Genomic DNA, 67,526 nt, shown 5'->3' with positions numbered 1-67,526 from the left:
GAAAACGGCTGATATACCAGGTTTCTGTTCAAATGTGTAAGTGAACTCACTCCAAGTAACTGGACTGTCTCCACCACAGTAAAGAAAACCTTGCTTATACTACAAGTAAACACATAAGTATAAAGTAATTAGTGAACATACTTTCATTCATAGAAGACTCTGCAGCTCTACGGCATCATGTAGGAGTTAACTTGCATGAGTGTTTTTGCCTACACGAGAATCTCAGTATGGTCTGAAAAAGGTGGGTTTCGGTAAGCACATTAGAAATCTGGCACATGAACAGAAACACAGCACACGGAAACAGAATCTAAATGTGCACATGAACACTGTACCTGTATGCTCTGTGAGTAACAACCACATTTATCAGTGCGTTGTGCAGAATCGTCCTGCCAGGAGGATCCATTGACTCTTTTCTTACGAAACACTTCCTCAAAGAGGTGAAATCCCCCACTTGCCTGGATGTGTGGGGGTGCGGTGCAGCAGCCCGCCTGCTCCTGTGGGAATGCGTCTTATTCACCAGATGTTTAGTATGAATCCTCATGACATTGCTCTCTTCATGCTGCCATTTATTCGATAGTGTGTCACCTCACCTTTTACATATGTTAAGTGTGATTACAAATTTTCCAGTCCCCGGGGACTCGGCGCGCTGGCAGGGGGTGTATGGGATTTTGAAAACTTGGAAGCTTCGCCGTGCTGCGCCAGGTCGCTGGCGTATGTGTGTTTGACTCAAATTCATGCACCCACACTCTTGACAGTCGTACACTTCCCCCCCCCACACACACACCGAATCACAAAATCCTCCTCGGTCCTTCCAGCCAAATTAGTATCTCCTTTCATTCCAGGATGCAGTTGTCGCTGAGTGAAATACCTGTGGAAAATCGCCATGATTGGGTTCATTATGTTGCCTGCAGTTAGCAAAGATGGAAATGAGTTTGGTATTTTAGGCTGTTAAAAAAAAAAAAAAGAATCTCCCTTTTCAAAATATCAGCTTGTTAGACTCAAGGAAGTGCTCCCGCTTGCCTGTTTTGGTACGTCTCTGCACTGCTTGATGAGGGGCTATGAATAAATTTTTTTCCTGACCCTGAGATAAGGAGGAGCTCTGTTTTAATTGTCTCACTCCATTAAAACTTACAATATGAATATTTACTTCTCCCTCCCACCGTGATATGGATCAATCTTCAGTATTTTCCGTTCTTTTCCGCTTGTCTGCGTCACTTATTTCCTCTTTTGTCTGCCTTTACTTCGTCTCTCTCTGCTCGTCTTCAGGGACCAGCGCTGCTGTGGGAGTCAACGGTCATCGCGATCATCCCTCTGTGTCTGCTGAGGAGCATTGTATAGATTGTCATTACAGCGAGAATATTAATGAGACTTTGACATTGTCGGACATGACGGTAAAGCCAACATCTAATTATAAATGAGCAGGCGAAGTATTTGTGGATATTTAGGGCTGACAAGGCCGTGAAAGTCGTTTTTTTTCCCTTCCTCGATTGCAAAGAACTCATTATGCACGCACATACCCTGAGGCGCTGTTCAGTGCACCTTTACCTTGCAATTTCTCTCTTGTTATATACAAATTAGTTTCTCTTTACATTGCCTCCATTCTAATCTCCTCATCTGGTGGCGTGACAGATGGGTCTCAGCCTTTTCTCTGCCGCTCAGACTAATGGCCTGGCCGCCGGGCTGCTGGTGGCTTGTTTGGTGGCGTCAGTGTGGTTTCAAACCCAAATACTAGCAGACAGGGGGAAAAAATAGCTCAGGAAAAGTCTTGGAGGTATTAATTAGATTGTAAGAAGAATACGTTTCCCCTCGTTCATCCATCTTGACCCGTTTAACTGACCCACTTCTGCGGCTACCTACCTGTCGGCTGCGGTGTTGTAGATCTTGCATCAGAGGTGCGCAGGGAGAAGAGATTTGCATGAAGGATTTTTTGTTTTTCCTGCTGGAGGCCTTTCACCGACTCCATCAGCCTCTCTGTGTGCTCTGTTGGTTAAAGATCCTCGCCTCACCTTGCAGTTAGTTTCCATCGGAGACTCATTTTGGGGGAAAAACAACTCACTCACTTTGAGTCCCGCTTGTTTGCACATTATTTCCAACTCAGAGGAAGAAAAGGGGGTCAATAAGTCACGAAACCAGCAGACCAATAAGGCACATGCAGACGCTGAAAATATGATGTGGGCACCTTGCGGACTGTCTGTTCCTCTCTGTGCCTATACTCTAGCCCTTTTTATTTTACTCCAAGCCTCATATGAACTCAACAGCTCCAGGATAAATCGATGGATGGCAGTACGTTGAAGAGGTGGAGAGGCAGCAGCCCAGTGGTAGCTCTGTAATTGGCTGCTCTATTTATGATTTCTGCACTAGTGCGGCAACAACGTAGAAATGTCTGGGGGATGATGGTGCAACGTGCACATCTCTCCCCTCTCCACTTGATACCTCTGTATTGATTAAATCTCCTGAGATAAGACTGTACTCGTAGTAATGGCACACCAAGACTTTGAAGGAAGGCTTCAAGAAATAACTGGCAGAGATCCCGAAGCACAGAACGTCTTTGTCTCTGGTGTCCAATGTGTTGCTATCTTTGTGTTGTTTGTGTAGCCAAAGCCTCGTATAGCTTATTCCCTTGTGCCACAGGCCACCTTTGTTGACACATCAAAGCACATCACATTAGGGGAACTGTGGGTTCATTAACGTGGGCAATGCATTAACGAATGCACTAATTACTCCTGTTCAAGGTACAATATGTACGAAATGTTAGTTTAAAACATTCAAAACCTAAGTGATATTTTCAACAGCATGTGAAGAAATAACAGTTTTGCCGTTATGTCAAATATATCTACTGTATATATTATGCTGCAGGGATTTCTATCAAAGTAAGCATGCTAACCAGCTAGCCCCTAGCCAGTTTGTATCTCAAGAGGTGATAGTTGGATAATAATAACAACACCAACACTCCCCCGGTGCGCCAAACTCCCAGTCCAGGCTGAGAAAGCTAATGTGACCACTGGCTGCACGGTTAACTGAGCCAACTAAGTCACATCCCTTCTGGTGGACCACCATGGGACCTTATTTTGGAAAAAATATGTATGGCAGCGAATGGAGAAAAACAATAATTTTTTAGGTCCAGCTTGAATTGTGCCATGAATATATGAAAGCTGCAGTTTGTCATAAAACTAATGAAATGTAAGACTGTTGAAAATACATAATTATAAAGACTACAGTCATGTTAGTGACGTCGCCAAAACCCGCAACTTAAACGTCGTACAGTTGGTCCTGTATATTAGTTTGCTCGCACAACTGACAAACTACCCTTTCACATAAATGCAGTTGTCAATAAGGCCAGTTTTACTGTGATTTTCACGTTTGTTAATACTTTTTCTGTGCTGAGGAAGCAGCCATGTTGGTGTTGATGTTGCAACAAACAGCGATTTTACTCACGTTTTCTTGCAATATCTTTATGATGAAAAGTTTTATACTCAAGCTATTCCAGCAAAAACATGTTTTTGATGTCATGCCATTTACATTTTTAACTTATCTTTTATACATTTTGAGACATTTTAGTTCTTGTACTATTACCCCAAGCTTCCACAAATGGGTAAAAAAATGACCCGCATGCATTTCCTTCATCTTTTACTTTAGAAAAATACCAAATAATATACAGTAAATGATTATTCTTAAAATAACTGGCATAAAAACACATTTACACATCTAATACAGGTCATTTTTGACCCACTTATGCTAAGAGTGTAGGGTCCAATCACTCATGCATCTGAGGCTTAATCATGAATGCTACTTCTAAATCAAAATGGGGAAAAAATGAGGAACGGTTTCTGAATCCAAGTATGCCAGCTTGTTGTGTTTGTACTCTAAGGACTCTGGATGTAATACAGAGTTATGTAACCGGCGGAGACTGGGGCATAATGCAGCACAGAAGGCTGTCTTGCTGTGGAGTGATGTCAGTAGCATTGTTCATTCATGTGCCTCTCTTTCTCTCCAAGCTGCTATCCTTTTAACGTCCTGGTGGCAGCCATCCCAATATCCCTGGTTGAGCGTAAGGGATTCACATACACACTTGGCAGAGGCTTCTACTCTCTCGCTGTCCCTCTTTCTCTGTGTCTTAACAGCTAAAGAAACAAAACTCAGAACACTGTCAGGTCTGGAAGATCTCCTGCCTACTTCCTATTTTTGGGCTGGCATGAAAATAGCACATTTCGCTTCAGCTTTATTCATTTTCCCCTTCAGTCTAAAATCTATACTCGTGCAAGGAATCTTTTTTTCCGCTCATTTCATCTCTGTCTCACTGTGATTTCCTTCTTCTCTGTTGCTTTATTTCTCCTCGTCGTTGCCTCATTCTCAGACCACCAAAACAGTTAATTATCCACAACCGAAAAGGAAGAAAATCACTGATAGTTGTTATATGACTCACTTAGGCACAACAAAACATACAACTTTAATGCCCGATATTGTGAAACGCCATAAATCTGTCTGGAGCTGTATAATTAGAATCTCTTCGTGGCCATTACTCGGCTCAGCAGTGTCTGTCCTATATTTTATGCTTTATTTTTCTCTTTGTCTGCCCCTTGATTCACATCATCCTACTTCCTCTCCTCCGTGTTGGATTGTGGTTTGGTGACCTATTTGTTGGCATTCGGAGGGGGAGCAACATTTTCTGGCTTGTCTCCTCTTCGCTTCTCACAGGCGTCATTGATTTGCATAGATGTCTATTTGCTGCCACCACTGTCTCAGTACAAAGGACACCTTATTATTCTGTCTGTGTTTCTACATGAAACTGTATCCAGATTTGACTGTTGGCGAGAGTTTGTAAGCACTGATATTTGATCTGTTAAAGAGAATATACAGTATTTTGATGCAAATATGTTTATTAGCCTCATCCCCCATTGTGTTGCTACACCTGTCAAACTTATGTTACTGCACAGAGGCAATTTACTATAATTACAGTGGCAGATTGACCCCATGAAAGTCTTTGTGATTTTTAAACAATGGCCTTGATATCAGACGTACAAAGAAGAGTTTTTCAGTCTTTAGCCAGCAGCCTTCATTTGGTCCTCTGAGTGACTATCAATGGCAACTATAGACGGCTAACCATGCTAAAGCTAGATCCACGTGTTGGTTATGTATGTAGTTTACTTATGATCTCTTTTCTTTTCTTTTTTTTCTTTTTTACCATTCAATAATAATATATTGAATGGTATTATTCAATAATAATATATATATATATATAACAATAATATAAAAATGTCTGATTCTCCAAATAATCTATTTTGGAAATCATGTCATTGTTTAAACTGGCCTTGCACTGAGATAACAAGGCATATTTAGTTGCAAGTAATCCGACCTTGTTTTCCATGCGGGGTATTCAGACATTTTTGCTTGGGAGAATTGCATGTAAAGTTTGCCTCTTGTCTGCTCAACATTTCCAAATAAAAGCATTTTTAGTTTTTCAAGCATATCCTGCACAACATCCATAATAACAAACTTTAATAACTCGTGGGAACAAACATTTTGTTGCTCCCATGAGAAACAGTTACCCTCAACAGCCCAGTGGTTTAGATTCAGGCTGTAGATGTACCCTTGCCTCAGCTGATTCATATTAAGCAGGAGTTGGCCGCGGCAGATTGTAGATCCACAAAATATCAGAAATTGCAAGAGCCATCCACAACTAATGGCTGCTTTTTGTCATAAAAAAAAATGTTAGAAAAAAGGTGGAAGTGCAGGGAGCTAGCTAGCCAAACTAGTTCAGCTGCCGAAAAGGAAACAGGAACGGTGGACAGTGGACTTACCATGGCCTTTCTTCATAGACCTTGAGGAAACAGGTCAAAGGAAGTCGAGTGACGTCATCAGTGTCATATTTATTTCTGTAGTGAAGTAATAGACTAATGTTACACACTAACACCAGTAAGACCAGTACTCTCATGATATATTTATAATATTTCTACGGCATCTGCATATTCATTTCAGTCATTTACGTCATGTGTTTGTAAACATACAAATTAGCAAATGACGACACTAATGCTACTTTCATGCTAGCATGCCTGGGGATACAGTTCTGACATGGCAATAGCAATATTCTAAGTGTGACTATAATGATGATGATGAGGAGGGAGTTAATCATAGTGATATGAATGTATTGTTCAGAAATTCATTAACCCCCTGGCTCGTATTTATAATCTTTCAAAGAAGCTAAGGAGAGAGCAGAGTGTCATTCCAGTGCCTAAGCGCTGGAGCAGCACCGTTGTTTTATTAATAAGGCGGTCGTTCATTTATAGAGGGGCTCCTCTGGCTGGTAATATTGGACACACATAAAAGACCAAAGAAATTAGATAAGCTACCGATATTTGAAAGACGAAATGGAGCATGAAGTAAAAGATTGACTGAATTTACATCTCTCAGTCAGCCCTGATTTTATATACTTTTTAAATCTGCTGATGTTTGGTCGGGGCTTTTCAGGAATTATCTCATGCTTACAAGAACAGAGCAAAAAGTACAGGCAGCTGATGGGTATGAGCAGACTTTTAATATTACTGACTTCTAAAGAGTCTAATTTGTTAGGAGTGCTGCGTTTGTGAGACAAGAAAAAAACACTTTTACTATTTTTCTTCACGTATAAACCCTTTAATCCTCTACTTTAAATTCTAGCCGACATCCCAAACTTTACAAGGACACCACACATGGGAGACTATGTGTTGGTGCGAAAATGATACAGACCCTAACTCTTAGTTTATTAGGGTGTTTAAAAGGTCCTGAACCAAACTGCCCGCACCCCTGGGCCAGTAACCGAGACAAACACAGGTCGCATTTTCTCAATGTAGACAATTGAGTTAGCTAATAAGGAGGTGCAGACGGTGCACAGTCTGGAGTTGTTCGCCCACAGTGAGCATAAAGACACCCTGCAAACTCTTTTGCGTATTACATTATATAACTGCTTAAAAGCAAAGTTTGAAATTTTGGGAAATACACATACTTGCTTTTCCCCCTGGGGTTAGAAGAGAACTTAAACACCACTTTCATGTCTGTATGCTTAATTTGAAACTGGAGACGAGGACTGCTCTTTGTTCCAACGGCCCATTATTCCAAAACCCCAACAGTCAAGAAAATGTCTCATTGGACCAACAGCCCGTTATGTCGAATGCAAACTCCCATTGCGTCTGAAGGCCTGTTACTCTGAAAAAAATACCCCCTCTCCCTGTTTGTTAGTCTGGCCCTGACCATGGTACTGAATCTGCACTGGTTTTGCACTTAACAGGCTATCTTTCTGTCTTTCTGGCCTTGAACCACTTGATTTTTCAAGTGATTTTACTGTTGCAGACAAATTTCCAATGTCTGAATAAAGATCTGAGAGTTTATCTCAGTTGGTGCATGTCCCCGTCTCCAGGGTTTCAGGAGTCACTGGCGATCAACCTATTCAGTTGTCAAAGTATGAGGATGTGGTGGTTTCTCCTCCGGTAAAAGCATTTTGTTTGTATGACTCAAGGGTCTGTGGACAGCTAGTGTCATACTGTGTATTGCACAGATTGCAGAGGCAAATACGTCATTTGTGATTTTTTTTAAACCACCAAAAGTTGTCAGTTATATAAGACGCCCGCAGTTGAAAGTGCGACATCATCGTTTCTGCAGTTTTCTGTAATAGTGTATTTCAACATGTGTCAGGACCGAACACATCTGCAAATATCCATTCAAATGCTTCTGAAACAAATGTTTTATGTCAACCTAGAGGTTTAAACACATCATTGACCTGCTGTTTACCAAAGGCAAATGTACTAGAAAAGCTCTAATGAAGTGGTAACGTATCACAGTATAAAACCCAGGAATAAACGGACCGCTTTATTTTGTTTTTGGCTGAAGAACGAGGCTTGTTAGCCTTCATAGTTGAATTGCGCCCTGACACCTGCTGTGACTCGTACTGCTGTCCTCCATCACTGAGTGGTTGAAAGTGGGAGCAGGTGGAGCAGACTGGGGAGTGTGTTGAAATGCCAGTAGATGGGGAGTATTTGTTCCAAAACTGAGTTGAGGCCAGAAAATGAGTTCTGAAAGCCAGACACTTCAGCACCTGGTGGAGTAAGTGTTGAGTCATTTGTATCTATCAAAGTCTCAGAAGTTCAGCTAATTAGCTCTCTGGGACAAACTCCTACTTTCTCCCCTTCCAGTGTGCATTTGTTGCAAAACACTGGTCTGCAGAGGAGTGCCCTGCATAGCTGGCACATTGTCAAAGTGGAATTCATTCACAGCTACAAGATCATGGAGGCACTACAGACAACACTTACCAACAATACCGCAGCGATGCGCGAAGATACCCTGCGTCATCACTGCTTGATTCAATTTCATGCCCACCGAGCACCGAAGCAGGTGCTCGTGTGTATTTGACTCTCCAGGATTCTGTTTACCTCTTGACTTGTCTGTGAGAGTTTAGCAACACTGCCGGAGACCTCAGTCACCCCCGGTAGACACACACACCCCAGGGCGAAGAGCTGTCCGCTAGAATACAGTCAGCTCCACCGCTTTTTATGTGTTTTTTTTTTCTTCTTTTCGCACATCTGTTATTCATACATGGCTGGATTTCTGGTGTGGAGATATGTGTGTTTATGTTTCCCGCAGATGTCCCACGGGCTCATTTTGCAGTCAGTCTGTTAATTTTTTAGAAAGATTAATGTTAGAAATCTGCCACCAGAGGAGATTACAGTTTACAATAATTGTAAATGTTTGCTTTTGTTCATGTGTTTGACAGATCCGTTAGATCCTGGCAGTTTATGTGGATGTATAATAATGAGACTTTTAATGGCTCGAGAAGAATCACTGTAATTTTTCCTCACACTCATATTTGTGGCTGAGACAGTTTCTATTTGATATTTGTTTTGGCCTTTTGCGCATTCATCAGTGCGGTTGCCGCTGTGATTAATGACTACAAACAAAATTTACTAATCTGACTAATTTCTTACAAAGATTTCAGGAGCTCACATCAGAGCTGCTGATTGCAGTAAGTTACGCCCAGTGATACACAACTTTAGTGCAAGAAGTAGCACACTATCACAGCTCACACAATATTTGTATATTATATATAATAATAAATATAATATATAATATTTGCACAGTACAATGCATGTATAGAAGGTGCAGCCAAAGGCCATCACTCCATCACTTAATAGAAAACTGGCTGCAAACATAAATTACATCACAAACTGCACTTTTTAAAAGGGCAGATTTCACACAATTGATGCTACTTTAATTGCATCATTAATACACATTACACATTTTGTTTAATGCGTCCTCTGTTTCTGTCCCCTGGAAATAGCCTCTCCTCGTCATGCTTGTTTGCCACAGATGCCAAAAAGGCAATTATTTCACCAAGCCTTTCATTAAAAAAAAAAAAACCCCAGCAACAGAAAAACAAGAACAAGTGAATAGGGTGAAACTGCTATTCGCCTCCCTGTAGGCCCGTGTGAGGCAGCCGAAAGGGACGGTATTAGCTCCCATTTAGTTTTTTTAACACGAGTGAGTTTAATTGGGAGGCAGTTTCATCTGGGTGCTATCAATACCCAGGCCTGGCCGGCTCGGGAGCCGATGCGCTGCCTTGTTCTGCAGGGGTAATTTCATTGGGATCGTCTACAATTGGCTCTCCTGCCTGTTTCCATTACCTTCAGAACTAGTGGAAAAATAAACAATTTGAGATGAATGAGAAAGTGTGGTGAAAAAGAAAAAGCCGACGGGCTACAAGGAGTTCCTGCTGTCCAGCTTTTACGGTTGGGTGAACAGTGTTTCAACAGAAAATGCGTGAAGTTGCCTTTTTTTTTTTAAGGGAGTGAAGTCAGACACGTTCCATGTTACATGTGCATGTACTTGTGGAATCGGGAGAATAATTACATGTTTATGCAGATGTCCTCTGGACGACCTTGAGAAGATTCGAATATACACGTCAGCGCCAGTGATATATGTTCTCATCCCTGTAACAATAAAGACGACGTGCTGTAGTCACATTCTCAGAATCTTCCCTCTCAGTCATTGATCAAATACTCTCCGTGCCATCTGGGAGACTTACATAAGTCGTGTGAAACCCGCCTCTTTCTGCAGCTTTCACCGAACGTGCAGCCTCCTGCTAACGAAGATCCCTCGTTTCAGAGACTTTTCTGGAAAAGACTCCAGGCCCGAAGTGTCCTTGTGTGTCCTTCCACACTTCCCGCTCAAAACAAGCAACTGTTGCACGTGAAAACGCCACGTCTGGTATCAAAAACAAAGAGCTACTGCATGTGTGTGTGTGTGTGTGTGTGTGTGTTTTAAGGGGAAGCTGTGATTACGCTGCACGTGGGAGAAAAAAATAGAAGATTAAATCAAATGGGAATTAAGATGTGCTTGTGTTTATTTCACACTCCAGCTGTTGGCCTGTGTTAAGAAGGATAAGCTAATTTATTCAACACAATCACAATGAAGTTGTATTATCGTAGTTTTCATGCAACACTATCACGCACTTGACAAGCGCTGCTGCAAAACTCTGAATATCACACTCGTTTTTTTTTTCATACTGCTATTCAATGCAGAGATGACTGTCAGATTTTCAAAACATAATTAGCCAAAATTCAGAATAGCTAAGCAGTCTCTTAGAAACTTTCCAATCTTGAGACACCCGTTACAAAGTTCTCAGCAGTTGTGTCTGTTTCCATCTGTTGGAATCATATTTCCCACATTGTGGTTGACTTTCTTTCATCGAATAGGGTGCAGACTGCTGAATGTGCTCAGATCATTGAAAAACAAACATGTTGAGAACATTCTCACATCTGAGGATGTGCACCGAAAGCACAATGAAGCCATTAGAAGACGCTGAAGTGTAGATATCAGTGAGAAGGACGTGGCCTTGATGTGTATTTATTTTTCATTGACTGCTAACAGGAGGCAGAATGAGTGCATAAGAGCTTATTCTTATTTTTTTGTGGTTATATTCGGTTAAGACAACTCACATCTGCTGCAATTTAAAGCAGGACTCGTATCGAATAGGTCATTCTCTCACTGTGGTGCACACGAGGGCAATTAATTGTATGAGTAATTGGTTTTACGTTGAAGGTCACCCAACATACAAGGGCTGTCCTTGAAAGGATGGTTATCTGTCTAAACGCTTTAGCTCTTGATTACCTGCTTAATGCACCAGTGACGGATGGATCACTACTCGGGACTCGTGCTGAAGCGCTGCATTGGTTTACATGCGGCAAAGTGAGACTGATCTCACTAGAACATTTGTCAAAACATGACCGTGACACACTATGACCTTAATAAAGTTGTTAATGAGTGTTTGAAAGTCAAGTTGCAGTGAGTCAGGTACTGTATTAATCAGCAACATTAGCATTCATGAGAGTCGTCTTCCACCGCTCTTTAGGTGTCTGTAAACTCCTGAGGGAAACACCTTAGTCGTTAGCTGAAATGCTTCACTATGTGCATCAGATTGTTGCTAACTCTGTCTGCCATTTAGTGAAGGTATCGGACAGAGAGTTTGCCGGCTGAAAACAGCTGCCTGTTGCCATTGGAAACAAAGCTGATGAGAGTGGTGAAAGTGAAACAAACCAAACAAAAGCAAATGTGCAGAACATGAAACAAAAACTATTCGCTGTAAAGATGCTAAAACAATGTGTAGAGTCGAGGATTAACTGCTGAGTTGGGTGATAATTCTCGGTGGGTTCGTCGCTAAGAGTGACCCCTTTCACATAACACGTAGTCATCTGACCCATTGTTGATATAGAAATATTAATTGATGGCGTAAGTAGCATGGCCTTTTTCCAGAGCTGCAGACCCTCTTGGATGGGGTGGCTGATTGGATCAACTAACCTGACTTTCACACTAAAGTGGGGCGAGTGAGTGAAAGAAACTTGATTATTGCCCCTCTAGGGTTAAATCCCAGTGGTCAAAACGTGGTAACTTGCAGTAGTTATAAACCCTGGTACGTGATTGTAACTATTTCACGATAAATGTATCATGACTTTCTGTGCGCTGGTGCCCCAATGCATACAGCTGGTGCCCGTTTTACTTTTTACTTTACCCTTGCCCCTCAGAAAGCCAGAGTCTGCCTCTCCGGTGAAACCAGTAATTTTGGTTACTTAACCAACCAAACCTTGTGAATCATTGATGGAACTGTTTTGGCACTGAAGTATCGATGCCCTCTATAAGATGGAGACGAACATATTGGTAGTTTTGGAGAGCATCAACCTACTTTGCCCTTTAGATTGGATGACAAATGGCCACAGAGGCCAATACTTTTTGCATTTTCCCTCCCCATTGTATTTTAATTATAGCACCCCCATTAACTACTTTAGGCTTACTTATCCAAACTAGACCTTGTTTATATCCCTGTGGAAATACTCTTGACATTGGACTCCTGGGCCCAACAACAGCGCCTCAGCATACAGTGACACAATTATCCTAAACGATTACCCACTAGTACCAATTATGGGCACCCCAGAGTGCTCTATCTGCCTTTTTAATACCATAAATATTTCCCTTCATAAAACGTTATGCAACATGGGGATAGGCCTCTCTTGAAAAATGCATATCAAAGGAATGTGTCCCTGAGAATGATGGGGCGCCATTACCCTGGGAGGTAATATATCTTCTGATCGTGATTTTGCTTCTCACACAAGTCTGCGTGAGATGTGTGTGAGTGGTTGTCGACAAGAAGGCAAAGCGGAGGTGCCTTTTCATGATCCAGCATCATGAAAGAAGGGGGGATGACGCTCGTATGATCACGTGATGCATTTAAAATACAACTGATCCAGGTCGCATGTGATCTGTGGTCAAAGTTGCTTAAACAATCACCACACTAATGCATGAGAACTGTTGGTATAATTGAAGTGTTTTGGGGATTTTTTATCAAAAGCACTGTCAGACTTCAGACAATAAATAAGTGATGAGTGTCGTGTCAGCAAGCAGCTGTGATGGGTATTTCTCTGTGAAATGCAGATGTGTTCATTAGGAGTGTCTGGCAGCAGGATGAGGAGAGAGTGTGATTGATGGCTATTGAGAAACTAAATAATAAGAAGCAATAAAAGTGTTTTTTGAATAATAAACACACATCATCGCTTGTTTTTTTCTGCGATTTCTCAATGACAGCAGTCAGAGACGCACACACACACACACACACACACACACATACACACTTGTACGCTACCAATGCAGTATTTTTAGCCCAATCCTCATAAGCAATCATTTGTCATGTTTTTAAGGGAATTCTTTAATCACGTACGGCAATTTGTGCTCATCTGGAATTCAATGGTCTCATCACACTTCAGCAGTGATATAAACTGTGGCACTCAGCCAAAAGGTGGAGCTGGGTTTACCAACAACGTGCACCAGGTTGCCTGCACACATATTCTTCATTCCATCTGTGATACTGCCAGATTCTCTAGTGTGGCTGTGTAAACCCATTTGAACTTTGCCACTTCATGTATCTTGGACAAGTCAGTGTTTCAGCTTAAGGTACATTATTGTCACTCTCTGGACTGAAGTAATAGTGATCTTTGTTTGCACACAACCTTGGTGAAACCACGACGCTTGCCAATGGAGACATCTGAAGATGAAATCTTATCCGGATTCAATCTTGATGTGAGGACCTTGAAATTAAGTGAAAATGGGGCTCAGCCATCATTCAGTCTCTCTTGCCTGCTGTCTGCCCGTTGCTAACTGTGCATTTGACCAAAGACGAACTAAACTGCCCTTTCACTTTTCCTGCCTTGCCTCTGTATCATGTTGTGATTTGACACAGCTATAAATCTTCTTGTCAAGGTGACGGTACAAATTTAAGGCGATGTCGTACAGTTCCGCGAACTTTGACACACGCACACACACACAAAAAGCTTTTTGTCCGTGACGAGTCACTTCCAGGTAATATCACGGGCAGCTGTCATCTTGTTGGCTGCACATTTGAAAGGTCACCGGCAGACAAAGTCAAAGTTGGGACTAACTGAGCTTTAACTGAAGTGGCGAGGTGTAAAATGTCGGCGCTGTGCAGCAGAAGCGAAGGTAGAGCTCCAACACAACTGATAAATTGTATTTTTGGCGAAAAAGAAAATTGAAAGCTACTGAAATGCTTTGAAACTTTGATACTAGCCTCTTTGAATATGAAACAGAGTGGGACAAAGAGATGAACGTCTTCCATCCTCATCTAGTCTTTTCTATTCCACTGTAGTGTCGTCTTTTCTTTTCAGCACTGTCAAGCCAGAGGTATTTTTTGGTGGGGGGTAATGCACTCCTCTCCAGGTGAAGGCTTTTTCTAAGTGGACTCTGCCGCAGTACCATTGCAGCTCAACTGACAGTCTGGAAACAAGTGTGTTGCAGAGAGGGAAAGAGAAAGAAAGACAGAGGCAGAGAGATAGACGGCAGGGGTGAATGGTGGGAAAGGTGTAGAAGAGAGATGAAAAAAGATGACTGGTGAGTGTGGGTACGTGTGTGAATGTGTGTTTGTGACTGAATGTGTGTCTCATTTGAGGGAGAGAAGAGAGAGAGAGTGTAAAGCAAGAGAGAATACCCCCTCCACCCTCAAGTGAAACCTCAACCGGCGTGTTGTGCAGAATCTTAATGGACTCTACTGTCAGATATGGGGATTTTCCATCCGAATCCCCAGACATAAAGGACATGCAGGCGCGTGCACACTCACACACTCACTCACACACACAAACACACATTAATGAGTTAGTCAGGGAGGGAAAGCACCCTGAAGCAGACGAAGCAGATACTGTGCTCCATCCACAAACTGTATATATGTGCACAGGAGATACAACAGAGAACGTGCTGATTTTATCAATCAATATCTTATTATCTACCACTGATAGTCTATTACCTTTGCTGCGTGGCCGGCACAGATAGGGCTTTTATCACACTCATCAGTCTGCAGTGAAAACACATTTTACTTTGTGCTGTTTACATACACAAACACGCACACGCACGCACATTTCCGAGTGAGTCAGTGTGGGAATTGTAAGCATCTGCAATCTGAGATTCAACTCAAATAGTTGCTTTCAGAGGCACCTTTCCAATATTTGCAGCAGCCAAAGGCTGGTACAGTGGGGAAATATACTCTGTTTCACACAAACACACTGTTTTCATTCTAAATGTTCATCACAGCTCACGTTGGTGTCTTGGATATGTTAAAATGACTGCGGGCCTACAGAGAGACTGAATGGAAATAACTATGATTTAGCTGCACAAATATGTTTGGGTTTTCTTATTCATGATACTTTAATCAGGAGTATTTCAGAAAAATGAAAATGTGAATGAAGAGACATTTCCCGCACAATTAATTACAAGAAGACTCACTTGTCTCTGCGAGCGTTATCATTCAGAGAGCTAATTTGAAGCAGGTACTTCATTTTTAAGACCCTTTCATCCTCGATAACTGATGTAATTATGTAAAAGTCAGGACAGACTTCCTGGACCATTAGAGGGAGCGATGACCAGAGAAGTGGACTCTCTGCGGCATTTAGTCCCCAAAATGCCCAGCAGATACTGGACAACTTCCTCACGTGAGTGTGTGTGATCATGGAGCGCGGCGTTACTCGAGACCTGGATACACACACGTACAACAGAGGGAGTACTGGCAAAATTATGCAAGATGGGATTCTATTATTATTTCAATGACAAGAGACTTAATTAAAAAGGGGTTTAAGAGTAATTCAATTAATTTGACATGGAGCACAATAGGAAAGTTGAAGAAAAAGCGTCTTTAAGCAGGTAGTGAGGCCATGAGACCACTGGTGGTGGTGGGAAGAGCAATTGCTGAGCATCCCGAGGGAAGGGAACGGTTTTAGGATTCTGTCACACATACGCATGATCAACATTCGCCTCCCGTTCAGTTCCATTCTACGCTCCTAGGGGGCAAAAAAATAAAAAATTGCATCAGGTGGCGAAGCAAGTTCAACTTTCTCAACAATGAGAAGATTGGCTCACAGAGGTCGTGACAAAAGCTGATTGGTTTAACTGAAAAAGTGAACACCTGCAGTCAGCTGATTGAGTTCGAAGCAGGAAAAAGGAAAAATCACATCTTTCGACATGGCTTCATTTATATGATTTATTTAGTATATAATATTATGGCTACATTAAAAAAATTGAACATAGCCTTTTTTTTTGTTTTTACATTATTTGTCACTGGAAACCAAGTATTCACATTTAGTCATTTGACATGTTTAAGATAAACTGAAGGATAAAGTTTTTCTTTCTGGGTCAAAAAAATCCCCAAATTCCTTTGGATTATCTGAAAAATGCACTGCCTTTAAACTGAAAACAGGGCAGTTTTCCCAGCTCAATAAAAGTTTTGGAGGTTTTTACAGGACTACAAAAAGTTATTACATTATCTTACTGTCTACTGCATATCAAAGCAGCTGACCCAGTCACATTCAGCCCGCTGCACCTCCAGTATATGAGCGAGAATAGCTGGGGCGCCTACATTGACCTTTTACAGATTTGCAATTTAAAATCCTTAAAAATGATGCCTATATTACAAACTGCACACTGCAGACAACCAAAGACAGCTCTGAATAATGAGTACAAAACAAACTCCGGGAGTGAGGCTGTGGCAGTACTGGCAATAAAATGCTTACAAACCAGCCCCGATAATGTGAATGAGTCCGACCTGGGTGCCATTCCCCACCTCTCTTAAGCCTTCACAAAAAAAGGCTTCGTCAAACCCTGATTGGCTGGGAGGGGAATGCCCCAAGATGCTTTCACTCATTAATTAGGAGCCAGCCTCCCCACCCTGCACACAGGTGATTTTGAAATTCAGCCAAAATAAAACTGTTGGAGGCTACATACTTCATTCAGGGATTATTTTCTTGACATGCTCGTTTCCTAAATATTAAATTGAACAAACAAAAAAGACCTCACACTTTAAATTGATTTGCCTCATTAGTTTAAATAAGATATTTTACCTTATTTGTAATGTTTGTTCATAAACTTATTGTTGCGATATCTGTTATTAATACTGCTTGTAACAGTTGGCTGAGGTTAATAGAGGGCATGTGTATTTATTTTTGAAAGCATTCATTAAAAAGAAGTATGCCCCAGACCTACAAACAGTAATTAGTTTATTTTAAGTGGGGACCATTTGGCAGGATAGGGAGCAGATTCTCTCACTTAAATATAAAACTGAACAAACAGCAGTTTGGTGTGGAGCACTGAGAAATCAATAAATGCATTCACAATCAAGTTTTTAAAAGATTTTCTATGTCAATAGTTGCAAAACTGCCCTACCGTGCCCTCATTAAAACTACAGCCAGAGAGGGATTTAGCTTCCTGTAAATAAGGCAGAACTGTGACAGTAGTGTGGAGAGCACCGCTTCCCTCGCTCTGAAGTTGAGCGCTTCCTCTGCATGTTGATGAATTTGCTGGCATTTCCTTCTTGACTGCTGGAATTCAGGAGCCCATGACACTGTTGCAAGGCAAAAGTCATTCATAAGTGCACATTTGCATAATGACATATTATGTTGTTTACGTCGAAAAGGGAAGCGACAATTAGCGACGAGCTGCAGAGTCGGGGAAGAGAGGGACACCTGTTGAGAGGATGTCAGAGACAAAAAGACAGCGTTTTCAGGTATACTGCACCTCATACAAGTTGGAAGTGAACACATCCATCTCGGACAGTTACGTATCGTTGGAGAAGTACTTCCTGAAACAAACATGCACCAATGTCCTTATAATTTTCCGGAGGTTTTCATTGCTTTAATGAAGTGCCACTTGAGCTAACAAAATACATACAATCAGCTTCTTTTAAATGCAAAATAAGAGAATTTTGCACAATAAACAAGTTTATTCTTGCTTTCTGAGTATTGAACAGAAATAACAAATCATCGTATTAAACATTTTGTCGTCATAATCATCATTAATGCTGCAGCATGTTCCTTTGTGTTGTGCAGCAGCAACATTTGAACAAGCAAGTCTGTGTTTTCCATTATGTATTTTCCACCGCTTTTACTTGTGACTCATATTACACTGTTTTGATGAGTTAACACAACCACCCAGCACGAACTGATTAGCTGGTAATTGAAAATGAACACAAAAATGAATAAAATTGCTTCTGAGCCTACTCCCTACCTCAGTGGTGGTGCGCCTGTGTGTATTGTTCTCTGTGTTGCTTTTTTATTAAGTTCTCTGTTCTCTCTCAAATTAAAGTTGCACAGACATGGAAAGCATTGGGACAGCCTCCTGTTATTCTAATTAAATCCACTGGGCAGGTAAATATTGATTCTGATTGGGTGCATGTTGAGTCACACTGTGTGTTTCTTCGCTGACAACCTCGATGACAGTCCACACATCATCTAACTCCCTTTTATACACTGTTGAATTATTAAATAGTTTTGAATTCTGCTGCATATGCTCTGTGTGTACAGACACTGCACAAATATACATACTGTAGAACAAGAAAATGTACATACACGAACAAATGCATGCGCAAACTTGAGCTCATTAACACACACAAATGCTGCATTATGACTCTAAATCATGCCACAGCAGGACCAGGGGTGTCTGCCCTTACATCCAATCCTCCTCCCGAGTGTTGACTGGACTGTTAATCAACACAAACTCGAGGCCGACATCTGTGCACACACTGGCCAACATGTGTGTCCACCGAGCGCCGGTCACGCCACCTGGGCATTACCCATAAGGCTGTGTAGTGGTTGGCTTGGAGCACTTAGAAAGTGAACATCTGCCAGAAAGAAACTTTCTATGCCTCCCTCTTTCCCTTTCTCATCCTGCTCCAGCCCGGCAGACTGCACACACACACACAGACACACACACACACACACACACACACAAACAAATATACTCCTAATGAGATTTACTTGTCATGGAATGGTAGTTGATTCATGACATGCCACAGCAGCACGATAGAATAAACATGAGGCTGCTAACTCTCAGTGGAACATAACATGCGCCATTTGGTGGATAGGTAGTCATGTGCATTAATTTCAGCACAGGTGGCCCCGGGGAAACAATCTCTAACTGTGCTCTACTTTCCAGGACCAAGAATTGAGAACCCTGGCAGTTCAAATTTTCTGGAAGCACTCGTTTTCCCCCTGCTGTGAATGCCATAAAACATTAACTACCAACTTTGTACATCCAGTTATAGCAGTCAGATACAGCAGCGGTATGCCAAATAGAGATGTGCTGGGAATGTGGAGTGGCAGCGCCAGAGTGTCTTTGCACCATCACGAGACCCAGCAGCGGCTGTCAGCGGCTGTCCAGGAAGTGATTGTTGGTTTTGGAAAATCCCCAACGGAACAGCTGTCCAATCATAATGAGTTTGGAAGAGGTGTCTTTCTCGTTTGCCTGACTCGAAGTGGACGTGGTCCAGCTGGCGAATGCTCCCGTGAAAGGAAAGAGTTGTGCTAATGCAATGAAGGGTTGCATCCAAGATTGCTGCCGTGCGATTGGTGTATAAATTGCAACCTGATCAGAGGATACTGAGGAAAGACCTTTTTAGTATTTTGAAAGGAGAAATCCTTTGGTTTTATAATGATGCAATGTACAGAGCTTAAAGTTGGCCAATTCTCAGTACCATGCTATACTGGCACTTCTACAGTTAAGATAAGGTGCTTCAACCGCTTCATATGGAGCTCACAGCCTGTTCGGTGGAGCATTCTAGTATCTGGAGAGACTTTAGAAATATAGTGTGCTGGATTGGGTCTTTATAAGGGGAGGGTATTTAAGAGGATGTGAGTCTCTGTATTGTTTGACTCTGATTGGGATGCACATGGTGTTGAAACATCAGTCCTATAATAAAGTAATGCCTTAATCCATGTGCTCCAGTACATTTAGGACTATATTTCTGAAGTCTCTTCCGATATTTCTACATTTTACTCTTCGTTGTACACTGACTTTTTTCTTGTGCACCAGAACTTCTCACAAGCAGCAGTACTCTGGTACTCAGGAGGTAGAGCGATCATCCACCAATCGTAAGGTCGGTGGTATGATCCACGGACCCTGCAGTCTACAGCACACGTTGAAGTGTCCTTGAGCAACACATTGAACCCCAAATTGCTCTTCCATCGGTGTATGAGTGCGTATGAATGGTTACCGCTCCTGATGAGCAGGAGGCACCTTGTCACAGGAAAGACCCAAACGCGACACACAGAGGCAGACAGGAAGTAAAACAAAATACAAGCTTTAATCAGCTGAAGTAGAAAATCCAAAAAAGAAAACCAAGAGGAACAAATTGGGAACACAGGGAACACATGTGGACCGGGGAACAGGCAAACCAACAGAGAGTGAGGGAACAACACAGGCTTAAATACAAACTAAACTAACAAGTTCATCATCAGCCTGGGGAGGAGCACAGGAACACAGGAGGGAAACAGAACACTAGGAACACAGGCGAGCAGCAAGTAGAAAGCAACACCAAGGCACAAGAGGATATAACTACAAAATAAAACAGGAAACAACTAACCCAAAACCAAAACCAAGACACATCTTGTTTGGTAGCCTTTGCCACCAGTGTACGAACATGTGTTTAAATGGGTGAATGCTGACCTGTGTTGTAAAGCACTTTGAGTGGTCACCAAGACTAGAAAAGCGCAAATACAGTCCATTTACCATCTTTTCTGCCCTCTCCATCAGGTTCTCTGGGCGATTCATATTGGCCTGAAATAAAATGCATAACCAGGGGGCTCCATGTGACGCTCACTCATTCTCTTGTCTGTCAGTGCTTGTAGTGCTTCATTTGATTGACATGCTAAAAGTGGAGAGGAGAGAAAGTATCCATCTATGCATAGTCAGGCTAGCCATCCAACACGTTTTCAAGTTGCTTTGCCAGGCCCCTACGCGTGATGCACAAGGTACCGCAGCTTCTGCGTGCAAAGCGCAGACGCCCCTCGCACGGCAACATGTGAACAAGGGAACTACCGCCAGTTATTTTGTTCGACTTCCAGCGCTGACAATGTGCGTCACTCTCATGCCGGAGATAACTTGTGACAGGAGGAACATTTTTTCCCCAAAGGGTTCTATCTTATTGACAGATGTTGGTTTGGTGTGATGCCTCGTCTATCCAACATCAGATGCAATATCTAACTTGATAACCCTCTCACATCCAGAGAGGCTCGTCACTGCCTTAACTTCATCTTGCCTAGACTGCTGCTTCTGCCTGTAATACTCTGTGGTACAGAGGAGCACGGCAGGGGTTTCTGGCACAACTTCACCAACTTCCAAGGCGCATTGCTAAGGGAAAAAGAAGAAAAGTCGAAAAGCAAAAGCTTGAACAACTCCATTCAGATGGAAGCTAAGACAATGAAGTCTGACAATGAAGTTTGACCTCTTCGTCCTTGCGTATATGAAATCAGTCTCACTGCTTCAGCTGCGTCAAAAGCTGTTAGGATCTCAACTATAAAGCAAAGAACATGCATCCCCAATTTGAGAATTTCTCCACAAGTTACTCTTTGGAAGAAAGAGAGGGTTATGGTTACACTTTAACTTTTGGTAACACTTTTCTGATTTATACGGCTCCATATATATGACTGTCACACTGTTTACTTTGAATAGCACAGAGAACAACTTCAGAGACTTGTTGCTTAAAGATAATCCATCAAAGGTTGACAGTCATGTTTCATCAAAATGATCAATCAACATGATAAATCTGTTAAATCTTGTACATTTTCACAGAAACACAGTCACAATTTCACTTTTCTGACACCCCTGAATCCTTTCAACTGAATCATTTCATTTGTTTAATTTTAATGTTTGTCACCATACTAAAACTAAACTAAAACTCAGTCACAAAGAAAAAAAAAGGGGAGGTGTAACTGTTAATACTTAAAAAAGGATTTTTTTCCTAAATACTCAGTTGGTAAGTGATACCAGCAGTGTTAAAAGATCTACAGTGCATTACGGACAGTAAGTGAATGGAGATAAGCAAGAACTTGCTCTAAAACCCACCTGTGTCTAACCACTCAGTTTTTTTAGTGGCCCAGTGAAGCACAGCGGGGCAGTCAGGAAACGTCACTCAATGTCTCTCAGCTCTAAAGCCTGAAGGAAACTCATGTAAAATAGAGTAAATTACAGGCATGTTACCCTTCAGTATAAAACTGAAGGGTTTGACTTGCGTGACGGGAAATGTAATACACTTCTGGTGTGTTTTTCAGCAGATCATAAAACGCATGCTTATTTTACTACAGAGCTCAACAATTTTATCATAGCAGGATAAACTCTTGAGATGCATAATCTTATTTTCAGAAATTGATTGATTTTCAAACAATTAATGTCCAGAGTGCATTAAAAGCTCTGTGAATAATTATGGAATATCCTGCATGTTCTGCTGCTTTTACGGGAACTGTGCCTTTAAACAATCAGCTGAAGACTTGCATATTTTCTTTTAGTTAATTGTCCTTGTGTATTTATCTTGCTCCCTTCCCTCTTCCAGGATGTTACAGAACTCTTAGTTTGTGTCTCCTTGCAAAGGACTTGTTAACTCATGCTAATGCACCTTGTTTTGACACATGCAAAAGTGTAGTGGGAGGACACACTTTTTACTTGATTTTGAGTGAAATAGTTTAGAAGCAAAAATGTGTATACACACGTATTGCTTTTGCGGTACCTTTCAGATCACATGTACTGTGAGAGCTGTGCACAGGATGGTAAATATGCCAATGCATGAAATTCAAGGCCTTGTCACATTTTCTTTGCAAAGAAATGTGGCACTTTTATAAGCCCCTTCAATCTGTATGATGTAGCCTATGTTAGAGCTTTGTTTTTCATATCCTCTCCTCTCAGCTTTTTAATAATTTCCTCTCCGAAGCTCGCTCATTCCAAAACTTTTCTGCATCACCAGAAGCTTCCTCTGATATTAAAAAGTGTATTTGCCTCCTCCGACACGTCAACATCATCACTGTCAACTCTAGACCAGCGATAACCCGTCAAAGATTTTCCTCTCCGTCTCATTCACTTCCCTACAAGGGCTTCATTTACCCCATGATAGCAGTCAGTGATGTTTTATTGATTTGCGGCACCAAACTTAGCGAAAGGCCTTGTCTCAGGCTTTGATTGACAGCGCTGCCTCATGCTGGCACTGACGCTGGAACTGAAACATTGACTGTAGGCTAGAACCACAATCAATCAAGATCACTTAGGCATGACCAGCTCAGCCCCGTCTTTCCATAACCATAGCTGTCAGGTGACTCTTTCGATGGAGAATTGACTTGACTGCATGATGAATGCCCTATGTTAACATTGTTGGGGTCTGTTGTGTTGCTTCTCAGACTATTGACATGACTTCATCCACATGACCTCAGTTTCTAGTTTTGACATTAACAGCAACCACATATGAGCACATACCTGGAGGCAGCACGGGCAAAAGAAGACTAGAGTAGAAATATGCAAGCCTACCTTTTAAAATCAAGGTCTTGAGGGTTATGAGGTTAATGCACAAGGAAATAGTGGTTATTCACACAGTAATCATTCAACTCTTGCATTTTTTCCAAGTGCTCTGGGATGATTAGCTGATGGTATCACATGGATTGAGCCGTGTGTAGTAGAAGTACAACCTGGGGGAAAATGTGGGAAAAAGAGTGTTTTAAACCTTATTATAAGGCAATGAATGTAGTTGATGGAATCACAAGAAAGCCCCGAGACCCCAAATTAATTTGGAAAGGCATAATTCACACTCTTTTTAAGCCAAAATCTTCACTCTAGCTGTTAGCGTTAGCATGCGCCCCGTCTAAAATGGGTGCAACAGCTCGGCCACACGTCAGGGGTGCAATTAACGTCTTCTCAAATCAATTTGGGATTTTGTGGCTTCCAGAGACTTGGATTATACCCAAGAAGCTACATGGAGTGGTTTCAAAACTTTTTTTTATGACACTTTAAAACAAGTTCCCATCTAAGTCAGTTGTTTTGAAGAATGCTGCAACGCTGTTTTGCTGTGAAGCTCCAGAAATATTTTGTCGACTATAAACCTTTACCCGACTTTCCATCAGCATTGTGGGTAAGTAGACAATGACTGAATTTTCATTTTCATACTTTAAGGGCTATTTGGCCATATTAAGCACAGCTAGCTTCTTTGAGTGGCATGACATTTCAAGCTAGCAAACCCATTTGCTATAATATTAGTTTTTGGCTAATGTGTTTAAGCTAGTCAATAACTTTGTTGGTGTGCTGTTTGGTGCTGGGCAGGTAACATTTTGTAGGATTTGCTCCACTCTTTTGCTCAATAAGGGACTGCTGCAGGAAGAGACGTTGATAAAAGACTGAACCGTACCGTAAACTGTTGCACAGTGAAAGCACCAAAATGAGTTAAAATGGTTTGCCCAAAACAAAGTTGTATGTGGGATCCGACCACGTTAGAAGGCAAAAATGTTTTTATAGAGCTGTACTTTGAAGCAGGACAAAAACCTGTTGTGACAGAGAGATGCAAAATTGTGAAAACACATCACATTGCCTCAAAGGCATTTGTGGTGTTATATTCCTTTTTGTACATTAAAGAGATGAAAGTTGTTGTGTGAGAATGAAAAACCCAACAAATACTTTGGTTGAAGTGCAGTGACGGTGATAATTCAGTGATTAATCTCTGTGGGTTTTATTACAGCAAGCGATCCGTTTGGTATGTCATTTGATTCAAAGATATTATTCATTGGACGATCCCAAAGCGATGTTGTCATGCACGTCTATGAAACAACAACCTTTTCTTGGATGCTGTGTTTGAAATATTCCTGCTATCACATAACCCACCACCACCAACAGGGTGAATCATGTCCTCTCTGCTATCTTCATGGGCCTACGCTGAATGAAGATGCCTCAAATCGATGGGGTCTAATCTTCAGTCTTTCTCTCTTGCTTACCTCAATGAATATGGTTACATTTCTAATTGATCTCTCTATCGAAACACCATTAAGGTGAAAGTATCATCAGAGATACTGTATATGGGGAAGTTACTTGTGTGTGTGAAGGTAAATCCCTTCCTCTCTCATCTTTAATGGGATGTTTTTTCTGGTACAAAGCTGTCTATAAAACTTTAGAGGTGCCAGCCTTTAAAAGTCAGGCTTATCAGTTACCTGAATCCACCAGCAATGGTATATCTAATCTCTAGTGATGGAGAGGATAGCACACTTCAGATGGTGGTATGGGGAGGCGCTTTTTTTACACTCTAATGAAGGCTCGTCACCCTCCTGCAAGGCACTCAGTTTGATATTCCCCGACAGGCAGAAATACATTAGCCTCTGACTGTCCATTTCCCATTTGACAGCATTACACAGGCAGGCAGAGGTAGGGGGGATCAGGACAGCCTTAGAAACTCCCACTTTTCCGACTGACATTTAAAGTCACCGCTGTCAGGAATTCAAATAAAAAAATCACACGTCGACAAACATCAAACGTCAGGAATACATCTAGCAAAATATCAGAATACAAGTGACCCTTGTTGGTGTAAAACAGCCAGCGATTTATTTGATCAGCAGTGGATCACGGATGATTTATGATTCATTTTATACCCACCGCCCAACAGCCAGTACAACATATTGGTATGCGGACCAAGTAATGTTTTTGGTTCACTGGTCGCAATCAAAGCTGGGTTATTATAGGTGTGCAGCTCTGGCAACAGAGCACCAGAAGAGAGGGAGAGAGAGTGGAGTGTGTATGTAGCTGGTGTACACTTGTGTTACTGTGTGTGTTCAGGCTTTGAGCTTGTCTGGTGCTAATGCATCGATAAGAGTAGGTCCCTCTTCTACCGTGGAATCACAGGTCTCACCTCTTTCACAGTTTATAACTCCCTGCTGTCAGCAGAGAACGGCTTTAAATAATTGGAAATGTTGACCACATGTAAGTTACAGTTAAACATATACGAAAGTCTAGTAAAAAAATATCTGATGTATATCGAGGCAGGATTGTTTGGTCAACATACAGTTACAGATTTCGTTTGCTTTGTCACCCAATGAATTCCTAAATGAATGAAATGTTGTACTAATGATGATAATGAGCAGGCTGTGCAAACAGAAGCGAGGCTATTTTATCCGTGCAGACACTTCAAAGACAGTGTCGTCTCTCCTAGATTTGTTTTTCTCTGATCTCCAGCTTGTCTCTGGGAAATGTGACTGTCAGTCAGTCGTTTGCTGACCTTGCTCATGCTGTCACACTTCCCCTGCTCTCTTATCTTTCCCGCTCATCAAGGCTGCTGTAAAGCTGCTCGAGATAAGGTTCTGCGGTCATGAGGACCCTTCACCCCCCCCCACAACAGTCTCTTAATACATCTCTCAAGAAGACGAGCGTGTGTTCTGATATAGACAGTATGTGTGCATATACTATTGCACTTTCAATGAACTGTATGTAATTTTTTTAAAACATTTATAAATGAATGAATTCTTGAAGTAGAAACGAGTAAGCTCATCCTTGAACACAATTCTCACAGATCCGATAGAAGAGAGAGAATCTTAAATAATGATACCGGTCTACTGTTCCCATTAGTTCCCCAGAAAGATCTGAATTGTCTGCTGCCAGAGGTCTTTAATGGAAGTCTGTGCCACTGCTCAGGCGTATAGTAGGTTTGGTATTTTAATGATGAGAAAAAAAGTAAAAAAAAGTAAAAACAAGTACACTGGTATTGCCTAAAGGTATAACAGACACACAAAGATGTTCTATATCTAAACCATCGATCACATCTGAGCACTCCGGCACTAAAATAACTGTACTGGCAATGTACTCGTAACATACACAGGTTAGTTGATACAGAAGGACCTTAAAGCTAGCAGTGCAAGAAACAGCTACAGTAGCATCCATCATTAATGCCATTTCAGTAATAGCACTTTTCCACAGTTTCCAAGTGTGTATGCAGGTTTTTTAAACGCGGTTAAACCTGCTTAAAAAATACTAGGTGCTTAATTGCTTTCACATTGCCAGTGGCCAAGTTTGCCCCTTGGTTTTCTTCCCCTTGTGTGTCCCGTTAGTCATTGAAAACACACCGGAAGAGCAGGGAACAGGAAAAGTGTCGTGGCTTTTTTTTGGTTTGTTGATTTCCTATTTTATTTTGTAGCTGTATCCTCTTGTGTCTTGTTACTCTCTACTTCCTCTTCACCTGTGTTCTGTTTCCCTCCTGTGTTCCTGTGCTCCTCAGCCTGATATTCCCCCCATAACCATTCCACATCAGCCTTGTTAGCACTGCACTATTCCCAGTGTCTCCACCTGCACCTCATCCTCTCCTTAGCTTAGTTTGTGTTTCAGCTCCTTTTCTGTTGTTTTAACCTGCCTGCCTGTTTGGCTGCATTTGGGTCCTCATCATCTTCCTGACAAGAAGCAGCAGATCATACACCTCATCAGACCACATCCAGAAGGCGTAAAGCTGAATTAGACACATTGTTTTGAATGGATCTGTTAGCAGAAGTAGCTAAGGAGTGAGACATGTTGCTTCTTTACTCATCCCTGTTGACGGTTGCACACGGGCAGTTCTGATCAGGCAGCTGACAGGCATGTAAGCCACAGACAATTACAGGTTAACATCTTTCACTTCCGTCCGTCTTTCAAACTCGCGCTAACTGAACGATGTTCAAGTGCAGCTTGACAGAGATGGATGATAAAGTACCAATAAACCGATAAATGACCAATATTCGCACATTCACCTGGGTGTCCACATTACAGCCAATCCGAGGCGGAACTATGAATACCTGTGACAACTGCAGAGTTAATTGCTGTGGGAGTGAATGCTGATTATACGCATTCACATTGAAGACAAAAGCCGCAAGTGTAACTGGGTTTTTCGACCAGTGTGAAAGGGGTATAAGAACAAGAATGCTTTTGCTCATATCATCGCTGCTCTATAAGAAAAACAAACCTCACTGTACAAGTGGAGAAAACTCTTTTTCTTTGTAGTCATGACATTGATATAATGAATGATTGCAGAGCTTTCTACTTTGCCAAATGTGTCAGAGTTACACAACATTTTGCTATCTAGCACAGATTGAGTGGACTGCAAGCAGTGGAAGAGGAAATAACGCTGGGTCCATCTGTGTCAACACTTTGCTGCGAACACACAGTCCAGTCATAGTGTCACAGGGAAATGGAGTCTTCCACAATGGGGGAGTATCGACCACAGGCTGTTACCTGGGAGAAATGCATGTTTTGAGGGGAGGGAGGAGGGAGGAGGGGCAGATTGATAGACAGGACCGATTAAGTGGCTCCATTAAACTACTGCTTTGTAGAGGTCCATCTGTCAACAGTGTATCTGCACAAGGGGCATCTGAAGGGCTCTCTGAAAATCGAGCAGGAATTAAGGGTGTCACACCCACCCGTCTGTCACACCTGCTGCAATGCTGGAGAAACGGAAAAGGGCGACAGACAAAAACATCGGATTTGTTAGGAACAATCAGGAGACTGTAACCTCCCTCAGATTTCAGCCCAGCCGCCAGGATAAAATGTTTTCAGTTAACATTCCTGCAAACCACAGATATATCCAGATATTGACATTTGATGCAAACGTGGCATATCACATTCACATTAAATGCACGTTAGCCACCTTTCACATCAGGAGGTGGAGGGGATGTAGGTGGCGACCTTTTGGCAACAATGCTGCAAACGGTCGACAGTTTGAGTCACCCCCTGGACAGGAGACCTGGGGGTATTTCCATCTGTTTTGATGCGTCAAAAGTGAGACCTGCAGACATTTAAAGATTTTGTGGCGACCAAAACCCGTTATTTTTCATGGGAACTTGAGGTTGCAAATAATATATATATATTAAACCAAAATGCCATATTTCTATCATGTTTTATCTTTTTCCCCACCATTTGAGGTGTGAATGACCCTCGTCATCTTGCTGCACCCTCTTCTTCTGCAACAGTATAATGCACCTGAACGGAGAATTAGTGCCATACTGGTTATCTCAGTAAACCAACTCCTAATATTTGCATAAAATATATTTTCTTTTGCAGATTTACTAAAAATTGTGTTAAAATTGTGCTATATTTGGATAGAAGTCTAGCTCCAGTTTGTCCATTATAAGCACATCCACTCACAACAAGGACGACGGGGCGCCCTTCATTTGTATCAGGAAAAGCAGATTGGCACCAGGCTGTTTTCCTTTGACAGGCTCAGGACTGCTGGAAACCTTCGAGAGTGATTTCACCTCTGTACCTTTCAGTCATCGCAAGTTTGGTTCAGCAAAGATAATTCAGGAAGCTGAAGACAGAATCGAGCAGTGAGAGCGGCCTCGTGACAATTAGAGGCATGGAATATTAAGCACGCCTTTTTGAATGTGAAAGACATTAAATGAGGTATGTTTCTCATTTACATTTTAAAGCATGGTTTCCATAATGTATTCATGCAGCGCTGCAGGAGTTATCTAAACAGACGTTTTTATGTGTTGCAGAATTGCAAAGCAGCCCACCATTACTGTTTGTGTGACAAAGAGTTAGACCAATAAAGACTGTGACGTAACGCTTTTTAAGCATGTTCAGGTACATTTATTCCAGCATTTACGATCCTTACAGCTATTATTAATTTATACAAGCAGGGTAAAATTGTCATTTACATTACCAAGATGTTTAAAATGAAATGAATTTATCACTTCCGTGATGAATATCATTAAGCAAGAAATGAGCGGAAAATTGTATTCAATCAGAAAAGCCCCATATTAAAAAATGAATGATGCAATTAAATCATGGAATGAGCTCTCAGCTGTTTCATGACATGATGAGTGTATAGTGAACCCGACGGGTGGACTTCATGCATGTATAATATGTATCATAACCATGGCTACAATTCCTGCACTTTTCCATTTCTTTTGTCACGGTCTGGTGAATCTACCTCAGAGTGAACACATGTGGCGGACCATGCGACAAAAGGCTGTTAAAGAAGAATGCATGGCAGGTCTGCATTCAGATACACTTTTCTTCAGGTTTCTTACTGCGTTACGCAGCAACGTGGTAATGTGCTGTTAAGATACTGTCACAGGAAGCCGAAGATGGAGCATCGCTTGTTTGGTATTCAGGGGGAAACCTGGTGCGGTGAAGTGGAGAGAAGCTGTTGACAGCAAACAAACACTAGTGAAAGCGTGTGGCGATCAGACCTTATTGACTGCTTTGATTAACCTCAGGTTTACACTTTAAATAGGCCTGCACACATGGTGTGATTCAGGCTGAGAGAGAGGAAGAGAGGCCAGCTGATTGAGAGACTAAAATCAAGTGCTCTCAGCTAGCTCCAAGAAACCACTCCGAACCTTTGTTTTCACTTTACAGGAGGCTAAGTGAAAAGGTTCATACTGAACATTATTAGCCGACAACTGTCTTTGACCCTGTGTCTTGACCTGAGGACACGTTTCTAGGGGAATTAAATGCTTTTTTCTATTTGCTTGAATTCAGCAACGACACTTCAGTTAGCAGGTTTTGCAACTTACCAACTTGATTTTGTACATGAAGTTTTGAGACGAGACTGCAGAAGGTGTGCATAAAGTAGGCATTGGTAGCACGCTGCCTACAAGCTAATGTAACCTCAATCTCATGGAGCCAACATAGGCATAGGACAACTTACAAACATTATTATAAAAGGAAGATATTTGTTCACAATATCACCAAACTAGTATAGGCATTGACACAAACAAGAAAAAACAGCACGTTTAATGAAAAGGCACACATTCTGATTGAAGCGAGGATAACGAGGATAACACAAAGCAACCAAAAAAAAGAGAAAAGAAAGAAACATGTCAGGTAAGAGCTCCAACTCACAATACATTTGCAGCGAAGGATGCAACAAAACGCCAGTGAATCTGGTTTCTTCCAATAATCAGATGGGTGTCTAACCCTCTCTTAGGTAAACATCATCTTGTGAAACTCTTAAAAATCCACTTCTCCACCTATTTTTAGAGCGTAAAGAACTATGACTCGAATGATAACTCTGAGCACTCCAGCTGCGTTGGCAGTAAAGGTAAATGGATATTGATGACCTGTTGCTGCTGTACATTGCACAGAGAAAGAAAAAGAAAACCACGAGGATATGAATTCTTGAAATTCTTCAAAGATCAGAGCAGCCGATGTGACCTTGTTATGATGTGCAGTCTGCGGAGAAAAAAGACAACTCACAGACCTCTCAGTTTTGTAGTTGTCGACTTTTTGTGTTTAGTTTTCTTTATTCCCTTTGACTTGAAGTAGCTGAGGAGTCCAACAAGGTCTTCAAGCTTACATAAATAGATTAAGGGATTTTGTCCGAGGTCGATCAGAATGAAACTCAGGCAGGGAACCTCCAAACAACACTAGGATGCAGAAAAAATAGACGCCAGGTGAGGTTTCTTTTATAATAGATGTTCATTGTTGTTATTTTTTAAATTGAATTGAATTCATTTTTCATGTCATATCTCCTGCTCCTAAATAAGCAGTTACCTCGGCCTTTAGTTGAATGCTGTTTTGGGATAGACAGCTCATCAAAGTGGGTGACGAGTGTGGGGTTGGAAAATAGACCAACTTATACAGAGAGGGTCATGACCAGCAAACACTTGGCTGACTCATACCGGAGAGTAATATCATAGCTCTGAATGAACAATACATGTTTCTTTGTCTATGAAAGTGAGGCCAATAGTTGTGTCAAAAAAGGCAACTATACTTGAAATGATAAGCAAATTGCATTGTGTGTCTTTCAGTTACATTGTAAGGATATTTATTCATGTTGAAACAGTCCAGTAATGCATTCAATCAGATTCTTCTCAGATTGAGGAGAGCAAACTTTCAGGAAAAAAGGGACTGGAGCACACAGATTGATTTGCAGCCTACAATAGTGTCAAACAGACTGTGAAATAAAAAACACTTTTTTAAACTGCAAATCAATCAGCGTGCTCCAGTCTCCAGATGTATTATTCACCATACATATTATCAATTAATTTGCGAGCCATAATCTATGATGCAGCTTATTAACCTGAAATTTATTTCAAGGTTTATTTTTTAAGCAGTATCTCTAAACAGATATGTCATTTATTGTGTTTATGTTTCTTTTGTCTGCCCTTTGTCTTATTCTGAATACATCTACTGATGTTGTTTTTTTTATTAGGTGACTATTTTCATGACAAATGTAGAAAAAAATATTAAAGGTGCAATATAAACACCGACACTCCCCTGGGGCTCAGAGTTCCCAGTCTGGGCCATGGATCTAACAACTGCAATCTGGATACAGTGTTAGAAAGAGCCCCGCTCTATTCTCACTCTATAGAGCCGGCTAATTTCCGGTTTAGCAGGTGATATGCTACCCCCTATTTGTTCCTAGTGTGAATTCAACAGGTTGCCAGTTCTTACATATTGCACATTTAATGTTACATATTTTTAGGATTAGTCTTACATAGAATCATAGATGTATTTCTCTGCCAGCTGCAATGGTAGTAATACTTCCTGCTATCTCAAAATGCTGTTTATTTTGCAGAGAAAATATCAGGTGCTTTCAGCATCTCACATTACCCAAACACCAGCAATGTGCGCCCTACAGAACAGTACATAATGGACATAATTTAACAATTATGATATTAGCCATCATCTCCTCTTCAGCTGGAAGGCTGTACGGTAAGTTGTAACAATTCCCGTTATGGGCATAAATAGTAAGATAAAAAAAAAAGAGAAATTGGAGAGACAAACGGCTGCAGAAGAACAGTGCATCCTCTTTCTCTATAAAACATTCACAACTTCTCAGCAGCGGGATAGCCAGTAAAGAGACTCTACACTAAAGAGACACTGTAACCTTTTTCCTATCTGCCCTTGCAGACCTGTCTGAGAGGCCCATTTTCTCAGCGGGACAGAGGAGACGGCGGGGGCAGGGAGGGTTCACCCGGACACAGTCCTCATCCTGGATGTTACTCACATTACGCTAAAGGGTTTAGCTCCAACTTCCACATACTCAAAGACACACACACACGCAAAGTTCGAATCATCTTACGAAACTGCCAGTGCCTGCACATCCCTAGAGATGACTGTGAATAATTGATTCTAACCAGGGAGACGTTTGCATTTTCCCCCATTTCCATATAGAGGAGAGTCTTGAGGAGGTGATTCAATAGTTGACTGATACTTGCAACACTTTGGAAAAGTTAGAGAAAGTGTAATTTGTAGGTCTAGGATGTGTTAGGAAATAATGTTTCATTGAGAAATCTGAGCAAAACTGTATGATTTTTCCCCCCTAATAGGTTGACAGGTTGGATGCGGCTATTCAAAGTAACATGTGGCTACAAGTATGCATGAGAAATGCTAGGCAGATGACACACTTCTTGAAGAATCTGGAGTGTCTTCATGTTTAAGGACTTCCGTCGGGATGTTCTCTGCCCTGAGGAACACTTTTGCCAGTGTCACGGTTATCTAATCAAATTTCACCTCGCTCTAAGTGAGCTTGGAGTTTGCTTAACTTTTTTCAAAAGGCAAAATTCCCTCGTGGTTTCTCTTTCCACTGCCTTCAGTGTTGTCTTTCATTTCTGGGTCACGAGAGGGAAAACAGACTCGGGCGTTTTTGATGTGTCGAAAACGGTTCCTGTAGAAAAGGTGTGCAAACACTCCGCAGCTCACTCAGGAGGTAAACATGACGCAGCTTTCTTACCCTAGTTTCCACAACTTTGATGTTTGGGAGATGGCATTAACATTCTTGAGGGAGAGCTAGCTCGGTGCTTGTGCTCATCTGATATCCCTCAAACTAGGAGCTTAAGGCAGAAAAGTCTACCAAGAATTTTCCTGCTCGAAGTTCTTGAGTGGTGCTCAGATTATTCGGTTGCCAAGCGCACGCCTCAGGCTGTCGGTAACGCGGTCAGTCTGACATCACGGGGGTTTGTGGGAGACGCTGGGGGTGAATGTGTTATAGCTTTTCAAAAGATGATGTCTCCTGCGTCTGTTCAATATCATTACACTGGGAGTGGTCTCAGTGCTGTGGCTCTGCAAGGACTAATGGGCATCCAAATCATTTAAAATCTGATTGATGCAATCTTAATGGAACATTAAGTTTCATAAAATGGCTGGGGGATAACCCTGCACTGGCCGGCAGCACAGGTTTTCTGGTTTTAATGAGCAGCAGCCTGGGTGATATATGCACAGTGTTATCTTTGCATTTAAAACCACTCACATGGCACTGGTGCAGTTAGCTCGGCCTCATTTGCCCTCGACAGAGCTGCAGTGCCCATTCGGTCCATTTGTCCAGCCAATTACTAATAAAAGGTTGATAAAATACTCCGAACTTTATATATATTTATTTTAAAGTCAGTGAGATTATAGTTAAATTGCTGAAACAGTGCAGGGCAGTGAAATGATTGGACCTCCTTGGATCAGACTGGGCTATAGCAATGAGTATTGCACGCCCCGGGTGTTTTATTTCCCAACCATACTGTCAAGGACAAGAACATCAATATTGAGCAGCTACTGTAAGTTTGATATGTTTAGAATGCAGAACGAATAAAAACCAGATACTGTCCAGTACCGCAGCACTGTATTCCCCCTCTGCCTGACACAATCTGTTTTAGCTCCTATCTCTTTAAGGTCCCCCTCCTAAATACCCAGTCTCCTCTGATTGGTTAGCTCACACACGCCTAACTCAGGCTCAAAGCAGCTGTGCTAAATCAATTCTTATGTTTGATTCCAGCCGTAACTAACAGAAACGTACAATGCCAACCTTTTATTCTGGGGAGTGGGTTGATGCTAAAGCTAATGTTAAGGAAAGATTATCGACATGGCAAATAAGCTATGTTTATGGTATCCTTTATGTGCGTTTCTTGTTGTGTTTCCTCGGCAACTGAAGATTTAGGACCTAAACTTAGAGCATCGTTTCTCAAGTCAAGAGTTCCTGAGATCTTTAAATGGTTCCAGAGACCTTTGACAAGTTCCTGCGACTGAAACTGTCTGTCCATTAGGGAAAGGTTGCGGTTACAGAGAAGGTTTATGATATTTGCTGTCACATGACACAAACTCCAGTCTCTTTTGCTGAAGTCAGACGTCAGACACTTCCCTCCGTCACCTGAACCTACACACCTTTACCTCCGGCCTCTCTACATTCTTGAATTTGCGCTGAATTCTGTCAATGGAAGTAAATTCCGTGGATACTGCTGTTATTTCCTCTTCCTGTTTTGAACTTTTCATTCATTGGTTGTGTGATTTCTTAATGCTTTGATGATGGTAGTTTCATGATTTTATATGCCAGATTTTTTCCAATCCTCCTGTCAGGCACTGTCGGGTCTGTCAGAGTTGGCCGTGTGCTTTGTTACATCCCTACAGCGACTTTCATTCATCAATCAAACAACTGTGTCAACCCTGTCAAATTAACAGGATTCATAACTGTGCCCAGGAAGAAACAGAAGTTATACTGTTTGTAAATGGAAAATATCACCTGCGTGCATTTTATTTTGTAAAACCATTGAACCTTTATTTGTTGTTATAAAAAAGGGGTTCATCTTTTCAACAAAGATAAACGTCAATCATGGATGTGGTCCAGGTGTTACATCGACTGTACGCCCCAATAAGAGAATATAAAACTTGAATTAATAGCAAAAATAAACATATACTTTGACATATTTTGAATGATGCCTTTCTGTTCAAACTCCAAAGACTTCATCTCTCTTTTTCCTTCCCTCGCAACAGTACGTAGTATACCCTCAAAGTGTCGTGCTCCGACAAAGAAGATCAAGAGCCTGTTCCTACCGGGAGGAAACAGCGTGCATCTGTTTGCCACCAGGGGTTGCTGTTTTGTGTCTTCCCCAAATAAAGAGTTGTTTTTTTTTTTGCTTCCGAATCTAATCTTTTTTTCCTCCTACTCCTCCTCCCGGCGGAAGCTCTCCAAATAGCAAAGCAGTACTTCAAACAGGCACCGACATCCTCTGAAAACCATGAGCGGGGTCCAGCTTGGGGCTGCCCAGCGAGGGAAGGGGGAAGGAAAGAGAGGAGCGCGTATCGTAGTTATAAACACAAGCCAAAACACCGGGGGAATACATGTTTGGGCCTGCAGTGCAGCTTATGTTGATCCTGCAGCTTCATTCAGTGGCGGATTCAGCAAAGACGCCCACTGGCATATCCTTAATTCCCTCATAGGCTGGGACTCCTCTTCCCACAGTCAGAAACTTTTAAGAATGGCAGCACCAGGCCAGACATGTTTTGTAGAGACATAATCTGAAAAGAGGGATGATGCCAGTTCTCCCAACAGAGGATGCCCGGCTGTGTAATGGGACTGCAGGGTGGTGGAGTGATCCAAGGTAGCGCTTAGTCGGTAATGGCAGACTTTTGTCAGCATTTCCGTCTCCCAAAACATCCTTCTTGTCGTGCAGACGTTCTGTAAATGCATTACCTAACTACATTAACTAGTTGTAATGCAGAGCCGTAATGACACAAGTCTGTTTAGGGGTTTGTCAAATGACCACATCTGTCTTTTCTGTCTCTCCCAAACCAAGAGGAAAAGCTTTTTCCTCAATCTATCCCCCTTCAGTCTCCAGCTCTCTTTGGCTCCATGCTTATAATCCTCCAGCAGCTCAATGGGCTCACAGTATAGCCCATTATTCACTCCAATACTTTTTCTCTGTGCTGGTCAATAGCCAAGGATGTAGTCAGAATTGAAAAGGTTTATTTGTTCCACGGGGGCAGACACGTGATCACAGGAGCAGCACCACAACAGGCCCTCATCCTATGGACTCTGCAGCTTTCCATCCAGAGAAATTACAAAGAAAATGCCCACATATTTTTCCACACATGGCTTTGTTTATTTATTTCCTGTCATCCTGACAATTTAAAGCTGTTATTTATTTTGAAATACGGTAAATCCTGAGAAGTAATAACTTCTGGCAGGTACTCTCACATGAAATTGAAGTCTTTTTCTTCCTATTCCCTTTAATCTGCGACAATTGGATCAGGCATCTTGTGTGGGTACCTGAGCTCTTCCCTGTGCTTTGTCCTTGTTACAATCTCATCAAGACGTCCTCTTTGCCTATCTGAGGATGAAATGCAGGGAATAAATGAAGCAAGACGTGAGGATTTCAGGTTTTTCCGATTACTGTCAGATGAGCGGTTTTAAAATCGGCCTAGCCAGGGTGTTATTAGAAAGCAGAGGGGCGTGATGGTATGTCCCTGTCACACTGCTGATTTAATTCAGCCAGCATTCACGTTGCGAGTAATAAAATAAAACACATAACATCGGCTCATTATTCCCATTTTGTTGTGTATATGTATATTTGTGGATGCTTATGTGTGTCCTGAGCTCCGCTAGCTGTATGGCTAACTGAGCTGATTAGCTAACAGCAGCTACAGTTTTTAATGTCTTCGTAATGTGTAATTAATTAGCTGAGAACTATACAGTTATCCTCAGCTCTATGGAGATTTTTTTAAGTGTCTTTCAGCTCATTGTTTGGTTGTAACTTGGCTGTATTTTTTCCACTCTCACAGTTCTCACCAGCCTTGTTTCCACCTGCAGCAAACAGCCTAAAAGCACAGGTAAACCCACTGTACACTGCCTGTTTAACACGAAACTGCAGATCAATTTTGCAGCTGGCTTTGAACATGAGGGGTTTTGGCAAGCCAAAGACATATCCGGAAAAAAAAAAGAAAAGAAATGCACTGGTGGTCACAGTGAAGGTGCCCTGTTGGATGCCCTTTTGGTAGACAAAACATGATAATGTGCCCACTTGGGTGCCCTTCCAGTGGAAAATAGGTGGTGATGTGCCCTCTCTTCACTATAAATATATCAGTCCTCACATTCCTAACACATGAATAAATTTGTCAAAGATAAAAATACAAAAAAAGATAACAGCTCTCTTCAGTTGTGTTCCTCGTTAGGAAGGGAGAATGATTGGATGACAGGCAAGTCAGGCAAGACAGTCTTGGTCTTTATGCCTTGCTTGTGCAAAAAAATACACACTTACATTGAAATCACTGACAAAATGATTCAAATGATTCATTCGGCAGCACAAGTAGGTCTGCACTTCTCAGTCAATAATAAATGCAGAAGTAGCTTTTCAGTGATTATTCAGAGACTATAAGCAGCTTGACTACACAATGAGTTTTAGGCTCACATTTACAACTTTAAGTCCTGGAAAGAGGAACTTATGAGCAGTCGAAGGCAAGCCGCTGTAGGGTGATGCATGGCGAGTGAGGAAAATCGGGGACTTAATGAGGGAAATATTGGACTCCTGTATCCACAGCGTAATCATTTGGCTTCAGAACACTTGGATCGTGCTGCTGAACTGTTTGGAGTAATTTGCTGGCCATTGTTGGAAAAGAGCGTGTTTACAGTCACGTCTACTCCTTCAGAGTTGCACCTGCTGAGTTAATGTGGACATTAAAACTTGATTTATGGATTTACTTGAGGCAAAATGTTACGATAGTCTTAGTTTTTCTTATAACATTACAAATTGAAACATCATCTGAATCCTTTAAAACATATTTTCCGTTTTCAGGTGGATGTCCCTCAGACTCAAGATTTCTTACACTTCCTTTTTCCTGCAGCCAAAGCAGCATTTGGTGACTAACAGTGTGAGGATGCACAGGGGTGGAAAGGTTCAGCTGCCATCTAGCGCCAACCCTAACACCTCGTACAAGCACAGACTGTGTATAACCTAAATCTAAGAGACCTCAACCTGGCGGGGGCATTCATTAAACATTTTCGGTGACAAAAGAGCCCAGTGACGCAGTGGAGTCTGAACACTGCAGCTATTGGATTCTGAAAGTGGTCTGACCTTCAAAGTTTCCTCCTGTTGAGAGGGCTTTAGGTAGACTGTTTTTGCGGAAATAAAAGGTGCCACATGTCACCCGAGGATACAAAGTTGCTGGTGCCCTTTTGTGTCCAGCCAGCGGTCGTTGGACACTGCTGACACTGTCAGACTGACCAATGGTCTGTTGAGCATTAGAAAATGCCAGCCAGCACAGTGGATGTGTTCATGTGTGGACAATGTTGCAACTCAGTGACCGAGCAAAGGTGGAATATTGGATAAGTTTTGGGCTCTTTTCGGTGGTTATATAACCAATTCAGACTTTGCAGATTCTAAGTGATCAGGAGATAACTGAGCCAAGTTTCACTGGCTATTCTTGTATATTAAGATGTTTGCACTCAAAATGTTCTTAGAGATGGCGTCCATGTTCAAGCGTGACAAGAACTGAGATATTAACCTTATTAACCCTAATGCACTGTTTGGGATCCTGGAGACCCTGGGCCCTCTTTAGCAGCTCTCATATCCAACACGTCAAATACAGCAGCCTGGTCAGTGGCCCTGTGCATCTAAGTTTGACGCTTAGTTAAACCCTCTAGCTTCACTTCTTGAAGCACCCCTTTGTGCAATGGCATGAAGAGGGGCAGTTGGATTGGTCATACACTGGTCTTTACCCCATCACACCAGGGTGACATCCCAAGAGTCAAGATTGATCTGAAGTTATGTTACTTAAGTTAATTATGGTGCGTTGTTTACGCAAAAAAAGGTTATGTAACTGACGTGACTCAATGTACCTATTTCAACCCAAAATTTGAGCTTTTCCTAAACTGAGCCAGGTCGTGTTTGTGCCTAAACCTTACCAAGTCGTTTTTTGTGCCTAAACCTAACTGAGTCGTTTTTGTGCCTAAACCTGACCAAACAGCGATTGTTTTACAACTTTAATAACAGTCCAAAGTTATAATATGCCAAATGCAAACTTTTCATTTATTTTTAAACATTTGAGACGTTGCACATGTTGATGAGTTGGGACTGAGAATGTGTTGAATGTGTCATAATTTGTGAACACAACAGTGACAAATCATCACCTTTTTTGGATGATATGAGGAAGCTGTTAGCAAACAATTTCCCTCTGGCTGCTGATACAGACAACCGACCTTTAAAGAAAGACCCTCTGGGAGGAGTTTAGTGCCCTTTGCTCTAAATAACCTGAACACATTGTAGTAGACTTGTTTGTTTGTAACTTTTCTCTGTGTTTTTTGTTTGTGCCTCGTTCTGGATGTCCTTTACTGTATGTGTACAGACTGTAAAAACAAATTTCCTCTACAGAGGACAGTAAATTTGGAGACATTTGTCTGGCCACATGGTAAATGTAAGTCCAATATTCACCCTCCTTTAATCTCGGCTTACCCCATTAGAAAATATCTGGCTCTAAATGGTCCACTATGTTCACCAGCTGGTGACTAACTGTGTCTCTCTGCTGTTTAGTGCTGAGCAGATAGATTACAGTGGATTTTTAGAGCTTTTTCACTGAGAACAGCTGCCTACTGCGGCATACAACGTAGATATGAGAGCAGTGAGAGTGACTCAAAACATAAAACATGCGGGCCAGACAGCTAAACAATGAGCTGGATCTCACTTTAAGGCTCTGTAAAGCTGAGGGGAGCTGCAGATTCAGGTGATAATTCTCTGTATGTTGCCTGGACGATGACGAAGTAAAGCTATAAAAAAGAAAGAAGAGCTTCACTGTGGACCAGTAAATCGACTTTATGAATGTGTCCATAACGACTTTGCATATTAGTAACTCATCTTTATTGCTTAGTTCCTCAAAACATTCCACATAGACCCTTCAAATAACAAGATATAGGCAGGACATCACTGTAGTTTATGGTAAACTACTGTTATCTGCGACACAGTAACATTGTAGAAATCATAAAAGAGACATAAACACAGCGGACCGGGCCCTCCAAACAGAGAATCTCCACCCCAGTCGCCAGGAGGTTGTTAGGTGACGTAAGGATACTGTCAAATTTGCATGTGTCATAGGCTTTAAATGTCAGGAGGGGATTGCAGGCGACAAGGTTCCCAAGCTGGTGACCACTGTTCGAGTCTGTGTTCTGACATCTGAAAGCGTGAAACCACGTTTTTAAGGAGACCTTAGGGAATTTTCCAGCCGTGTTTGTGGCGACAGAATCGAGTATTTTAAGCCAAAGCATGATTTTTTTCCTGACCCAAACCAAGTGGGTAAAATTAAAATAAAATAAATAGTTTTCATTTATTTGTGGTTTGGCAGAAATCTGCTTTGTCAACATTAATTCTGGCGATTGGGTTGGAATCTCTTCTTGGAGCTCCTCCAAAAAGGTCATGGCTGAACCAGTAATTAATTGCAATGAAATTAAATACACCAACAGACACTCAGCCCACTATCAAAAGAGAGATACATCATCAATCACACTTTAGGGTTTCAGTCTAACATCGGTGAGTAACCCGAATGCGCACGGGGGAGAGCAATTGAACAAAAAAGAAAGAGAGACAGACGGAGGGGTGTGTTTTGTGTCTTATTGCCTACACCCATATAGTGTGTGTGTGTGTGTGTGTGTGTGTGTGTGCGCGCGCGCAGACGCATGCATGAGAGAGAGAGACGGGGTGTGAGACTGGAGAGAGAGAGAGAGAGAGAGAGAGGACTACATATCAGATCCACACAGTGAGCTTTCTTTCACAAAAAAAATCACTCCACTGAAGATGGAACAACTGGATCGCAATGCGTCCCCGTAGCCACGACCAATTAACAGCGAGCCGGCAGTTATTGTCTTTGAGGAGCCGTCACCTGTCATATTTTCACGCTTTCAAGAGATTTCTTTAAGGCTGTCTCCTCTCCATTAGTGTTGTGATTTCTTTGTAAGTGTAACGCGTCGTTTCCGTGGATTATATGAAGGTGGCTGGATCTCGAGGTGGATCTTGAGTGCGTCAAGTGAGCGCACGCATCCAACAAGTGGATGCATGAATCTGCTCGCGGCAGGCAAAGAGACAATCAGCGGACTGACAGCCCCACGAATCAGTTGGTGTATCGATTGATGGCTTTTTAACAAGATACAACCTGCACTAATCAGCTCAGATGTGGAGCTCCTCCTGGTTGATGGTGATGCATTTATGTGCGCATCGTCTCCCTCTGAGGTAGTTTTTTTTTAAATATCTAGTGACTTTGTGTGAATTATCAGGATTTTTTTTTCCCCAATGAGGTAAGACACCCCCAGTCATTTTTGCTGCTCTTCCGTCGTTGACCAAAAAAAAAAAAAAAAAAAAAAAAAAAAAAAAGCGAGATTTCGGCGGACACGCTGCGGAATCCACCTTCTCCCATCTCGCCCCTCTCCCCTCCATCCATGGACACGCTTCCTCCGTTCCCTCGGTGACCGTGAGGGGAAGTTGGGATCCTCTCCGTAGACGTTTCTGTATGACGAGGGCGCAGGTGGCAGCCAAAGGTCGCAGTCATGCCGATGCACCCAGTCACCTCCACGTTGATGTACCGGGGGATCTGCACCATCCCTGACATCCTCTCCTACAGCGCCCCGGTGAACCTGCCCGAAGACGAAGTTGAAGGTGAGATGTTACCTGTTCGCGTGTAACCTACCTGAGGGTGTTCAGGAGCTGGTGAGCCACACACACACACACACACACACACACACACACACACACTGGGGGTTGTTTATTCATGTGTATGTGTCTGTGATCTACTCCAGGCATTCAAACAGACGCGCGTCAGCACCTTGGACAGCGCTCATGAGAGCGAGATTTGGGATTGATTGAAAACAGGCCTGTTTGAGGGTTTGGGATTTATTTTCAAAAGCCCCTCTTTTCTTCTGGTTTTGAGATGAAAGAGCAAAAATAATCACACACTTTGTTATCAGTGTTAGTCAGAGATCAGATATCTTGTTTCAGATTTCTTTCATTGACCTCAACAAGAGGGTTGGTTGCATAGGATCTCAGTGTGAAGCCGAACCGGTTATATCCGTGCACCATTTGTGCCATAAAGTGTTGCTTCTTAAGGACAGCACTGATGCATTGGCTCTAACTAGAAGCAGAAGCTGCTGGGTGGAAATTTGGCCCAAATTTGGTCTTGTCGCAGAGACTTTCTGATGGTGTTTCATATGATTTTCCCCTAGAGGCTGTGGAAATCTTCAGCTGCAAAGTGATTCAAGCAACATCCAGGGTAAATCCTCTCATGATTAAAAAAGTTGTCAAGAAAAAAACAACAGCAAAAAAAACAAACATCATCTTTCAACATCAAGATAGTCTTCTAACAGCAAAATCAGTCCAACAACAAGCATGCTGACAGATGACTACTATTTTGAGCAATTAGTCTCAGTATCCAAAGAATATTCATGCCTTGGAGCACTTCTGATGTGAACCTGCGACATCTGCACATTATCATGCAGCAACCCCTGGGACATTGTTCAAGTCCCAAAGCATTTGTGATGACAGTGAGTTCTTGCGTTTTTGCCATGTATCCAGTGCAGGGACGCTGGAAGGCAGCTGACGTACCCCTCCTGAGTGATTTGTCCAGCGCATCTCTCATCCATGTTGTTTTTGTTGACATTTGTCTGCTTTGCTGGACAGATTGAGACACGTCAGCGTGCTCAAATGTCTTTCAGACTGATGTATTTCAGTTTAGGCGACGACTGAAATGCATATGCGTCAATTACAGACGAGCTGGGTCTTGTGAGAAATCTCGTCGGCACGCGCCTGTGCAGAATCTCCCGGGGAGAAATCAGAAATGAACCGTTAATTGCACCTGCACAGATTTGAAATTACACAGCCACACACTCCTTCTCTGTCTCTCTTGCACACACACGCAGACACACTCTCACAAAGAGGTTTGCATCTACAACACGGGCGAGGACACACTCGCGCACACATAATAAGGTTGGAGTGGAATTGGGTTCGACTCTCAAAAGGTGTTCAGTGAAGTGCCTCAGCAGCAGTTTGAGAACAGAAACTACCAGCGAAGATAAGAACGGGCTGAAGAGAGATAAGGCTGTTTTGAGGTTCTACATTTCATCCACCGTTTCTGTTTTGCTTTGACACCCAACAAAGTGCGCCTGTGATAAAAGAGAAGTGTCAACATGTCAGTGCCGAAAGTGATCTTTGCACGATGTCATGCCTCTGATTACAGCGTTGCATCACTCAGCGCTTTATTGTCAAACTTGATTTCCAGTGTACAGAGATTTCACATGACAGAAATATATTTTGCCCACAGCAGCAGCACAGAAATAAAAGATAAGCGTCTCATATTTCATTTTTAATTTTTTTTTATGGACTCCAGAAGAAGCTTTTGGTTGTTGAGATTGAGGAATCTCCGTTTCCGTCTCACCCTCGCTTGTATTTAGAGTCCAGCTTTGGGTGCAATAAACAGACATCACTACATTTTGACTTTAATTAGTCTAATCCACTCGTGCTGCCTCGCTGCAGTCACTCTGGCGCAGGACTAAGCGAGACGTTTTGGATTTCCAGCTCAACCTTATAGTGGTAGTTTGACTGGAGAAGCATTGGGGACGTTTAGTGGAGAGAATAGGAGAGCCTGGGGTAATGCACAGTTTAACAGCAGTGACAGAGCCTCTTTCAGCTGCTGCAGAGCATTAGTGATCCCATGTGAGGGATGTCTTACAGGTTGTGGAAGAGGAAGACTTTAAAGGCGGTGTCGCCGAGGAGGCTGAGTGATGTTGTTGTTGCTGTCAAGAGTGTAACTGAGATTAGCAGCTTTTACTGCCAGATAGCACAAAATGGGAGTGATATAAATGCAGCAGGGGCTGATTGCTTGGTCGATTAATAGCTCCAAAAAAGTGGCTACATTATTACTGCGTGCCAACATGTGTCTTTTAAAAACAAATTCTTTAGCTTTTGGAAACGATCCTCCTCTTGTCATCAGCGTCTGAGGAGAGTGCAACAAGAAGCTGGGATCATAACGCTTTCTTCCTCCCAAGCAATATTGTGTTCTCCTTGTGCTCCTTATTGGACGTTTCTTTTGGATTTCTGCTCTCATTTAGTAACTTTGGTGTCCAGGGCCTCTTTAAAAACATACGCAACATTATTTTATTAGTAATTTTTATTAGTCATTATAACATGATTGCCCAAATCTACCTGAAATCCTACACTGTTGTTGTTGGAGTTTTATAACAGGGTGTCAGACCTCTCTGGGATCTCACTGGTAAGAACATGAGTGATGTCCCAATGTAGGATGACATACTGTACACTTCTTTGTCCAAGATTTAACAAATATATATTCATTTTGCCATATATTGTGATGAAGGTAAGAATGTGGCCAAAGGGAAGGGTTACCATTTTAAACATATCAGTATACTTGGTTTTATAAAGGTCAGAAGCAAATAAAAAGAATATTTAAAGCAACATTATGTAGACGTTGGCATTTTGTGTGATTTGGAGTGCAACGCCACTGTTGTAAATACAAATCCCAGGTCTGTAGCAATTGTCAGACGTAATGTAGGTGCTAACTGCAAACAAAACTCATCACGTCATAGCAATGTTATGTGTTGAAAACTTGTATGTTAGAGTATACACGTATGTCACGCTGTGATCCTACACTCTCACTGAAGTTACATAATGCAGAAACAAGTGATGGGGTGCAGAGACACCATTTACCCTATAACAAGACTCTGTACCATCAAAATGATTTTAAAGCTGTTATTTTCGGGTGAAAAAGTTACATAATGTTGCTTTAAAGGAGAAAATTGGTCTGTAGGACCCCAAACAATGCTAAAGTAAAGCCACTTTAAAAAACAAAACAAAAGGGAAACAATCCTCCTCTTCCTGGATTGCAGACACTGTCATGGTCTGCAAGTTCTAAATTACAATATGCATTGAACAATCTTGAGTATGTGCCGATCAGACAAGAGACGCGCCGCTCAAGCGTCAGCCTCCGTGTCTTGTCTCATCTCTCGAGAGATGGACGCGAATTGGTTGGAAGTCTGAAGTGTCACATACATCAGCTCAGCGGTCAGGGAGATGAGGCTTTGTCACGAAAACGAAATTGCACATTAGTGACTATGTGTGTGCGAGCGCATGTATAGGGACAGGAGGTTCAGGCCCTTTTGGCACGTATAGCCGTAGACCTGATTTTCAATTACTGGCTTGGACACCCCAGGGATCGGACCAATGGCACCATACTTTGCGTCTGTGAAGCCTGTCAAAGCTATAATTGGAACAAAATGCTATTTTTCTGACGCTTCTTCAATAATCCTGCGTGTGTATGTGCATGTGTGGTAGAAGGTGGGGGTTGGTAGCAAGTACCTTAATGTACTATGATGCGGGCATAAATTGAATTGGACTCCATTTTCTCCATTTCCCCTCCCACACAAGAGGGACGAAAAATAGTTGGTCATATTACAGGAGCTCAATATAGTTTAGACCTCCTCCACCACGAACAGAAACACACACATGCACACACACGTGTACACACACATACACACACACAAGTGTACACACAAAGCTCAGTGTCAATATCACTGCAGGTGGAATTAAGTGGGTAGCCCATTTCCACACTGCCTAACAACAGCTCTATTGGAGGCTGCTTCAAAATAGTCCCTGGGCTGAGCTTATAGCATTTGTAACAGGTCCCAGAGTGAAGCTCATGTAAACAGATGCCTGTAGTTTCCTGTAGACACAAGTCGTAGATAAAAACAGGAGCAGAACATTTGCATCTCTCTGACAAGGTTGTAAACAGTGCACTTCATTTATCGTTTCAGTTCAAATCTGCACTGGCCTTTTGTTTATTGTTTGGCACTTTTCTTAATTTCCGAGTTGTAGACTATGTTTGCCTTTTGTTCATTCACTGACTTATGTCCATAGAAATAAACTGTGAAAATTGCTTGAAGGGAGTTAGATTTAATCATTTAATGACTTACACCTAAATTATGTTCGTAACTGACCGATTCTCAAGAGAGTTGTCCCAAAAACCCCAAAACACCTTTATTCAATTGGGACCAAGTGTAAAAACAGCATTTATTCATAAATTGTCAAAAAATTCAGACATTAAAGGAGACCTATTATACTTTTTCCTTTTGTTCCTTTACTTCATTGTTTTTTAATTTGTTGTGTATGTAAAACATCTTGAAAGTTAAAAAAGTCAACGTCCACACCAACAGAAGCTCCTCTTTCCCACAGAAAACACTGCTCCTGAAACGCCTCATCAGTATTCCCGCCTTTAACTCCGTGACTTTGTGACATCACACTACGTCACTGTGTCATACATTTGCGTAATTTATGGACAGTATGAGAAAACTGATCTATTTTTTTAACTCAAACGTATGTAAACCTATCCTTGTGGTAGCCTCCAAAAAATTAGGAACCTGAAAATAAACACAATATGACTCCTTTAAGGCAAGTTAATCCATTGGACATGCTGAAAAAAAGATAAACTCACCTGGTGTCTAATATGCTTAACAACAGGTGAATAATAGGTGCAGTTTATTGGGGAATAATAAAAAGATATCTGTCCATAACAAAAGCTTTATAGTGTAACAACCCAATAAATGCTAAATACTGTTTTTAAAGGCAAAATGTTGATAAATCCATATTTAATTTGCATTACATCCGATACAGAAATCCTTTTTTTCTGCAGACGGAACCAGAATATCAAATATTGTTCAAATTAAAATGTCAGTATACACCAAATTATGGTTTCATATCCCGGGACATGTTTATTGATTCCTGTTTTTTCCTTTCTCAGTTTGGTTGGGCATGAAAGCCTTCTCTTAATCACTGTCAAAGAAAGAAGAAAATGTATCCCGAGCCAAACCTGTCACAGAGCCCCAGCAGGGACATATTTTTCAAGGAGTATTTTAAACCCACCAAGTAACTGTCAGTGGTAATCGGAATCAACGCAGCCTGCAAAAGTTATCTCTCCATTTGTTTTCACTCGTGGCAGAGTGAGGAGGGCTTTCCTTGTTTCTAGATCAAACACAGATTGGGCTGTCAGTCCCCCCCACCCCAAGAGACGGGAAGCAGAGATGTAGCAAACAGGAAGTGAATGCAATAATGGGGCCAAAGTCAGTGAAGCTTCAAGCTGGATTTGTTGACGCTATGTTTCACATTCTTTTATTTACTTTGCGAAAAAAGCAAAGGTGGGAAGGTCTGCCTCATCTTATAGATGAATTAGAGACTATTGGCATGCGTAGTCAGCGTGGTTATGGTATTTTATTCACTCTGACAGAGAGCTTTGCAGTGGTGATGGCTTTGTGTTGCTGAAAAGAAGATTACTGAGACTTTCTTGAAATTGCTTAATGCCAGCAGCATTGGCTCCGTCAGTCTGGCAGTCGGTCAGTCAACCACCAGGCTTAAAAACCTCAAAAACTTTAGGATCGATTGCCATTACAATTTGGTACACATTTGGCAAGTAATAACTCAAAACAAGCTTTAGTAATAGCTGATGTTCAAGTCCAAAAGCCATAATCCAAAACAAAAAAGCAGGCAAAAAGGCTGGCGACAAAACTGGAGTAAACCACAAACAAAATACTAAACTAACTGCACTAAAGTGCAAACCAGAATAACACGAAGATACGGACAGCAAATGCAGGTAAAACATTATGGGAAGCCAGGACGGAAAACAGACGAACCAACAAAGACTGAACTAATGACTGGACATAAATATAAACTAAACTACAATGGAAGGAGGCACAACTGGAGAGGAAGGAGGCACAAGTGGAGAGAGGCGGAGAAACACAGATGAGGGGGATGAGTAGAGGGAAGCAGGGAGTGCAGGAAAGGAGCTGACAAGCTGGGAAAAACACTGATGGCTGATGCAAGACAGGTGTGGAGGGAAAATCAGACTGGGGAAGAGCACAGGAAGGCAAGAACGCAGGAGGGAAACAACAAGGTGGGAAAACAGACAAAGACAGGAAGGGAAAAGTCACATGGGAACTACAAAATAAAACCAAAAATCCAAACCTTGACAAAAACCTTGATATTCCCATCAGCCTCAGTTCTACTTTATTGAGTGCAAATGCCAGCCTGCTAATACAATGGTGAACATTTTACCTGCTGAAGATCACTTTGAGCATGTTAGCATGCTGATGTTAGCATTGAGCTCAAAGCACCATTGTGCTTAAGTACAGCCTCGAAGAGCTGCCACTGTGGCGGTTAGTCTTTTTGAGGAGGTGTATGTCAGCTACCGTACACCCTTAACTCTCAGTGAAACAGCTCAACAAGAGACTTGGGTATGAATCTGTGAAATCTGTCTGCCAAATGGGGCATTGAGTATCTTTGGTTAGACAATTTATCACAACAACATGCAGACCCCCTGGTTATACCTCGATCGCAGCTCAAGGTTAGCTTGATATGTGTCAGAGAAAACCCCAAAACAACCACCAACACTTAAATAGAAGGACTCTGTATATGTGGATGATGAACGTCAGTGCTCTGGGAGCATTTTTTTTCTCCACGTGTGTCTCCCAGAGTCATAAATATGCATTTAAGAATATTTTGTTAAGATATTCTGCTTCCACACTGCGTTTTGTTTTTGAAAGTAGTTTGCTCTCAGTAGTAAAAATTTAACACATGCTATTGGGGCGTCTTTTCAATATTTTTAGTCATTCCTTTGGCAGAGTTTTGGGACTTTGCTTTTGACTGACAGCTGCTCCAAAAAACGCTGCGTTCCTAATGGTATAAACTGCCTGTGAGGCGATCTTGATGTTTGTGCTCGACTCCTACTGTAGCTGCAGCAGAAAAACATTGACTCATTGCTTCGCCCTGAGGTGGAGGGTTGACTTCCATTCCTTTGGAAATACTTACATGAATACAAATGAAGATATTTAAAGACACCGGCATCTGCTTGGCAAGACAGAAATTATGCACATAACGTATTGCTGGTGCAGAATCAGTGGGCGTTGTGGGGGTGTACTTCCAAGGGGTCAGCTGAGACCATTTTGTAGCATATGCTGCTGAGAAGATGTGGACAACAAAACAGAACAAAATGACCCATGATGATGGTAGTGGATGTGCTGGCTCATTTTCAGGAGTGTGCAAACGATCCAGATGTGTTTACCCAAAACCAAACACTTATTTTTCTCTCCTCTCCACCTCAGCTATTGACTATTACTGGCGGGGCTCTCTCAGGAAGCTAGAATTAGTTCAATTATTGTTCTCTTACACAAAAAAACAAGCCTTAAATTGGATCCCCGAACAAACTGTTTGTTTCCTGTTTGCATAGAAAAGAGCTTTTCATACCTGCCGACGGAAACAACACATGCTTTCTCATCAAAGCTTTCTCTGTGTGAAACAATATTGAAACAAAAAACTGAATCAAACTAATAAATTAAGTGTTTTTCCAGTCTGCCAACACCATTACATTTCCACTTTCTGCCTTTCAAGTCCTTTTGACAATGTTACAAGTCTGGCAAACGCCACTTCAGAGCTCAGACGGCTTTTGTTAATGATTTACAAATGAAAGACTTACGGCATCGGCAGCAATGACTGCTGCAATTGTTAAATAACTCCAGAGTTAAATGCCCATAAAGCCAGAGACATGTTCAGAGTCAGAATTTGACTTTGGAAGATTTGTGACTTTTTATCATATAAAACATTGATGCAGGATGGTGAGATAATGTTAATGATGAGATAACACTAAGGTTTCCCTTAGCCTCCTCTGTTCAGGTGCCACAGAGGCTGTCCCGATTATCATGAAAAAACACCAAAAGAAAGAAGGTAAACATGTCAGTGAAGAAAAAGGGAACAAAAGCAGGACAGGAAGCTCCACCTTGTCCATGGTACGTGGCATTTCAGATGCACAGCACCCATGAAAGCATCCTGCTTGTATATAATCAGGCTGAAAACAATAAATCTCACTTTATACATTTTACCATCACCAGCTCCTACCTGCGTGATGGACGGTCGTCTTATGCAATCAGTTTGACAGACAGGCAGACAGACAGACAGGAATGGATTTCAAAATGGCTCTCTCGCTTGTGTCACCTGGCAGGATGAGACAGGCAGTATATGAAAAAGCTCTACTTGACATAGATGGTGATAAAGATGTGAGCACAAATGAGCCATTTTTCTGAGGTTGAAGTGACCCAGCACCACTGCGAGGTGGTGTGTTATCTGTCTAGTAAAACTGCTTTTAGAGAAATGTATGGTTTTGTAGAAATGTTGTGGATTTTTGATGATATTAATGGCTAATATTTTTATATAAACTTAATAGTATTCTGGAGATAGCCACTGAAATTACTTCTAGCTAAGCTCACTAATTAACATGGCATATCTTGTGTAAAGGTGCAGTATGTAATAATTGAGTCCCAACAAATAGGGGCAGCATATCAACAGAGTAACTGTTACCTGCTGCTTTCTGTTTATACATCCATGACTGTAGCTATTGTTAGCCTGTTAGCTCAGTTAGCCATGCAGCTAGCCGGATTCCCAGCAAGTGTTGTTGTCTACACAGCTAGTACAAGAACTTTGTACTATCGAGAGGTTTTCAGGTCAGGGGCTAGCTGGTTAGCATACTGACTTCAGTAGATATATGTGCAACAAACAACATAGACATTTTTGACATGACGTCACTGTTATTTCTTCAATTCAGCTGATCATTTTAGTTCATTTTTGGATTACTTACATATTGCACCTTTTATATGTAGAAAGTCAAAGTCTAAAATTGCCAATTCAGTTACTGTGCATGGAAAGAATTAATCTGGCAGGTATGGTGTTTTTTCCACTTTCTTGTATATATTCAGCATGTAATTTCATCCACTAGGGGTCTCTTGATCAAAACAAAAAATGTTAGAAGTATGATATAATGTGATTTTTGTGAATGTGAATGTGAATTTTTCACACTGGTTACACCGGTATTACACCTAATTTTTTCATTTAGGTGCACTAGCACATCATTTAGATGCACCCAATCATACATTTTACCTTATGTAAAAAAAATTGTAAAAAAATGGAAATACATTATGTTCTCCATTTAAATCACATGCAATACGAAATTGTGATAATCTCGATTGTTTAAAAAATAAGCCTCTAAATCTCAGGCGCACTGCTGCAACCAATGAAAATGTCGCACAAACATATTTCCCAAAATGTCAAACTAGTCTTTTAACATAAACACAGGGGAACATTGTTTATTTTTGGCATTTATTTGAAATGAAAGCACAACATGAAAATCAACCAAAAGGTTAAAAATGGCATTTGGTATATTTCCCTGTGCCGTTAACCAATTTCTGACAATTTTTGAGTGACTTCTCAGATGATTGGTTGCTATAAGCTGCCAAGATGGGTTTCAAATGACAACATGGTGCAGATTAGCAGATAATATCATCAAACGCTGCGGCTGTCGGCAGGGTTAAAGCTAGATCATTTATTCTCATTTTGATCGATTGCCACGAAGGAGTGAATCCAGCAGACTTCATTACCTGTGAAATTAACTGTGATGAGTTCTGGAAGGTGAAGTGCTTTCCTTCAGGTAATATTTCTCCCCTTTGATGAGCAATACTGCAAAGTCTACACCCGACAATGTCCAAATCCAATGGTAGAAAAAGCTGATCCATGAGAGAGCGCATACCGTTAACGTGGTGGAACTGATGTGTTGGATAAGCTGTAATGCATAGCGGAGGCTTTTGGTTGTTCATGCTTGACCTTTGTTTGAGGTCCTTCTCACAGGTTTTCCCCTCATTGATGCCGGCTGCGGCTCAGCTTGGTTTTGGCTGTGATGATGAAAAGTTGCAGCTTTGAGAACACATAAGTGGGAGGGAGGGAAAAAATGGAGGCAGATCAATGATTGCCCTTCCGTGCTAGAAAAAAAGCCCCCAAAGAAGCAACAAAGACGGGCTAAAATTTCAGGGCCTTTCGCCGACTTCAATCGTTCGAGGTCAAGTGGGGTTTAAAAAGTTGGCTTGGGGATTTTTTCTTATTGAGAATGAAGCACCTTGACATTTCCAACTTTCTTTTTCCGTCTTCCAGTTACTCCCTGTGGTCGTGTCAGTGTTACATTGGTGAGGTCAAAGCGCTTCGAATTTCATAATGGAGGGAGTACTTTCTATCCAAACAGGGATGGGATTTTTTCTTAAGACACAGACCTTAGTCTCTGCCACATGCCCCTTAATACTCCAGAGCCTTATTAGAAGCCTGTTATGGTAATATTCAAATCTTCCGGGTGCCCAAGTCAGCCCATATCCAGCTAAAGATGGATTAAGGTTGCTATGGGTGTTTAAAAATAGTCGCCTGAGGTTCACACACACACAAAGCAAAGCTGTGTTTTTCTCACACTGATAAGGTCTTACATAAAGAGTGGGTGTGCTGCAATTACCGATCCAAAGCAGCCCTAAGCAGATGCAGGTCTGGCTGAGGCGAAGAGGATCTCTGGCTCTGTAAAACAGGCCCTGGATTACATTCACGGACACTTCACGGCTACAAAAGCCCCGGCATCAGCCTGTTCTGCTCAAAGTGCACTGGTAATTAGCAAAAGTTTCCACTGGTGTTGAATTTAGTCTGAAAAGGGATAAAGCTTTGCTCCAGGGGTGCCTCAGAAATCCAAGTAAATATTTCCTATGTGATGCCTCTCTGGACGAGGAGAGTTAATTCCACTTAATTCATTATGATTGAGTTTTTCTTTGTCATACGTAGACAGGCAAAGATGATGACATTCTTAAAATCTTGTTCATTCACTTTATCATTATATTGTCTAGAGAAAGTGGATGCCATCCCTCTTTTCATTCATGTTTCACCCTGGCCATGAATCCAAGCCTTTTGTCTGCATGAATCAGCTCCATTTCCAAGTGATCCCCGGCGTTGTCTAGTGCTGCATACAGTTCAGCATCTCTGTGCTGCAGCAAGGATCCAGTGCACTTCACTGATATACAACAGTGCGCAGGGAGAGCAGTGCGACAGGAGTGTACTGCACCTCTCTCTTGTGGGAGTTCGGCTTCAGATGCTCGGCTCTCGTAGCTCACAATCTTAACTTGGGCTTTTCATCCTCTGTCAGATCACACCACAGGGGACCGCATGGCATCGCGTCTTTGAAGGCCAACAAGCACCTCTGTACATCAAAGCAAATACCACATGCTCTCAACAACAAAAAAGAAAAAAATCACGCCTCCCCGGTGGAGCCGCAGTGCCAGAGACCATGCGGAAGACGCAACAACAGCAGCTTCTAAAGAACAACAACAACGAAACTGTGTTTATTAAGAAGGAAATAAAGTCAAACGTAAGCAGAAAGCAGAGAGTTTCAAGAGGGCAGAAGCTGTAATAAAATGTGCGGCACTGCAGGAAAACTGAAAATGGTGACACAAATTTAAATGAAATGGCAGGTTCATTACGTTCTGCTTTTATTCCAGTTCAAACAGTTCGAAAGAAGTCAAATTTGACTTTGACAAACATGGAAAATGACTAGCCAGCGGGATGGAAGTTGTGTTTGAACACCCAAAAGTGAAATGTGAGTCGTTTCCATTCATATCGCCTTTATATAACAGGACGATTACTGAAAACCATTTATAATGGCAGTCATTTCTCACAATTATTGGTTCGCCATTTGGCAACTACTAAAGATACAAAGCGCTGAGAGCTGGCTGCTTTGATCAATATTTTCATATAACAGGGGATGTAATACAGTGGTTGTTTATAGTCACTAACCCACAGATGATTATGACCTTACTCTGCAATTCTACTCAGCTGTTACTGTTTAGGGCCATTCTTTCTGATCCCATCAATCCAGTTTCCAGCTGCAGCAGGCAGCTGTTGGGAACCCTGAAACCCCGCTGTACGCTGCCAGCAATGCACCAAACAACAGACCAAGCTAGCAACTTAGAACATAATGATCGCAGTCAGATAATTTACCAAAAGAGAAACCTAAACTGAGCAAAACAGCGATTGAATGCTCGACCAATGTTTGTCAGGTGGCCAGAAACGCGACTGCACGTGAATGACAATGATGCTCCATGTCTGTTAGATGTTTAAATGGGGAAGTGTTGCCGACACATTTATCATAAAAGACTTTATGAGGTGATATGTCAGTGTTTTGTTTCGGAGCACAACAAGCTTATTGCAGCTTTAAATGTAGCAGGATTCCAATAAAGACAAAAAAACTAATAATAAAAAATCCACAAGACCACATTAATGCTGAACCGACTAGTGGATAAAGTGATTATAAGACAATGCACTTAAAATATAACAACAAAAATCATTTAATAAATCATTAATCATTTAAAAATGACACACATTATTTGATTTCAGCCTCTCAATGTGAACTGATTATCCTTTGGTTTTCAAACTTCAGATAGGTATTTTTCTCGATTGTTAGGATTTAGAAAAAAAGGACCCAAATGGAAATGCAGAGGCAGGTACTGTAGCTTGTCAAGCTTTAATGTTGAGCTGATATTAAAGTCCAAAAATCCAAAAAGCAAACAACCAAGGGCAGGCAAAAGAAAGTCCAGTAGCAACACAAGTTGGACACAAGGAGAACGCAGGACTGTGGAACAGGTGAGACATACAGACAGTCCAATGACAAGTGAGGAGAAAACAGGCCTAGTTACACAGGAATAATTAACTAATTGAACACAGGTGAGTAGGCAAAAGGGTGGGAAAGCAGATAAAGACAAGAAGTGGAAAATGACACATGAGGATATTATCTTCAAAATACAACAGAAAAAAATGACAAGCTGAAAAACAAAACCATGACAATTCCATGTTTTCATTTTATACATGACACAATAAAAACAAGTATAATCATTAGATTAATTATCAATGAAACAATGATCATTCCAAGTGGAACTGTTAACAGGTGTAAGCAGTTGTAGCACGAGGACTTAACAGGCCAGTGACTTGGGTCATTATTATCCAACTATTATCTACCAAGTCAAGTAACAAGTCATCAAAACAGTGACTCGAGTCCAAGTCGTGATGACACGAATCCACATCCATTGGTTAAGATGTGAAAAAGCAACCCAATCTGCAGAATAAATGTTGGCAATATGCATCTCTGCAAACAGTTAAAGTAAAATTTTACATATCTGCTGGTTGAGTTTTCTATGTAATGTTGTGACGACTGGGCTCAAAATACCTGGTTTGGTTGCCACAAACAATGTGAAGGTCAGGTCATCAACATATAATGTGAATATGATATAGTAGAAAATGCAGAAAATATCAATATATCAAAAAAAAAAACTTTTGACAAATGTGAACTGGCAACTGGGCTGGAACAAGTCAAATGTCCTGTCCTCTACTTTGATTTATTTAGTTTTTACCTCTATGATCTGGGAGCATGAAAGTGGATTGTAGCCACTGACCCGCTGTTGTTTTAATTATGTGTGCCTCATATTTAGATCAATTAATTTCAAGGCTACAGGACTTAAGCGGTGGTTCATTTTGCCAACTGCCTCTCTTTGAGTGGGCAGGATAATTCAGGCGATCAGTGCAAGCGCACGCTAATACCAGAACTATACCTTTCTTGTTTTTTGCCAGAGCAATTATTCACAGTCGGAGTGAGAACAACTTTTGGATTCCCACAGGGGCGCTTTCTCAATTACAGTAGAGTCAGCGTGGCATACATCGTGAGAATTTGGTCTCAGTGAGTAAAGTGAAAATGGGAGAACATAGTTGTCTCTTCTGAGGACAATTACGATAGATAAACTCTCAAAGAGATAGCACTCTATCTGGATGTGTTCAGAAAGAGAAATTAATTCTTTCAGAGGACGATTAGTCAGTCTCCTTTGATAAATCACAGTGAGGATTATGTATGGTCTCCTTTACTTTAGAGATTTATTAGTTCATTCTCGTAGCACTCTGTTTGTCCTGATTTCAAGCAGAGCCAAGTGGTTCTGGTGATATATTTATAATGCCTATTCATATTCCAGTTTTACAGTTGTATATCTCTTTGGACTTGATAAGCCATTCATTACATTTCTGGCCCAAGCAGTACTGAGGCGTTTGTATCCTGTAAACGGTTTGTGACAGAGGAGAAAATTCTCCGACAGCAAGCTGTGCCCGTATTTCATTACACAATACAAACTTTTACACATCAAATATACTATACACTACTCACCAGTCGGGATGTTTTGCTCACCTTGGCCTTCGATCAATAAATAAAGCTTTCAGGGGGAGACGGAGTATTCGCTAAAACTGTTTTGGCACCTTATTTAAGAGTGTCTATGCCTCCTGCGTGGCTGCAACACGCTGGTTTTTAGCCAGTGTGTGGTGGAAAGCCCCTCTTTCTGAGTAAACAGATGGAGCGGGGACCTCAGGTGGATACTGAGGTATTGTTATTCTGTAAACAATAGTATCACACCCAGGGAAAGGGGGAAAAAACACAGCTGGAGGCTCTCAATGATTCAAACTATGCCTCTGGTAAAATATTTTGTCGGGAAAATATATGTGACGAATGGCTGCCGCGAATGTCACACTGCTTCCTTTTTATAGATTGCATGCCCAGATGTAATTCATTGTAATACACGATTGCCAAGTACCCTTGTCCCTGTGGCAGGGTTTCTATTCTGCGGACGTGCGCTCGATTTGCAACAAACTATTTCCTGAAGCCGCGCAACCACATTATACACAGAATGACACACACTGTTTCCTGCCGTCATCGATATTTCATGTTTTGTTTTTCCTGCTGAAATATTTGTCACAGGCTGTCACGCTGTGGATTTTGGCCTGAGGCTCGGCCATTCATCGCCTTTCTGACACAAATCACCGGAGCCGCAATTCCCATTTACAAGACTTTGGGCTTTGCAGTGGATTGATAAAGTTTGTTTGCATTATTACACTCGAGGAACTTAACAACCGGTAATTGGCTGTAATACTGAGAACGGAAAGTCATTTAAATTCGCCTACCTGGCAGGCTCTTATTGTCGCTCAGTTGTGCAACAAGTTACGCATCATTTAGCAGCTTCATTCAGGTTTTGTTTTCATAACTCATTCAAAACTCCACTCTGCACTTCATTTACAACCTCTGACCTGATCTGTAATGCTCAGAAAATTTCCCTGAACCCTCATTGCAAAGACTGAATATAACTATTACATGACTATTCAGCGATTCATTTTAAAGCTCCGATTCCACCAAATGCCAGATTAGAGAGATTGCAGATATTTAATGTGATTTTCTGACGATTTCCATCAGCCTTATCTTAAGATTCATCTCCTGCTCTGCTCCTTTGTCTGCTAATCAGTCGGGTGACACGAAGATGGGATGGGTCTAATATTGTAGGTGACTTTCTCTTGCATATAAATGATAGGATTCAATCCTTCAAGAAGTGTAAACAAGCAGAGAACGAGGGGGGATATGCAGTGTGGCTGAACTGAGGAATTAACAGCTTTAAGATTTCCTTAAGTGATTGTGGCTCTAGCAGCACATCTTCTACGCAGTGTTCAAGTACTGTGACGTCTTTTCATTGGATTTTATTTTACTATTTGTTTTGAGTTTCTGTTGAAGATACAGATTTTTTGCTCCTCTTCTTCTGTTTATCTCAAACTAACTATGGTTACGGCTGCTATAACCAAAAGTAGGGAAGGTGATTCTTGAGGAAGATTGTTTGTTGAGTCTCACTCCAAGGTTGTCAAGTACCAAAATTTTGGGCCGGAATTCAGCCCGAAATTCTGACCCAAGATGTCAATATTTGACGACCTGGGAATGAGTCAAGACTCAACAATCGACCATCTTTATTAAGAATCGCCTACCCCACCTTTAAGGCACATACCTCCAGGTTTCCATTGTCGACTTGTTCAGTATTGGACTTCCATAAAGTCTGGAGAGTCAGCACAGAGAGATTACGAATGGGCAACAATGGTCACATTACATGTTAATGACCTGACTTATATCGGGAGGAGGAGGGGATGGTGACGAGGCTGCCAAGCCAGTGACTGCAGGTCAAGCCTGTGTTTTTCGAAGTGTGTAATTACTGAATATTTTTGGCGGGAAGTCATGACATCTCCAGCTGTGTTTGTGGCAACCAAAACAGGGATTTTAAAGGAGATCATGATCTTACTAACCCTAACCAAGCGTTTTTTGTTCCTAAACCTAACCAGACCCTAAGCACAGCGTTGTCGTTACATAATATTGAAAATTAAACTCAAAGAAATGCAAAGTATCAACATAAGGATGTTAATAGATGCGTAAAATTTTTCGGGCAATTGGGTTGAGTATGGTGGTGTGACTATCACATGAACTGGGCAATGGAAGTATGATTCAACGTGACAGCGTTTTAGAAACTGAGCAGCAGCTACTCAAACAAAACGTACTTTCTGGATGAAAACTTAAGCAGCCCACACCTACAGTTCATCTGCTGCTCTCAACCAGAAAAGAATAATCTCACAAAGACTTGGAAGCCTCCTTTAACCACTATTAATACTGGCAACACAAAGTGGATTCCAAATTCATCACAAGTACACCAAAATCATCCAAAAACTAGAAATGGAAGAGGCATGAATCTTCCACGGACATACAGTAGATAAGCTTCTGTACAGAAGTACAGAAAGTTCAGTCTCATGGTTAGTATCAATAAAACAATAGGACCATTTGTTATGTAGAAGCCTCTGTCAAAAAAGAAAACGCTCACTTGTTAAATCACTTATTGAACAGGCCGAAACCATTTAGTGAGAAAATAAACTGATCAACGTAATAATTCTGGCCTCGAGACAACCTTCTCTCCTTTGGTTTGACCAAAAATTCACGTTTAACTACTAATCTCATCAAACACTTAAAGTTGCAATTTTTAAGAATTCAAAACTTGTCTAAAATTACAACTTTGCAACAATTTTCAACAGAAGATGAAGGGACAGTTCTGACGTTATGACTTCTATGTACTGTTGAACAGCATGTCTAGCATGCTAACCAGTGAGCTCCTGCCCATCGCGGTCCAAAACTCCTGTGCTAGCAGTGTGAACGCTGATAGAGGTTAGCCTACCCTGGCCACTATTTGTTTTAAGTAGGAATTCAACAGGTGGCCAATTCTTTCATGTTGTACCTTTAATGAAAACATCTCCTAAAATAACTGACAACATAAAAATGAAACATTCTTGACCTAAAATAAGAATTTTTGACCACCAGAGAGACTCTAAAAACAAACACTCCAACAGATATTTTTTTAACTTAAAAATCCATTTATCGGTGGATGATAGTATGAGTAATCCTTTTACATTATTATTTGATTTCGCCATCAGCTCTTTCACATCAGAGTTCAGCAATGCTTTTCAGCTGTCGATAATTGATTCAAATTCTGGGTATCTTATTCCAACCTTTCTTATTTCGAAGAAATAATTGAACCGATGGGAAACTAGGAAATGCAACCACTGGGTAGATTTTTCCACCTAGTCTGAGAGCAGAATATATTCTAGTTTGATTATTTTTGGCATTAAAGCTCTGTAGATTTTGTCAGCCCGGAGAGTTACACTTCATAGGTTTGATTCATCCTCATGAAATTTTAAACACAAGAGAAGTACAGGGAATACTGCCCTTTAAAATGTTGACAATTTGTTCTGATCTCAGCTCTTTGTTCAAGGGTATTTTTTCTTATTTCACTGGTGGAATTTGTTCTCCTGAGCTGCCAACCCCCATATAACTATGACTCAAGCATTGATGCGGCATAACAAATGTGTCTTTGGTGCGTGGAACATTTCCCACTTTCATATCCTGCTCTACCGCAAGACTTCAGCTCCTGTGTGTGTGTGTGTGTTCTCTGCAGAGATCCGCGAGGCCTTCAAAGTGTTTGACCGCGATGGGAATGGGTTCATCTCAAAGCAGGAGCTGGGGATGGCCATGCGCTCCCTGGGCTACATGCCAAACGAGGTGGAGCTGGAGGTCATCATCCAGAGACTGGACATGGACGGTGAGGCAACACAGACACACAGGCGTGGATTCTTCTTAAATCACAGATCCCAGAGGCCGTTCGCTCTCTAGATGCCCACAAATCTGGACCGTAGGCAGAAAAACCAGCGATAATAAACACCAACTGTTTTTCTTTTTCCGCAGGCGATGGCCAGGTGGACTTTGAGGAGTTTGTCACTCTTCTGGGCCCAAAGCTGACGGCAGCTGGGTTGCCAGATAAGTTCCACGGCACTGACTTTGACTCCGTTTTTTGGAAGGTGCCCATTATTCAGTCACTCATTCCCTCCCTATTAGAGAGAAGACAGACAGCAGAATCACAGCTGTAGCAAACCTCCAAGTGCAGAAACATTTAAACTGTATGACTTTAAAGGGAAACCAGTTTTAATTGCCACATCCACTGGGTCGTTAATGGGGGGAATTTTAATCTTAGAGCGGTTTGGATTCCCCTGAGAACTGTTTCTTTTATCAAGACCTTCTCCGCCTCTTCATGTGTGGCGTCAGTCTTATTACTTAGAACATTAAAGTCAATTTTTATGTAAAAGAGATATTAATTTATTTACAGACACCTCATTAGATAATCAACCGCTCACTCTGACAGTGGGAAAATTAAATTAATGGGAAGGAGCTCGTGTTAAAGCTGCCTTTGTTGTAGTTAGGTGATAACAGCGCCGGCGTGGCTGTCAGAAAGAGAGACTGCAAATGGAGTGAAAAAGAGGGGATTTATGGGAATTCTTGGAGCGGCCAGTGTATGAAGAGGAGAATCACAGGCAAAGACACACGCTGGGAGAGTCGAGAAACCCGAGGGACTGTTGCGAAGGCCGCATAGCTTCACACAACATTATATGGGAAGAGTGGTATCAAGCATGTGATGCTGGATTGATCACACAGAGCCTCCGGTCACACTGGTGAGCTCGGCTCTGGCTGAGCTGAAAATGAGTAACATGGATGAGCTTTCCAAACAGCCGCCGAGCCTGGATTGGCATTCAAGGATTCTTTATATTGTTCAGCTCAAATACATGAACTCAGTTGTCTAGCAGGCAAACTACGCTGCTTAAACATCCAATGGGACATTTAAAGTGGGGGTGGGAGGCAACATGGAAGTTTAACATGTCATACAAACTGATATTTCCCTTCCATACACTGTTATTTTTGCTGTTATTGTTCACTTCCTCTTTATGTGTGCATGTGTAAATGCCTGTCTTTAGTTTTGACTGTGTGTGTGTGTTTGTGGTGTTGTGTCCGTCAGACTCTGTCCATGTTAATGTTCAGTTGTGTCTGTATATCTCCAGTGTGACATGCAGAAGTTAACGGTTGAAGAGCTGAAGAGGCTCCTGTACGACACCTTCTGCGATCACCTTTCCATGAAAGACATCGAGAACATCATCATGACTGAGGAGAACCACATAGAGAACCCGGAGGAATGCCAGGTGGATATAGACAGTAAGGAAGAACCTCCTATACCTCCTGTACTTCTTATTCTCATCTTCTGTTTTTGTTGTTGATAACTGGCCAAAACTAGACAATGACATATCCATATTTTATTTCAATGAGGAGAGACTTTATTCTGAGTGAATGACATCGTTTGGGATGAAGATGAATGAAAGATCTGGATGTGATGAGGAGTAGACTCTGATGAGCTCAACCTGGGCACTGGAAGTGATTTTGTACTGAGATGACAGCTGACAAGACAGCAGAGAGGCGACCGCAATTAAGGTTTGACAGCCTCAACATGTTTGGCTGATGTAATAGTGGCAAAATCTGGTTGGTTTAACTGAAAGAGTAAGTGCCCGTAGTCAGCTGATTAAGAAGTGGGAAGAGAGAGAGAGAGAGAGAGAGAGAGAGTGAGAGAGTCATGGATAAACAAGCATTAAGACAGGCTTCCTGATTGAACTTACGCTGTAAAATAAATAAAGGGCAACTTACCCCTATTAGTAGTGGACTATTTTCAGTTTCATTTGCTAATGTTTTGACTATAAGATATATGCCACTAACCGTATAGTTTAACTACTACTATCACATATCAAATGTTTCAGTTTTTCTGTCACAGTCTGTCACATACATGGTTAGGGTTAGCAAAAGATGGTTTGGGGTAAAACACACTCTTTCAAGTGTTAGAAAGGATAACTTAAATAAATTACAAAAACATGATCCTTCAGTTGCAGTTCCAAAGTGGGTGGTGGTTGGATGGGTCATGAGGACTTCCCTCCAGGACACTGGGGTTTTGCTATGAAACACGTGTCACTGAATTGTTTTTAAGCTATATTGCCTAAATTAAGTTAACCAAGTAACATAAGTGACATGACTGAATGTTATTTTAACACAAAGCAGGATGTTTTCCTAAACCTAACCAAGTAGTTTTGGTGCCTAAACCTAACAAAACTATGCCTGTTTCACAATGTTAATAATAGTCCAAAAGTAATATTATGTCATACTGTGTGAAACGTTTGTCTGAAGCTTTATTTTGAAAGTACAACTAGATGTTGCAGGTAGTGTGCAAAGCTGATACTTGAGGGGTAGGTAGTGTCATAATTTAAAGCTAAAGGCCGTCGAGCTGACGTGGTTGATGAGTTCAGAGTGAGACTGTGTTGTGATATCAGATCGTGCCTACCAGAGCGCCCCTCTTGCTGAATTTTCTGCTGAAATAAATGTGCTTTACTTTGAAGTATTATTATATCAGAGGTGGATATCTCAAATAAATAAAACCCTAATTACCTGCATGTCCAGATACAACTATAGGGGTAGGTGAGGGGTTTGCATTTTGGGGGAAATGATCCTTAAAGATGCAAGCAGCATTTCCTTAAAACTACATCAGAGATGATAGAGCTTCTGGTGGGGTGTTTAAAATATTATATGGCCATGACAAGACACCATGTATGATATTATTTATGGAAGTGATGACTTTTGAGTTGTCAGGCCTCACCGTTCTTCAGTCGCTGTGTAGAACATATCTAATCATTTGTCATCTGTTGTCCTTTGATACACTCCAGTGACATATTAGTAATAATGTTTTTTAAATGAACAGATTACAGGTTTCCTCACAATCAGAACTTCTTTCCTTTCTCACTATTTTGCACCAAAATCCAGCGATCGCACGTGGAGAGCTGAGCTGTGCTGTTGAAACAACAGTGATACAAATTTCTCCCATCAGCAGCCTCAACAGATCATAATGTACTCCAGCCAGTTATCAGCGGTGTATTAAAGGCTGTGCCCTCTTAGGGAGCTGTTTTGTAATTTGAGCAACTGTGCACAGCAAATGACATTGTTCCTTCTCCCCTGTCGCTTTCTCCTCACCTGAAAAAATTACCACACTATTTATTGCTAAAGCTCCGTCCGCCTACACAGACTCTGCGTGGAGAAACGCCATCCTCTGGAGCTCATTTGAAAGGAAACCCCTAACTGAAGTCGCTGCAGAGACATGTTTTGTGTCCACAGTGAGAAAGTAAATTTCACCTTTTCATTACAAAATAACTGGAATTTACTGAAGACGGCAAATTGCTGCCTTTCTTTTAATTGTTCACTTACAGAGGGTCATTTATCGAATGTGTAGGTGTAACGATTGTTGGAGCCATTACAAACCCATTCTATGTTTTGCAGTGATTGCAATCTTTTCCTTTTTGCTGGAAAAACGCTTTTGGGACGGGAGGTGTTTTTCTCTAAGAACAGCAATGACCTCTTGAGGAAAAAAAGATAAATCATGAGCAAGATCAATTTTAATCATTTTGAAATATCGTCTGTTCAGAATAAGGTACAACAGATATTAAAGTTTCTCTCTGAACGTTTGTTTTGCCTCATATGCAGTTGGTTCTTACTGGGGATGATTCTGCAGGTATACTTCATCTTTTCCATCCTTTTATAATGCCGCTCATGCACCAATTCATTTGTCTGTTGTTCCAAAACTCTAATCAACATTTCAATCTAGATGCAGCTACGCAGCGTACAGGTGTGAAAACAAATCTCCTTGGCGACGCTCATCCCTTATAATTGTCTTCATGTAATTGTAAGCTTTTGTGATGAGCTCTTTCATTCATTCGGAAATTACTATCAGATATCTATCAAGCAGTAAATAACACTTGATTCAATGGGCCCGCAGGTAATCTTTTTCTCTTTCCCTCCTGCCCAGGTTCCAGCCCGACGCAGCAAGTCAAGCAAACTTGTGTGCGCAAGAGCCTGATATGCGCCTTCGCCATCGCTTTCATCATCAGCGTCATGCTCATCGCGGCCAATCAGGTGCTGCGGAGCGGCATGAAATAGGAGCAGCGGCTTTTCCAGCCTTGACCACCACCTAAAGGCTACCTTACAGATAAATGACTGAGGAGATGGAGCTGAAAAAAAAACAAACAAAAAAACAAATAAAAACAGACAATCACACAACTGTAACACAGGCCCACGTATGACTGCAGAGAAACTGGACTCACCCTGGACACAACATGGGGTCAGAGACAAATTTCAAGGACAACAGGACCTCACCTACAAAGATACAGCGGTGTGTTTGGCGTGGACAGCTGACTATACATATCACTCTTCGTAAAAATAACATTTAGTATTCAATAGCTATGTGCATTTGTTGCATTCAGTATGGTGGCAGCTATAGAGAGAAGTGTAGTGACTGTCCAGTTTTGTATTTGTCCAGTGTACCATGCGGTTTAGTAGAATTGATTAGAAAGAAATCTGTGAAATATTGTTGGGACAGAAAATATATTCCTGGGGCTAGAAAGTGTTATGTGCCAGGTCCAGAGTGGGCAACATTGTGGAGATATTGTATGTGGTGCAACATTGTTCAAAAAAACCACTCGGGAATAACAATAGCTTGGTAAGAAACAGATAAGAGGGTCTTTGAAGGGAGGTGCGTGTGATTGCGTGGATAGCTTCATTCATTCACAGGCAGCAGGGCTCCAGTCGGAGGGTGAGGCAGGTTAACAGCTCTTGGGAGGAAGGTGTGGAGGTCTGAGCAGACAGGTAACTGGCTGGAAAGTGGCTGGACATGCAGTATACACTCAACTCTCTCTGTCTCCACAGCGGGGCTTTGCAGGCCTCAGAGGATGACCATCATCTATGCATGAAATGCATGGATTTAAACAGTCGTCTTGACACATTTGTAAAAGTTCTTATCAATGTATTAATCACTATGACTGTGTAACAGAGCTGTTTTCAATTACTTAATGACAACTGTGAGCAACCGTGTGCGGTGCGGGGTATCAGCAATCACAACAAAATTAAAGCATACAACTGCATGAAAAAGAAGGGCTGCATTAGGACATGCTCGTGAAAAATTAGTTACGATTGCTAAGCTATGGACCTTTCTACATGGCAGGTGCCTGATGATCGTCACGCTGCCACCAAATAGCAAACAACGTCAAGATGTGTGCCACTCAACCATTTAAAGAATATGCATCGGATCTGATCTGGTTAGTCGTGCTGATACAAATGTGCAGGAATGTGTTTTGTCCTTTTTTATTTTTAGTTTGTTTTTCTGTCTGGATGCATTGCTATGGAGCAATAAATGTGTGTAAAATAGACATCTCACATCGCTTTGAACGGACATTAATCATCAAAAACATGAGCACCAGTGGACCTAGTTACTGTTGAGGTCGGAAAATGTTCTATAGCACTTTTCAAATAGAGGTTTTGGCAATACAAGAGAGACATTTGGCTCTGATGTTCAAACAGGGTGCAACCCTCTCGTTCAGTGAGATAGAGATCAGAATGATGAGTGGAAACATGGGTGTCAGAAGTTGCCCAGCGCATTGATGGTCTGACAGGGGGCCAAATGGTGTGAACTGTTGCAATAAAACATTAATATCTGTGAAGCACCACATGAATTTGATTGGGTGTAGTTTAGATTGTTGTGCATGCATCTGGGTACGGTCTGTCACTGTCGATGTGTATTGTACATATAAACCAACTTTCAACCAAAGCTTTGGAGGAATCTGTGACAATAGAACTGAGCCACAAAACAGTACGATTAATGAATAAAGTTAAATGAATTTTATGTGAAAATAGTAAACAAAAAAGTTTTTTAAAAATGACTTGGCCAGGTTGTGTTTGGAGAGTTAAAAGCCCTTCAAAAAACGCTCATAAACAACACAGAGCGATATAGAAGTCTAACTAATAAACATCCTTTGAATATCTCTTTTCAGGACCGCCATTGGCAGCCCCCCAAACTTGGATCACATACAAGAGCCAAAAACCCTCACAGAGGCAACAAAATTAGACTACACTATCGCCCGCAGCCAGGCGGGATAACAATTATCTGATGCACTCCGGCAATTTGTCAAAAGTGTCAACTCTGTGGGGAACACGGTCAGAAAAAAAAGCCCATTTATAAACAAATACCTTTGTTTCCATTTTGCACTTTAAGATGTGCTGCAACGCACAACAACAACAACTCACCGCCATGATTGTTCATCCATTTCCAGATATAGTTTTGGCATAAAGAATTACATTACCATAGATGTATCTATTTTGTGATATAAGAGTGCGATGGACTAGAATATTTACTGACTGGGAAATTATACCAATTCATTAGTTTTCTATTATATCATGACTGGGGGAACATTTTCATGGGGAATAAAGTTATAATAATGATTTGTTGCCTTATTCTTTGAGACACTTTGGCATTTTGCAAACACGTAAAAACACAACTATCAAAGGTTTATAATTTATCACCAGAGCAAAATGTACAAAAAAAAAAAAAACAATATTTATTTTCTTTTTACAGATGAGAAAAAAAAAAAAGTTGTATGAACATGTTGATAGTCTTCTGAATGTTCGATTTCCATTGTTCTGTACTTTGATACTTGTCTGGATCTTGCAAAAATGTTTATTGACCATGTGATATCCGTTCATTGACTCCACCCGATGTTCTTCTTCTATGTCTGTGGAATGGTATTTCACATGAATAAAATCACATAACGACCATGTTATGTGTCCGTGCCATCATTTCTGTTTGATCAAATCCTCAATCAGGGAGTTCCAGAAAACTCTGTCAGTTTTGCTGTATTGATTGACATTTTGACATTTCAGATTGAAATCCATAGAAAGTGATGGATTCGTCAGATCCATGGATTGCTTTATTTTATTTTGAGATGCCCTTTGGTTTAGCTGAGTGCTTCAGGCCCCATCTGTCATATTTATCCCAGCAACATCGC

At 41.5% G+C, this 67,526-nt stretch overlaps 1 protein-coding gene across 1 annotated transcript; it reads left to right on the top strand.

The window, feature by feature from the left end:
• The first annotated feature begins 41,268 nt into the window (after window positions 1-41,268).
• cabp7a (calcium binding protein 7a) lies at window positions 41,269-67,296 on the top strand. The gene is made up of 5 exons (XM_084360829.1): window positions 41,269-42,161; window positions 60,236-60,379; window positions 60,523-60,635; window positions 61,668-61,818; window positions 64,499-67,296. The coding sequence occupies exons 1-5, from the start codon at window positions 42,053-42,055 to the stop codon at window positions 64,627-64,629; spliced, it is 648 nt and encodes a 215-aa protein (XP_084216955.1). The 5' UTR covers window positions 41,269-42,052; the 3' UTR covers window positions 64,630-67,296.
• The last annotated feature ends 230 nt before the right edge of the window (window positions 67,297-67,526 follow it).

The sequence above is a fragment of the Pagrus pagrus genome (genome assembly GCF_965226575.1).
Source record: "Pagrus pagrus genome assembly, chromosome: 8".
In the NCBI taxonomy this organism is placed as follows: domain Eukaryota; kingdom Metazoa; phylum Chordata; class Actinopteri; order Spariformes; family Sparidae; genus Pagrus; species Pagrus pagrus.
Note: the sequence above shows the minus strand (reverse complement) of the source record. Positions and strands in the feature narration are given on the sequence as shown.

Coding starts and splice junctions, on each gene's coding strand:
- cabp7a (XM_084360829.1), top strand. CDS start 42,053: ATGCCGATGCACCCAGTCACCTCCACGTTGATGTACCGGGGGATCTGC. Junction 60,380..60,522: donor CCAGAGACTGGACATGGACG/GTGAGGCAACAC, acceptor CTTTTTCCGCAG/GCGATGGCCAGGTGGACTTT. Junction 61,819..64,498: donor ATGCCAGGTGGATATAGACA/GTAAGGAAGAAC, acceptor CCTCCTGCCCAG/GTTCCAGCCCGACGCAGCAA.